Source organism: Nelumbo nucifera, chromosome 1 (assembly GCF_055504915.1).
Source record: "Nelumbo nucifera cultivar China Antique chromosome 1, China Antique-T2T, whole genome shotgun sequence".
Taxonomy (NCBI): Eukaryota; Viridiplantae; Streptophyta; class Magnoliopsida; order Proteales; family Nelumbonaceae; genus Nelumbo; species Nelumbo nucifera.
This window is the reverse complement of record NC_142649.1, coordinates 55,469,623-55,530,570: the sequence shown is the minus strand read 5'-3', so window position 1 is coordinate 55,530,570 and position 60,948 is coordinate 55,469,623. Positions and strand designations below refer to the sequence as shown.

Sequence of the window (60,948 nt, the reverse complement as noted above, 5' to 3'; positions counted from 1 at the left end):
ATTTTGATTTCTTAAAAAGTGTTCTGAATTTTTATTTGCTTTTTTAAGGGTTGGATTCATCCTTATCCACATAGAGTATGGGTCTTTGTTTACTACAAACCATAAGAATGGATCTCCTGTCCAAATAGCATCACATGTGCAAGTGGGGGGCATGGTATTCTTTGAATGAATATGACAATTGATAACTTCCTCACGGCTCTAACTAGGCCTACCCCTTTTAATATTATATTATTATATAAATATACACGTAAATGTGTATATATATAAATATATATCATACATACATACATATACATATATACCGGCATATGCTACAAAAGCACAATACACAATTGGCTATGTAACTCAATCATAAATTAACACATCAACAATTCATACAGTTAATAGATGTATCTGCAACTTATGTGTTTATTCATGATTGGGTTACATAGCTTGTTGTACATGTCTGGCTTGAGTTGAGATCTGCTCCCCACAAAATACACTCCAATATGCTTCTAATATGATCTGACATCACACAACTCACCATGAGAATGGGACCCACCATGTATGAGACATGCAATCTCATCATGTTGGAAAATATTTTGTGGGCATTAAATTTGGACTCATGTTATTTATAGCACATCTTGTGCATATTCTTAGCAAATTCATAGCTATGTTTGGTTTGATAGAAATAAGAGAGAAACCAAAAGTTGAGAGAAAATTGTTAACAAATTTTGTACATCAAAAACATAAATAGAAAGGCCATGTTTCATACTTGTTTGTTGTCATTGATGAGATCATACTTTTGAAACGGCAATCATGTTTGAGTTGTGGGGCTATATAGATCATGGTGTAAGCTGCATAGGTAGCGCCTTGTTTAGTAGCATATCCAAAATAGACTCCTACCTGTATTGGAAAATGGGGTGCTCACTTTAAGGCTATGTTTGGTTTGGAAAAAGGTTTCCCTACCTTTTCCTTCCTTTCCCTGCATTTTCCTTCAAATCAAACATAGCCTAAATGGAATTTGGATCTGCTAAACTGCTCCTCACGGCCACATCCCATTATGTATTGGGAACATCTCCCCATGAATAATAAATACAAGTATGGGGGATGTTCCCCATGTGCGGCTAGGACATGCTACGAGGTCAGTGTGAGGAGCACTCTTGAAATGGCACAATGTTCTGTATGTATGATGCATTTGAAAGGAGTACAGCTATTGCTAAATGTGATTTGTAAATCATACAATTCATTAGCATTGCTCATATAAGATTATGTTTGGTTTGAAGGAAAAGGTAAGGAAAGGAAGGGAAAGACAAGGAAACCAATATAAGGTTTGTAAACGTTTCCCTACCTTTCCCTACATTTTCCTTCAAACCAAACAAAATCTAAAAGAAAAGAAGTAAGAAAAATCCATAAATGAAAGTTCATTGCCATGGTAATCAACTACTTTTGCTGACCTGTAAGTGCATGTGCTATGCATATGTGCAAGTTAGTATTAACCATGTATGGTATATGATATTTGGCTTGAAGTTTTTACAATTTGCATAGAACCCAAGGTAGTATTAATTTGTTGAATGAATGGGATATAAATTCCCCCAAATTTGATCTTACTGCATAGTAATAAAGACTAAGAACCCCTTAGCTATCTTGTTGGAGTAATGGACTAAATAAGTAGATATGGACCTATCCTTCGGCATTTTGTTATATACAAAGTCAAAGTAGCTGCTCTCAAACATGTTTTCATGCTTCTTAGCATAAGGTTTTTACCATTACACTTTAGGAAAAAAATATTTAATTAATGGACAAATATTTACAATGTGATTTTAGACAATTAATATATTTGAAAGGATAAAATATTCGTGGTGGATTTTTCGGTTATACCATGTCAATTATTTTTGTTGATCATTAATAGTGATAATTAATATGTATGGTGATGAATTGACATGGACACTCAAATTAAGTGTCTACTTAAAAAAAAAAAAATATTTATAGATTAGGAGTGAAAAGACTACAAATACAATTATGTATAATACAAATTCATACAAAATAATATAAAATACAAGGCTTTGCACTATACATATTTATATTTGTACTCCTTCTGAACTGAGGCTAAAGAATAGAGCTAGATACAAATAATGTAGCGGATGAGTAGTTTTTTTTTTTCAAAGATGCATTTCAGTCTTGCACTACAAGGACTATGGGTAAGCAAATGGGTAATTTCTATCTAGAACCAATCAAGAACTGGCCTTACCCATTATTAGGTAGGGTCTATTCCAAATTATTGGGACTACCCCCCCCCCCTAGAGAGCTAACATTGGTTGGCCTTGGTAGAATCGGCTTTGGTTGACCTTGATGGAACTGAACTTGACTTGAAATAAAATCCCAAAATACTTTAAGAGTGTGAAGATTTGAATCCAAGCACTCATGCTTACAAAAATTATGGTCTTATTTGACCATTAAGTTACTTTAGTGATTTGTTCATTTTTCTTCAATTTGGTATTGGAATGTGTATAATAAATAATGTAAAAGGCAATACTTACAAAATTTAAATTATAATGATAGGTTTGAACTATATATATTAATATATTATGATAATATTCATATTAAATTACCCAATTTAATCAATGAAGGAAATATAAGTTTGAACAATGTCTATTATTATATATTTTTTGGGTGGGTGTAAAGAAAGAAAAGTTCCACAGGTATACCTTGGAATTGACCATTGAAATGCCAAGGCCAAAATTGGTATTGGAACCAATATTGACAATTGACAAGGTGGGTTATAGGTTTTGCATTGGAACTAAATCGAAACTAACCCATGCTTAGCCCTAATAAGGCCCATAATTATTTAATACATGAGAACAACTACAAGTTATTGGTTATGCTTTTGGATTTATCAATGCATCTTTTGCCTTAATTATTTAATGAATAGTGTATTTCTTAGATTAATTCATACTTATGTCTGTTGGTCATGACACTTCTAGTTTTCATAAAAAAATTGTAACTAAATGAATGTGACATCTTAGGAGTTGATATTGTACTTATTGACTTTACCAATAGGGTTGTAATCATATCAATTTGGGTTGGATATGGCAAAATCTGGCTATCATCTGATTATGGAAAGCTTGCATATGAATCCAATCCAAAATCTGATCGGATTTAAAGACTTTGGATTAGAATTTGCATCCTAATGGGCTTGGATTGGATTTAGATTTAATCTGACTCCACTTTAATTTTTGTTAAATACAAAAAATAAAAAAAATAATTATTTCTCAACTTTTATATATAATAAATTAATATAAAAATATATATTAAATTTATTATATATATTCATATATAATATAATGTATAAAAACATATTTTTATAATTTTAAATATAATTATATAAAATTTATATATTAAAATCAATAAATATTATATTATAACCGGATTCAGATTTTAGTTGGTTTAAATGGAGTCAATTTCGATCTGACTAATTAATCCAATGTAGAATAAAAGATCAAACTTGATCCACTTACATAAATATATCATCTGAATCCAACGTAATTGAATCAAATGTTTTTGAGTATCATTGACAGGCCTATTTATCAATAAGATATTATGAGAATCCACCAGTGAAAATAATGCACAATACCTTATAATAATGTCAAGACTTAGACTACTTGTAGCGCATGTTTTATAGCCTAGAAGAAAATTTCTTCCACCCTTCATGTAACGAAGTAATGTAAAGGGTCATAATTTTTAGTCTCAAATGAACTTAGAAGGGTTTATTTGATGTTGTGTTCTAATGCTCGAAGCATGGTACATAAACTATTAGGGCATTGGACTCACACAAGTCCAATGTTTTCATGTCCCAATTTTAACATTTCTGCAATTTGTTTATAATGTGCCAATTACACTTTGATGTCACTAGAAAACACTTTTTGTAATGTTTGAAAAATTATGGCTTCAAAATGAAACCTATTTTTTATGTAGGTTAAGCATTTTTGAGCTTGGCTTAGGTTCAATACTATAGGCTTTGCCTAGCCTAGATATTATAACATGACACATAATATATATTATAATAATTTATACTATACAAAGTAAAACATAAATTTTTACATACATATGTTATATAATATAAATAGATAAAATAACGTAAAGGCTGAAAATAATCATAAAGCAGTCAAGAATTTTTTTCTTTTTTCTGAATTTTTTATTTTTTATTCAATGTCATTTTTGAAACAACCAATGAGATGCACTTTCCAATAACCTAAATAATCACTTCTCCTAAAATTTTTCCTATACTACCTCCCCCACTTTCTCCAAAATTATCTCTAATTTCTATTTATCTTCTAAATTATCGCTAATTTCTATTTATCTCCAAAATTATCTCTAATTTAGTAGAAAGTTTCTCTCCTAAGTTATCTCTAATTCCTATTTATCCTCTCCCCTACTTTTTATCTATATCTATCTAAAGAAAGTTTGGATTAAAAAATTTAAGAATTATTTAAATATTCTAACAAAATTATATAATAACTTTAAAATATTTATTAAAAACACAAAAAAATAATTTTATATTTTTACAAAATATGTCACGAAATTATGTACTAACAATTTAATCTATGATGTTTTTTCTGGATTATCAATTTAAATGTTTTTTAAATATTTAATAATATTTTACAAAATTAATAATGAAATTATGTAATAATAGTATAAATTATGATTTTATGGATAATTAAATTCAATAAATAATTAATATTTTAAAATTTAAACATTTTACATATTATTTAAGTATTTAAATTACAAAATATTTGACATAACTAGATCTTAAATAGTTAAAATATAGAAATTATGTAATAAATTTAAAAAAATCTGACATGTAGAAAAATAATTATAACATAATATTGTAAACAACTAATTTCACTTATATCAAGTAATAATTCAAGAAAATAACTTTCAAAAAATTAATATTTATTAATAATAATTTTAAACTCTTAATCAGTATTTATTATATAATTATATATTAAAACTAATTTTTATTTATTGTTTTCGTAATAGATGTATTTTGAATGATTATGTATAAATTTATTTTGTTTTATTATTTAATAGAAAATTTCAATAGTTATTGGAGATTAAACTACTATTATTGAAAATTTTAAATTTAATTTATTGTACTTATTGTTTTTATTGTATTTTTGTTATAACTTATTGATTAATTAATATTTATTAGAGATTAAACTATTATTTGAGATTATACCATTTATTGACTAAGTTAATATATTTTTAGTACTTATTGTATTTTTCATTACCAATATATTTTCAATAATTGTGTATTTTTTATATAAATTTTCAATAATTATTGGAGATTAAACTATTGTTATTTATCGGAGATAAGACTATTAATTTAGCTAAAATGGGTCGATTTTCACAAAAGGTCAGTCGGTTCAAAATATTTAAACTTAAAAATTTAATTTAATTTTAAAAATTATAGTGGAATTATTGAACAATAAATTTAAAAATTAGATTTATGAAATAAAATATTTTAGACTAAGAAATATGAGAAATTTCTCACTTTTCATTAAAAATTATATTTTAAATATAAAATATTAATAATGAAATTATGTATATAGTATAAATTATGATTTTATGTATAATTAAATTCAATAAATAATTAACATTTTAAAATTTAAACATTTTACATATTATTTAAGTATTTAAATAACAAAATATTTAACATAACTAGATTTTAAATAGTTAAAATAAAGAAATTATGTAATAAATTTAAAAACAATCTAAAAAGTAGAAAAATAATTATAACATAATATTGAAATAAATAATAATTTAATATTTTTACATAGTATTGTAAATAACTAAGTTCACTTATATCAAGTAATAATTCGAGAAAATAACTTTCAAAAAAATTAATATTTATTAATAATAAATTTAAACTCTTAATCTATATTTATTATATAATTATATATACTAAAATTAATATTTATTGTATTTAAGTAATTATTTATTATTTTTTTGTGATAAATGTATTTTCAATGATTATGTATAAATTTATTTTGTTTTGTTATTTAACAGAAAACTTTCAATAATTATTGGAGATTAAACTACTATTATTGATTTTTTTAATTTAATTTATTGTACTTATTGTACTTTTTTTGTAACTTATTGATTAATTAATATTTATTAGAGATTAAACTATTATTTGAGATTATACTATTGATTGACTAAGTTAATATATTTTTAGTACTTATTGTATTTTTCATTACCAATATGTTTTCAATAATTGTGTATTTTCACTATAAATATTCAATAATTATTGGAGATTAAGCTATTGTTATTTATCGGAGATAAGACTATTAATTTAGCTAAAATTATGAGTGTTCATGAGTTGGTCCGGTCCGGCCATAGGCTATTTGGCCAGCCAAATTGACCTGGTCAGGTTGGGGAATTGGTGAGCTGAAACCGACTGACCTTTTGTGAAAACCGATCCACTCAAGTTGTATCGGTTTGGGTCAGTTTTCACAAAATGTCAGTCGGTTCAAAAGATTTAAACTGAAAATTTTAATTTAATTTTAAAAATTACAATGCAATTATTAAAAAATAAATTTATAAATTATATTTATGAAATAAAACATTTTAGACTAGAAATATGAGAAATTTATCACTTTTCATATTAAAAATTATATTTAAAATATAAAATATTAATATATATCCATGGTTAAGCTGTTCGATTTTGCTCAGTTTACAAATAGCCAAAGTGAAATTGATCCAACTTGGTTGAATTGGGAAATTTTTGAACCAAAACTGACCTAAAATACTAAAAAATATACCAAGTCGGGTCAAGTTGATTAGGTTAGTCGATTTCATAAGTTTGATGAATAAACCTAACTGAAATTAATTATTGTTTTTTTGTATTATAAAAAAATTATTAAAAGTAGTATATAAAATATGAATAATTATTAATTATTTAAAAAGTGGAAAATATAAAACATTTGTATACTCTTATGTATTTCTATTAGGGTCGTTTACTAAAAAACACACCTTATAGTTTTATATATTTACTTAAACCTACCTTATAGTTTTCATTTTACTAAAACATCCCATATATTTTACAATTTATTTACTTAGTCAACCTTTCATTAAGGATTGTTTGTTTTGCCATTAGGCCCATGATTTTTTATTTCAAAAATACCCTTAACACTTTTTCATATAGAAAACAAAATTGGCCAAATATAACCAATAGAGTGGTTGCCCGTGTCTTATTAAGGGTAGGAATGACATTTTTATTTCTATTTTATTTTGCTTAAATTTATTTAAATGAACATTAGTGTCAACACTGTTATTTTCCACTATCATCTAATGGAATATTGATTAAATCCGTTGCAAATTATAAGTGGTGTTTTAGTAAAATGCTAATTATATGGTAGATTTTAGTAAATCCATGAAACTATAAGAGTATTTTAGTAAATGACCCTTTCTATTATTTATCTTTCGTTTAATAAATCCCGTGCACCGCACAGGTCCCCGCTAGTACACCTACTTAAAACATGAAGCTTCAATCACACACATACATACACACTCAATTTAGAGTCTGGATCACCTGTCAATAAAAATACTTCCAACACCCTACCAAAATCATCCGACACCACACATCTCATCTCATGCATGATAGGTTACACTTTTATGGTGGGCCCCGATTTCATAGTGAGATGTGTGGTGTCGGATCAAGTTGATAGGGTGTTGGAAGGTGTTTTGTTGGGGGAGGTCCCAACTCCTCAATTTATTATTAGAGGTATCTTCAAAATAAACAACCATGGGCCCATGCCCTTAAGGCTTAGTTTGGAATGAGTATAAATGTGAATGTGTGCAGCACAAAATACAAATACATACAAAAAATTATAAAATACAAGGTTTTCTACATATTTATATTTGTTCTCCTTCCAAACTAAGCCTAAACATTTTCCACTTGGTTTAGGTGGTACCATTTTCCAATGCAAGACAGGTAGTCCTCAACAAAAAGGAAAGGTCATGATTCATGAAGCAAAAAAACAACAAAAAGGAAAGGTCCATTAAATACATTGGCTGCAAATTATACCAGGTATTTAATAAAATTCAAACCATAAGATGAAGATAGTTTTTGCTGGGTCATTTACTAAACACCGATATAGTTTTATGGATTTACTAAAACCTGCCCTATAATTTGTATTTTATTAAAATATTCTTATAGTTTACAATCAATTTACTTAATTGACCTTTCATTAGATGGCGATGTAATGATAGACACTTTTGACCCTAATATCCATTTGAATAAGTTTAATCAAAAGAAAACAAAAATAAAAAACACCAATTTTGCCCCTAATAAGATATAAGCAACCACTTTGTTTGATCAACTCTGTTTTCAATAAGAAGAAGTGGTAGGGGTGATTTTGGAATAAAAATCATGGGCCTATGTTAATTAATAATCTTAATAATATCATTAATGTTTATTCAAAGTGGGTCCCATAATAATTATTGAATACAGTGGTTAAACCTTAAATAAGAATCAATATTTATTAATAGTAATTAAAAATGTTAAGCTAAATCATTAATGATTATTTGTAAATGCAAAATATGAATTAACAAATCTATTATGTAATAATTATACTTAGTTGGAAAAATATTCTAAGTAAATATTTAAATAATTATAAATTTAGTTTATATTATTAATATATAAAAAAATTAAATTAAATATAATAATAATAATAATAATAATAATAATAATAATAATAATAGTTAAATTAAACTAATAAATTTTCGTTAGAATAATAAACCCCCGATGATTGAGGTAATAGCTCACTACGTTGTTTAAGTTGAATTTAATGACCCGTATAATTTGATGGGTTTGACATATAAAGGCCAATTTATTTGGATCCGTAGATTGTATGAATGTCTTAATTTTTCCGTATTTAATACGGGGTCATTGCCATGTTTCTCTCTCGTTTCCGTGGTTTTTCCAGGCAGCGTCGCTTCTAAGTTGCCGACAAAAACCTCTGTTCTGTAAAAATTCGTCCATCTATCAGCTTTGAGAGATTGCTAGTGATTCAAATATGTCTCGAATAGCTCGATCTCGTCTTCTTTTCTATCTCTCGAAGAACAACAGATCTTTTTCTTCAGTTGTCACTGCAAATCCTCCAAAAGAGTCAATCGCTTCTTCTGCTTCTTTTCTCAACGATCAACCACCACCACCTTCTTCTCCTCCGAATACCAGTGAGAAGAAATCATGGAGTTTTCTCAAGTTTGGGGCTTTCACTGCTCTTACTGGAGCAGCTATAGCCACCGGTTACGCTACTTACGGTTCGTTTCTCACTTTTTTTTTTCTTTCATTTCTTCTTCTCTTCATGAGGTTATGGGTTTTGTTTTCCTTTTCTTTTGCTTCATTCGAACGCTAGAATTAGAAAATCTTTTGAAATGGTTCTAATCGTTCCTGCATATATTTCTTGAAAATTGATAGGACTAGAGAGATGCTTGTTTAAGCTGAATAACAAAAACTTCAAAAAGAAAAAAAAAAAAGAGATGACAACCCCTCTATTTGTAGGGAAGTCATATTTTTTTGTTATACATTTATATCTTGCTTTGGTCTCAGTTGTTATTGGGTTTAAACTGTGAAATGCTGGAAATTGATAGCAGCTTATGAACGTCTTACATTTCAAATAAGCAGTAACAAAAAAAAAAAAACAAAAACAGAAGAGAGGACATGGTGAAGATGAGCTTGTCATTGACAGTAGTGTTGGTTGTTATTAGAATACGAAGTGCCTTTTACAATTCTACTACTCTAAGTTGTTTCTTGTATATTCAGCATACACCTTAGAAGAAATGGATGAAAAGACAAAGGCGTTCCGGGAGTCCGTGAACCACCACGCTGTAGGGGCTGATGCATCTATTGTTGATGTAAGTATGGTATTAATAGTCAATCTCAAAATCCATGCTTCTAGAACTGTTAAATGATAGAAGTTGTTTGGTTCAACAAAAATCTTAGGGTCTTTATTATTTATCAAAAAAAAAAAAATGTAAGGGTCTTTATTGGCATTCAGTCGATAAAACCATAAAAAACAAATAATTCAACTTTTAGCATATAACTTTAACATTCTCTTCTATGTTCATGGAATAAGTTTTTATAGTTTCAAATCCTTAGAACATGCATCTCTGGTTGAGGAATTCTTTTCTTTCTGGTAAGAAATATTTCAATTAAGAGGAACTGCTACTTAAGAGGATGAAGGAGATCTCAGCATGTCCTGTTTGGCTTTCACCACCACAAAAAGGATGGCTGCAGTAATTTTATGATCCTTAAACCCTTTCCCTAAACCAAAATCCCAAGAGAAGCCAACCCGAGAGGCAGAAATAACATGGGGGAGAGGTTTATCTTTTAGCACAAAGATAGAAAAGAGGTTGGGGAAACCTTTAAGGTTTATTTATTGCTTGAAACCTGAAAGATGGTCTGAAACCCTGCAAATCTCTATCATGTGGAAAGGACAATGGGGTCCATGTCTCTGCTTATTGTTGTTATTTTTTTAATCACGGTGATATGTAACTTGTTATCAATGTGCTAACCTTCTGTGGTTGTTGCCTTAAACAGAAATTTCAGGCTTTGCTTTATTCAGCTGCTATGACAGGTTATTCTCTAAACTGAGGCTTATTTTCTTTTGAATAGATTTAATTTGCAGTTTATTTAATCATTTTATTTTTAAAGTAGCCCCTACAAAAGAAAAAAAAAACAAAGACAAGAAAAACTTATAAGAGAAATTTTTATCGATCTTTATGTTCCTATTCCTTCTATTCATTATTCCTTATTTTTCTACTTTCAGTTACATGCCATTGTGCTTGTTAAATTTAATGCATGGCACCACAAACTTAATCATTATGGGTTTCTATTTCCTGTCTCCACGGGATCTTGACTGTTATACCATGGGTTCCTTTACCTCCTCAAGGCAATGGATTCCCCTGGGTTTTGACCATAAGTTTCTTTCTTGAAGAATTGGTTTTTTCACTTTTGTGAATCACTTATTTTATGCATCTTTGCACCAAAATAAAATAATGGTCACTTGAAAAGTTCTATAAATTTCTCCTTCTTGGAAATTATTTTATCCCTGCTTTGGTTTTATATTATTCTAATAATTTTATTGTCTCATATTCCAGTGCCTTCTAAAGCAATTGAACTGTACTTGGACCTTAGGAGATCAATTGAACAACAAGTTCGAGTGTGTATTATTCAAGCAACTAGCATTGACATTCAAGAATGTTACTTGTTTAGTTCCTTATATATTTTATCTGTGGCTACAGGGATTTACTGAGCCATTGTCTGAAAAGCTTCTTCCCGATTTGCATCCTCTGGAGCAACATGTCTTTACTCTTGTTCTGGATCTAAACGAGACTTTAATACACTCTGATTGGAAGGTGGACTTCCATTGTTTGGGCCCATTTTCATCTTTTATTTATTATCTGTTGTTTGTTGTTTTCCCTTGTTCATTATCACTAAGATTAGTTGGTAACTTGATGTAATCTATCTTTCATATCTAATTGCTGGTATAACATCTATTTTCAGTTCTTTACATTCATTTATCAATAAACAATTCTTTCCATTTATTTATTTGTTCCTTCTCTGGGTGCTTGCTTCATACTGATACTCTCTCTCTATAAGGACATTACTTAATGTTGATCCCAGCTATCTGGGGTCTTGGGAGGGGTGGACTGCTGATGTAGGACCTGCTCAGTTCTAGTCCTTGAGAATGTTGAATGGTATTCTTTGATCAGAATTTTATGGCTGTTGATGGCTTTTAAGGGCTTCTTGAAGGAATAAGAGGGAAAATAGGGAGAGAAAGAAGAGAGAAAATACCTGGAATCACTCACAAGGTGCCTTTGTGTAAAATGTCCATACATATTTATAGACTCTAAACTCATAATAATCCTAGGAATCAAACTGTTAGATTCATAATAGTCCTAGGAGTCAAAACTGTTAAGATTCAATAATCCTAATAGGACTCAAACTAAGCTGTCATATGCTATTTCAGTTCAAAGAAGACTCAATAACTCTTGTCCTACTTATGTAATGACTCTGAAATTTTAAACATAAAAAATTATAACTAGACAAATTAAACCCTATCATTGGACCCCATAGAAAATTACAAAATGACAAAAATACCCCTATCTTGTCCTCAAAAGGCTTGCATCCTGGAAAAGGAATTACTTATTGATGGGTGGAAGGATAACTTTGACCAAATCAACATTAGCAAATCTGCCAGTTTATTTCCTTTTGGCCTTTAGGATGCCTGTGGGGATTTGTAGAAGGATAGAGAGGGTAATGAGGGATTTTTTATGGGAACCAGGAGAGGAGAGGAGGGATCATAGGGTGAGGTGGGAATTGGTGATTATAAGTAAGAAGGAAGGGGCTCTAGGAATTGGGAACATTCAGAAGAGGAATATAGCCTTGCTGGGTAAGTGGTTATGGAGATTTCAAGTGGATCAAGACAAGCTATGGACAGAAGTGATCAAGAGCATTCACGGGCTGACGACAGATGGTTGGGATGCTGGAATTTCGGCTACAGCCTCAACAACTGCACCTTGGAAATCCATCCATGCCATTCTTCCTTGTTTTCTGCCCTTTGTCAGGTATAATTTGTGTTCTGGAAATATGGAAAGGTTCTGGGAGCATGTGTGGGTGGGGGAGGCATCCCTTAAGGATCAATTTCCTTCCCTCTTTACCCTTTCTAGGTACAAAAACTTTACTACCTCATCTTTAGTTTCTTCCATTGGCCCAGGACATCAAATTAATTGGGATTTGGGGCTCAGACAAGGGCTCAGAGACTCTGAGTTGGATTTGGTGGGGTCCCTAATTCAGGTACTTCAAAAGGTTTTCTTAGATCCGTCAAGGGGGGATTCCCGAATTTGGACCCTTTTTTCTTCTGGTTCCTTCTGTTGTGTGGTTGTGCCTCCTTTTTCAATGCCCTGGCCCCTTCTTCTGTTTCTCCCGCCTTTCCTTTCCCTTCTAAAGAGGTGTGGGGAAATCCAGTCCCACCTAGGGTCGGTGCTCTGTGTTGGGAAATAGCTTTGGAAAGAATTAATACCTGCGATCTTCTTCAAAAAAAGAAGCCTTTTTGGTGCTTGTTCCCGCACTGGTGTTCCCTTTGTAAAGCTGACGGTGAGTCTTGCTTTCATTTACTTATATCATGCCCTTTTATTTCTTCTATTTGGGAGTGGTTTCTCTCTTTATTTGGGTGCAGGTGGACTCCTCCATCTAGCATTTGCAGCCTCTTCACCTATGCAGTTGGTAGCCGGATCAAAAAGAGGGGAAAAATCTTGTGGAGATGCACTAAGGCAACAACTTGTTGGACAATTTGGGAGGAAAGGAATCAAAGGATATTTGCGGAAAAGGAAAGAAGCAGGGACACAATTATAGAAGTAATATCCATGAGGGTAGCACAATGGGTAAAAACAATGAATCTTTTTGGGGATGCTTAAATAGAGACCATCATGAATAATTGGCAGGAAATAGCAGTCTCAGCTCCTAGCAGAATCAATGTCCATTCGATGTGGCTCCCTCCAATGGAAGGCTTTATCAAATTCAACTTTGATGGGAGCAGTGAAGGAAACCTAGGGCCATCAGGGGTTGGGGGTGTGTTCAGAACAGAGGTAGGTTCAGTTATGGCTCTTTTCTCGGAACCAATTGGAGTTGGAGATTCTTTGAGAGCAGAAATTTTGGCCCTACTGGAGGGGGTCAAAAGGGCTAAGGAGTTAAATATAAATAAGTTGATTATAGAAGGAGATTCAAGGTGGTAATTGGCTGGATAGAGAAGTCAAATGATGAGTTATGGGCTTTCATTAATGAAAAAAGGCATTTTAAGTGGCTGGCCCAAGGAATGGATGTGCGTGTCTGGTGGGTCAAAAGATGTGCTAACTCATTTGCAGATGCTTTGGTCAAACAGGGGGTGGGAAGAAGCCAATTGTTTTGGGCTACTATGTAATTTTATTGTGGGGGGGTGGGTGGGTGGTAAGAGGGTTTACCTCCCCCCACCCTTGTATTTCAATCGTCTTTATATAATTTAGTGAAAGCTTTCGTTATTGATAAAAAAAATGCCCCCTCGTTCGAAAGTCCATCGGGCTTGAAGCATGAACAAAACTACAGTCCCATCCATACCTTGTGTGAGCTTGAGAGCTGTACTCGAAGTAGAGGAGAGGAGAAGAACACCACTGGTATGCTGTGAATGTCGAACTGAATTGCCCAGTCGACCATGCTATTATTTATATTTGAATGTAGTACAATGATACAGGTAATTACCGGAATGCCCCTGATTAGTGATGGGACACCCAATTAACTTAAAACATTAAACAGGCTTAGGCCCATTAACACAGGCCCAGTTACAGGATAACCTAAACTTAAGTATGGGCTAATAAGAACTCTTATCAGCTGAACACTCATACAAAGAGACTTCATTCTAACATTCTAACACCTTGCACTGAAATTTAATTAACTATAATGGGGGCAACAAGGATTGAACACCAGACCACTTGCTAGGTGTTTAGAAACCTTGGGCATTTATTTTTATAAATGCTCCACATCAGTGCCAAGTAGGCTTGGTGGTTTCACCACCTACTTTATCTATTTGGTTGGGGCGTTCGTAAAAATAAATATATACTTTAAACACCTCGGTTTGTGTGGAAGCTAGCTTTGCAAGAAACGTTATTTTGGTGTTTCTTGCAATGGTACCACCATTTTTTTACCTTTTTGTCTATGTGGCGCCTAATGGTACCTAATTGGCTTGAATAAATAATAAAAAATGTGCACATAACCCAATATCACTTTAACAATTTTCAAGACAAGCGTTTTAAAAAACACCCACAATACCAAACACTCTCTTGGTCAAATTGGCTTTGATACCATCTCAAAAACTTCGGTACCCCTTCTGCAATATGGAGATTGGGTCTTTGAATCATCTTTTCCTCTTTCGCAAATTTTTTGCTAAAATTTGGAATCACTTTTGCAAAGCTGTTCCTGTTTATGGTTGTTTTCCTGCTTCAATGAGGGCTTTTCTAGCTTGTTGGCAAGTTCAGGGACTCTCTAAGTGAGGCAAAACATGTTGGGAAGCTGTGGCTTTAGCAGTAGTCTGGGCCATTTGGCTTCAAAGAAATAGCAGAATATTTGAACAAAAGTCTAATTTTGATGAGGTGGTTATTAGCTTGAGTAGTCGATCTAGACTACATTCAGTCTTGAATTAAAAGGAAAAAAGGATGAAAAATTGAAGAGAAGAAGAGGAGAAGAGAGGAAGAAAGAAGTACACGAAGAGAGTTTTAGAAAAGAGAGAGAGTAGGTCATAATTTCTGCCGACCCTCTCTTAGTATTTATAACTATTGGCTAACTGTAAAAGGGCTGAATTGCCCTTATTGCTTACATGGCAAATAGAATAAGAAATAACTAATAATAAAGCTAAAATAACTAACTGAAATAACTACCAACTAACACTGTCATATCTAACAGAAATATTACTGCCATACGAACACTGTGGGGACCACATCAGTGGGGTCCACATCAGTGTTCCTTACACTCCCCCTCAAGTTGGGAATAGATATTTGTCATTCCCAACTTGCATAGATCTGCCTCTAACTTCTTCCTTGGAACAACCTTGGTGAGAAGATCTGCAAGCTGCATGCTGGAGGTGATATACAGAAGACACACTTCTTGAGATGAAACCCTTTCTCTGACAAAATGTCGGTCTACTTCAATATGCTTAGTTTTGTCATGCTGTACTGGATTATGAGCTATATTAATAGTAGCCTGATTATCACAATACAACATTAAGGGCTTCTCAAAAGCAATACCCAACTCCTCAAATAGTGATTTCAATCATAGGATTTCAACCACACCATTAGCCATGGACCTGTATTCAGCTTCTGCACTAGAGCGAGAAACAACACTTTGCTTCTTACTCCTCCAGGAGACCAGGTTACCTCCTACAAAAGCACAATATCCAGAGGTAGACCTTCTATCATCAATACTCCCAGCCCAATCAACATCTGTATAAACCTCTATCTTCATGTGATTATTATTCTTGAATAGTATACCTCTACCTGGGCACCTCTTCAAATATGCTAATATCCTCTAAACTGCAAGTAAGTGAGTAGTCCTAGGAGAGTGCCTATACTGACTGACAACGCTGACCGCATAACTGATGTCCGGTCGTGTGAGACAAAGATAGAGGAGTTTTCCAACTAACCGCTGGAACATAGCTTTATCTTCAAGTGGCTCTCCATCCTCTGCACTGATCTTGTGATTCTATTCAATAGGTGTATCTGTAGGCTTAACACCTAACTTTCCAGTTTCTTCCAACAAATCTAGAACATACTTTCTTTGGAAAACAAAAATCCCATGTTTAGATCTAGCTACCTCAATACCCAAGAAGTATCGTAGCTTTCCCAGATCTTTCACCTCAAATTCTTGATGGAGTTGTTTGAGAGACTCAATCTCACCATTATCATTCCCTGTCACTACAATATCATCCACGGATACAGCAAGCAAGGTCAAGGAAGAGTCCACTCTCTTAATGAACAATGTATGGTCTGACTAGGCCTGTACATAGCTTTAGTCCATACAAGCTTTATTCAACTGGCAAACCTTCTTTCTTGTGTATGCATCATAAAATCCAGGAGGCAACTGCATGTAGACTTCTTCTTGCAAGTCTCTATTGAGGAAGGCATTTTGGACATCCATCTGGAACAAGGGCCAAGAGTAATTGGCTGCAAGGGACAATAAAACTCTAATAGTGGTCATCTTTGCTACTAGAGCAAAAGTCTCCAAGTAGTCTATACCATAAGTTTGAGTAAATCCCTTTGCAACTAACTGAGCCTTATACCTTTCAATTGAACCATCAGCATTATGTTTCACAGTAAATACCCATCTACATCCAATCAGTTTCTTCCTTTTAGGCTGGTCAACTAGCTCCCAAGTATTATTCCTCAGAAGAGCATCCATTTTAACCTTCATTGCATCTTTCCACTCAGGAACTGACAAGGCCTCCTGCACTGTTCTGGGGATAGGAATATCATCAATAGATGTGAGGAAGGACCTGTAAGAGGGGGACAAGTGATACATAGGACAAGAATTGGGAAATGCAGTGAGCTGTGGATGTGGTGCAATGCCGTTTGCCTTTACGGACTGCAATGGGGAGGTCAAGGTCATCCAAAGGAGGTAAGGGCTCAGCAATGGAAGGTATCTCAGTGGAACCTGGATCCGATAAAGGAACTGTAGTACCTGGATCTAGATCCGCGGAAGGAACTGGGGCTGGCCTGGACTGCTGATGACCGAAATCAACCTGCCTCCACCGCCTGTGATAGACTCTCAAATCCCGGCACCTCTGACACCCCTCCCCATTACATCCCTCATCACTCAATGGAACAGGTAAAGGAACTTCTGATGAGTTAACCCCACACTCACTACTCTCCCCTTGAGGAGAAACCCTAGGATAATAGGGTACATCCTCGAAGAAAGTAACATCCATAAAGACAAATCTTTTCCCAGAAGTGGGTTCATAGCAGCAATATCCTTTTTGAGTTTGTGCATAACCGAGAAAAATACATTTGGAGGCCTTAGGATCAAATTTGGAATGCTGAGGTCCAAGAATCTGAACAAAGCAAGTACAACCAAAGGTTTTAAGGGGAACAGTAAACAAGTTTTTATCAGGGTATAGGAAGATAAATGGAGGCTTCATGTCAAGAACCCGTGAAGGAACTCGTTAATGAGATACACTGCTGTAAAAATAACATCTCCCCAGATACGAATAGGCACATTGGAGTTAAACATGATGCTTCTGGCCACCTCCAATATGTGCCTATTCTTCTTCTCAGCAACCCCATTCTGCTGTGGTGTATGAGGACAAGTAATTTGGTGGATAATCCCATGGTCAAGCAAATAGGAGGCTAATTGGTTGGGAAAGTATTCTTTCGCATTATCGGATCTGAAGATTTTGATTTTGACCCCAAATTGGGTTAAAATCATCTGATGAAAGATCCGGGTCAAAGTAGAAACCTCATCTCGAGAACGCATAAGGTAAACCCAAGAAAACCGGGTATAGTCATCAACAAACAACAAGAAATATCTGTACCCCCCATAGCAGTGATGTGATAAGGACCCCAAACATCGGTATGCACAATATCAAAAGGATTATTACTTCTTTTATTACTCAATGAATAATATGTTCTACAATGCTTTGCAAGCTCACAACTCTCACATCTCAAATTGGACATCTGAACAAACTCAAATAAATTAGGAAACAAACTTTTCAAAGACTGAAAAGATAAATGACCCAATCGATTATGCCTAAGCATAACCTGGCTAACAGACTGAGAAACAAAAGACTTCCTATCTTCACTATCTTCCCAATGTGAACTCTCTCCAAGCAGATAGATCCCATTCGTCTCACGGCTAGTCCCAATCACCTTCCTTGTTTCCAAGTCGTGAAAAACACATCGGTCAGGGAAAAAGGTTACTAAACAATTCTGATGTTTTGTAATGCTACTGACTGAAAGCAAATTAGTATTAAGCTTAGGAACATGCAGAACTGAAGATAAGGATATGGCATTAGACAACTTGATGTCTCCCTTGCCAGAAATGGGAACAAGGGAACCATCAACAATGGACACCTTATCTCTGCCAGAAGATAAGTGATAGGTAGTGAACAGTGATGGCAAGCCAGTCATATGGTTAGATGCACCTGAGTCTATTACCCAACAATGTCCAGTGTTACCTGGAGCTGAAGCATGATAAGCTGAGGCCTGAGTACCTGAATGAGCAAAAGCTGATGTGGGAGCTGATGGTGGCTGAGATGATTGAGCTGAATTGCCAACTTCATTACCCTTTTTGTTCCTGAGTTTTGTTGGGACTAAATGAGGGTGCAGCTTTCAATAGGTGTCTTTAGTATGCTTGGGTTTCTTGCAATGTTCACATACTAGATCCTGCTTGTCTTCCTTTTTATATCCCTCTCCGTATCACCCCCAGACTTAGGTTTGACTACTGCTAAGGCTGGTGGGAAGGGCTGATGCTGCATCATAACCTTTCTCCTAGTCTCTTCACTGTGCACTAAGGAGTAGGCTTGTGATAGGGTCACACTGTCTCTTGTCAGTAGTTGCTGTCTCACACTATCATACTCAGGATTTAGACCAACTAGGAACTCAAAAACCCTATTAGTCTCAACCTGCTTTCTATGAGTCTGTGCATCCTTCTGGCTTTCCCACTCAAGTGTTTCTAGGTGGTCAATTTCATGCCACAAAGATTTCAGTGTAGAGAAGTAAACCGAGACTAGTTTCTCTCCTTGCTTAAGGTTGTTAATCTCACATTTCAGTTCATAAGCCCTAGCAACATTAAGGGGTTGGGAGTAGGTCTCTTTCATGACATCCCAGATTTCCTTAGCTGTTTTTGCCCACAAATAGTTCCGGCTGATATGTGGCTGCATAGAGTTGCATAGCCGTGTCATAACCAAATAGTTCTCCTGAACCCATTGGTATAGGTTTGGTCCTCCTTAGTTGGTTCTTTCACATCTCCCAACAAGTAGCTCAGTTTTCCCCTACCCCCAATGGCCATCATGGCCAATTGAGCCCATTTTAAGTAGTTTGATCCATCAAACTTAACTGTTGTAATCTGAAAGGTATTCTCAGACATGTTACCAGAATTGCTAGTCCCAAAAATAACCTTTCCCTTGACTCTTGAACTCCATTCTTGATCAAGAATTAATAAAAAAACTTTTTTAATTACTGTAATAGGAGAAACAACACCCAAACAACTTATAACAGCCAGCCTAGTTCTTCCAAAGAACACAGAAAACAGAATTCTGAATGAAACCAGTTCAAATTCTGATCTGAAACAAGTAACAGTTTTGAATTTTAGGGTTTTCTCTCAAAACCCTAAAGAAAACACAAAAATTCTGAAGCCGCACCTCTCAGACTAAACCAAGATTATCTTTTCTGAACAGAATCACAAGAAAAAGCTTACTTTATGAAAAACTTTGGTCGCCACCTTCTGGTTGATGCAAAGCCCTAATCTTGAGGATCCAAAGCTTCTTCTGATTCTTCTTGATTACTGAAACTCTCCCAGACTTCTACTATCTCTTTAGTAGCAGCCGCACACTACCAGTAACATCCAAGAATCAGCCGATCCTCCTTCCTTGTTGAAAAACTTCCAAACCTAGGTGGTTCTCATGCAGTCGGCCTAATCAGACTAGCATAAGAGCTCCTAGGTCGGCTCTGATACCAAGTAGTCGATCTAGACTACAATCAGTCTTGAATTAAAAGGAAAAAAGGACGAAAAATTGAAGAGAAGAAGAAGAGAAGAGAGGAAGAAAAGAAGTACACGAAGAGAGTTTCAGAAAAGAGAAAGAGTAGGTCATAATTTCTGCCGACCCTCTCTTAGTATTTATAACTATTGGCTAACTGTAAAAGGGCTGAATTGCCCTTATTGCTTACATGGCAAATAGAATAAGAAATAACTAATAATAAAGCTGAAATAACTACCAACTAACACGGTCATATCTAACAGAAACATTGCTGCCATACGAACACTGTGGGGACCACATCAGTGTTCCTTACAGCTTGACATTTGACATGATAACTTGATAAGAAGCTAGTTGTCTAGCCTTAGCCATTTTAGCGGAGATGATTTTTCCTTCCCTTTTTTGAAAATAGACTTTTTGGGGGGTCCTTAATGGTTGTGTACATGTATGAAGGAACATGCGTGTATACTTTTGATTCCATTTTTTAATACAATATACTTTACTTTTTTTTTTTTATAAAAAAGCAAAGAGACAGATCACTTGTAAGAAATAGGTGAGAGGAGAAAAAAGAGAAAAAAAAAAAATCCTGGAAACAACTAGAATTCACTAAACCAAACTTTATTTTGTCAAATCAACTCTTCGTCAACTCCAATTACAATGACTCTATAAATAGACCCAAATAAACTTGAACACCCTTTATAGACTCCAATTTAGACTATGACCCAAATCAACTTCTAATTGCTTTAGAACTAAGACAATCCTTAAGTAATCTGCACACCTAAACAAGGACTCTAATTCTGATCACAACTTAATAACACTTTCTTAATCCCTTCAAAACTAACTTAGTTTTAAGACACCAGAAATTTCTAAAAATCGTAATTACAAAAATTACTGCAAACAAGAAGTCCGCAAGTTACCATAAATAATAATTTCGAAATAGCAATAATAAAGTTCTAAAAAACAGAATAATTATCTTAGACACCTACTTTAGAAAATAAATAAAAAATTTAATGTAATACTGGTATCCTATCAGCCAAAAATTCTGAAATTGGTGTAGGAAATGGTAGACTAATTTAATTCTCCATGGATTCTTTCCTTGTTTCTATATCTACATCGACATAAAATCAGAAAATCCTCATATTTTGTTAGTTTTATGATGGAAGATGGATGCATACTTTGTATGGAATATAACCATTAAGACTTCTCTTATCATGTAAAGCGTGACCGGGGCTGGAGAACATTTAAAAGACCAGGAGTTGATTCCTTCTTGGAGCACCTAGCCCAGTTCTATGAAATTGTTGTCTACTCTGACCAGCTGAGTATGGTAATTAAGTTGTTGCTCTCTTTAGAATTGAGTCAGTTGTTTTTTATTGTAATTTCTATTGAATTAGGTTTATTTTCTTGGCATATCTGCAGTATGTTGATCCTATTCTTGAAAGGTTGGATAAGAAGGGATGTATACACTATAGACTATCAAGATCTGCAACCAGATATCAAGATGGAAAACATTACAGGGTAAGTATTAATTGATAGTATTTTTATTCCTGATTTCTCTGTCATGTGCCATGATTTTGATCTTTGAAACATTTTTCTGGTGTTATAACTTTGCTTGGCATTTCAGAAGAATTTTAGTATTTATGTCTTATTTCCACTTTCATCTTTTCCTGTAGTGGTATTACTGCCAAATTTTTGAGCTAGGCTGCTCTTGAATTGTTTATTAATTAAATGCAAATGTCCTTTATCTTGTTGCCCTCTCAGGGCATGGAAGTTCTATTTTCTTTCGTCCTTCTTAATTGCAAACTAACAGAAGATTTTTGCTGCCATGTAGCTGAGATTATAGTACCATTTCTAAAGCTACTGCAATATGAAAACAAATTATTCACTTTATTCTCTTACATATTCATTTCAAAACCTGTTCTTTTGTGGCTAGAGTTTGGGAGCGCTTTTTCTCTCTCTTTGGTTGCATATGGAATTCAACTCAAATGCTAGTCTATTCAGTTCAGGGGTAATGCCACAATCAAAAAGAAGAGGAAAGGCAACATAAAAAGCCACTAGAGCAGCAATCATATGGACGGTTTGGGAGGAAAGGAACAATAGGCTGTTTAAGGAGCAATGTAGAACTGGATGCTATTCTTGAAAATATTACTTCGAAGGTAATTCATTGGAGATTTTCAAGAGCTTTTTTTGGGCGGATGACATGGTGAGAAGTTGGGAGGGATGGCTCCCTCTTCCACCCTGAAGATTTGGGTCCAACATGATTGGGTCCCTCCAATAAACAACAGGATATAGTTGAATTTTCATGGAAGCTCATTTGGTAACCCAGGTCTCTCTGGTTTGGGGGAGTCTTTAGGGATGGTTATGAGACAATTGAGGCTATTTTCTTGGGCTCAATAGGTTTGGTGACTCTCTTAGAGCAGAAGTCTTAGCTCGATTTCAAGGATTAAAACTCGCTAAGCAGTCAAACCTCAAGCAGGTGGAAGTGATTAAATATTGGTAGCAGGGTGGATGAACAATAATAGTCAAGGGGTTTGGAATTACAGGCAGGTCTTAATAGAAGGCAGATATATAGTAAGAGAGGAGGTAAGGCATCTTTGTCCCAGATCTCCTTGGCTGTTTTTGCCCATAAATAATTTCGGCTAACGTGAGGCTGCATTGAATTGCACAGCCAAGTCATCACCAAATAGTTCTCTTGAACCCATTTGGCATGTGATGTGTCTTCCTTTGCTGGCTTCTTTATATCCTCAGTCACATAGCCTAATTTGCCTCTACCTCCAATGGCCATCATAGCTGATTGTGTTGTGGATGCGTTCGTGGGGAGGACGTACAGCCGCCGACAGCAGCAGTGAGGAGGGGCCCACAAGGCGGCAGCTTATCTTATCAGCTCTCAGCTTATCTTATTCTTAGTAGTTTTCCTTATCTTCTAGAGTTTGATTTACCTATTAGAAGTAGGAGTCTGATTAATCTTAAAAGTGTGATTTATCCTTATCTGTAAGTAGTCGAATTCTACTGGGAGTCTTCCCACACCTCTTGGTCGAATTCTACTGGGAGTCTTCCCACACCTCTTGTAATCTCCTATTTAAGGAGCTGCAAATTGAGAATAAAGCATTCAGTTTTCAGTCAAGAAAGAGTTTAGGAGAGTTAGGGTGATCTCTTGAACAAATCACCCTTAGATCGCCACGATAGGGTCTGCATGCAAAGGGAGGGGCAAGGGGAAGCTAGAGGTTCTCCCCGTGGACCGACCCGTGACAAGATCCTACGCCCGGGCCCATTCCAAGTAATTGGTTCTATCAAACCTAATAGTAGTAATTTGAAAAGAGCTCTTAGTCATGTTTCCAGCCCCTAAAAAACTTTCCCCTCGAATCTTTAACTCAGTTCCAGCCTTCTCCATTTTATATAAAATATTAACAGGTCACTGTTTCAAGAAGGAAACCCCTGAACTGCCTTTTTCTATGCAGAAAACCTTAAATGATTGAAATCAGCCACCCAGAAATCACTCACAGTGAAGAATTATCATCCAGAAATCATTCACATTCAAGGATCACCACCAAGAAATCACTCACAGCCAAGATTCATCACCCAAAAATCATTCACAGTTAACTATAGTCACCCAGAAATCATACACAGTCAAAATAACAGGCCTGGGAGCAAAGAACTGATCATAGGGTTTGAAAACCCTAGAGAAAAGAACAGGGAAAACAGATAACTGTCAACCGCTGCTTACAGAGGGGTTTAAACTGCTCTTATTCAAGGTCGGTCTCAATAAAAAGAAGTTTTTTTCTCAAATGAAAACTGATCGCCACCTTCAATCTCCAGTTTAAACCCTAATCTTGGACTTACCTATTTTCTCTGATCCTTCCTGGTCACCGGGCATTCTTCAAAGGTCATGCGAACCCTTGGGCAGCAACTAAAGACTCCAGCAACCTCCAAGAATCAGGCGATGATGCAGAGCTTCAAGTCCTAGAAAGTTCTCATGCAGCTGACTAGATCAGGCTCACATGAGAACCCTAACCTGTCCTAGGCTCTGATACCAACTTGGATAAAAGAAACTGTTTGTTTTCTGATATAAAACAAATATATCTGGCCCAACTACCATAACTCCATATAATAACATGAAATAACATAAAGATATAAAGTGGGACCACACACTAACAACTATCTCTACAGGTGGCCTTAATTGAAACTATTACTCTAAGAGTTGCATATTGGGTTAGGACCTTGGATTTGTTTTCTGATTTCACAATGGATGATTTACTTAGAAGGTGGGGGCAGTTATAGCTTCCTCTTTTAGAAAGATAAAAGAATAACAAAGGAGTGGTCACCTCCAAGCAGAGGGTGGTGGAAGCCGAACTTTGATGGGAGTAGTATAGGTAACCGGGGGCCATTTGGTGTTGGAAGTGCCATAAGGGATGGGAGCAGAAGTATTCTTGCAATGTACTTGGGGTCCTATAGGAGGAGGAGATTCAGTTAGCGCTGGGTTAATGGCAACAACCTTTGGTGTACAGAAAGCCAAGGAAATGGGAGTTGGGTGCTGAATTCAAATGGGTTAGAAGGAGTTCAAATGGGTTAGATGATTCCTTTCCTAAACAAGGGGTAGCAAGGAAGCAATTGTTTTGGGCATCTTTATAACAAAGTGTTGCTTGTGGGGATGATATCATGATCATCAAATCAAACTTGTACCATCTTTTCTCATTCAATTAATATAATCAAAGTTTTACTGATGAAAAAAAAGGATTTTAGCATTCCTTTTACACCAATGCTTCGAAAAACTGTGGCTTTAGTACATTGAGTCATAATTTTCCTCTTTTTGTGATGATATGAGTCAGCTAGGAATGGAAAATGTCCAACATATCCAATAGTTGTGTCTAATTAGAGCCAAAAAGAGGGATGAAGTGATTCAATACTTTATTGTGAAAGGGCAAGAGAGGAATAGGTGATTGTCATTGTCACCACTCTTTAGGTAAATGATCTACACATGAGAGGAGAGGCAGAAAGTTTTCTTTGTTGGAACATCTCCCTGTAGTAAATTGCTTTGATTATTGGTGTATGGAGCTGTCCCAAAGGGCTTTCACTTTGTGACAGAGTTGGGTGAGGATAGGGAATCATCAAGGGCCTTAAAGGAGGCACTATTGAAAAGTAACAAAACATATGGACAATCTAGATTCTTTGATCGAGGCCCTCTTTAGGAAGGAAGATACCATTAAGAGACTTGGTAGGACTTACACCTCCTTACTCTCATGGTCTCAAAAACTTGGTTGGTATTAGAGTTTATTGAAGTCATCATGGGGATTACTACGTCATTGTTCATATCATAGATTGAAAACCTTGAATCACTTAATGGGGACCTACAATCTTTTTGACTGGTAGTTGATAAGAACTTATTTGAACTTACAATTACCCTAGGGTTTATAAGAATCACTCACCGTATACATAATATGCAGAAAACCATTCAAATATTACCTTAAAGATCCTTTTTCGGTCATGTACATACTCTATGAGTCTAAGCTTATTGAAGTCATCACATGGATTTTCTTGCTTGTGGTTGGTTTTATCACTGGAATTGATTAAGTTTTCATCTTTATGTTCTTTAAAAATTGAGGACAAGCTTTTTTGGGTATATTACAATTTACAAAGATGCCCTCTATATTATGGGGTTAGTGACAAAGTACCCCTTTGTACTTTCATTTGTGACAAAGGCCATCCGACTGTTAAGTCAGCTGATGAAAGGCCCTAAATTACCAAAACACCCTCTTCATAATTCAAGGGGCGTGAATGAAGTTTTCAAAATGGCAAAAATGGGCAACCATTCTCCCTTTTGTCTATTTCTTGTCCATTTTCTGCTTTTCCCCTAAACCCTAGAACCATTTGGCAAGAACTCTACATTGCTCTTTGTCAAAAGTTGTTGCCACTATCTCACTGGTGAAGAGCTGTCTGATACGCCATCACTAGATACAGAAGAATCTCCGGAAATACCAAAAAAATCATTTGCATATTTTATGCCTTTGCTGGAGAAGGTGTTTTTATCATCGCTGCTGGAGAAGAACCTATGTACATGTATGCCACACTAGCTATTTTAACCATATGAGAACCAATATTTTTAGGAATTGTTGGGTTACAAAGGTGTAAGTGAAAGGGTAAATTGTCCAAGAAAATAATAAAAGGGCAGTTTTGGGATTTAAAAAGCGTTAAACGACCAAATGAGAGTCTTTTCTGAATTAACTGATGGAATACTAACAGAGGGAGGTCATTGTTGCAACATAAAAGTTTATGGGGCCTTTGTAGCAAATGAAAGTGTAGGGGGTATTTGTCACTGATCCCTCAGTACAGGGAGGTCTTTGTAATTTATCCTTTTTTGAATCAGGGGAGAATAATGTGAGGCCTAAAGAGTCATAATTGGAAATTTCTGGATTTTTATGTATTTGTGTTTTTTTAGATGTGTTTCTGGTCATTTTATATGTTGTCTGTGGGTGTTTATCCTGTCAATTTGGCTTGTCCAATTGTAGTTAAGTTGTGTTTAAAATTTAAGTCATTGGTTAAGTTGTTTAAGAGTTGTGTTTATTATGATAGTGACAGTTTTGTAATTTTTGTTTTTCTTGGTTCTAGTAAAACATGTGATAACTGATATTGGAATGATATTCTGCCTATTGCTCTTATAACAAGTGATTCCCATAAACCCTAGAGTGATTCTAGGTGCCTTGTAAGTGATTCTGGGTTTTCTCTCTCTTCTTTCTCTCTCCATCTTCTCTCTAATTCTATAAATGACCTTCACATCCACCAAAAGCTTACATATTCTTCATCAAAGAAGTTTATTCAACATCTCTAAAGGATTGAATTTGGCCCAGGTATATTTTCTTAAAAGATTACATTAAAATCTGAAATCTTTCTGTTTTGGCAGCTTTCACCATTTGTGCCAAAGCATCTCCAATTGCTTCTATATTTGGATGCCTACCATAGATCTTTCTAACCTTTTTATTCTTATCTCAAAATTCCACCTAGAACCCTAGGTTCCATATTTTTCAATTTTCTTCACAAAAAATAGAATTTTTGTTCTTTTATGCAAGATGTACTCCATACCCTACCAAACTTGGTTACTGTCTACAACAATTCATTAAAACTGTGCCTACAAAATTTCATTGAAAAATTCCAATATTGACATATTTTCTTTATTTAAAAGTTTTTCAACATGTTGGGAAACAATTCTTGCAGTCAAGCCCTGAGATCACCCCTAACCTTACCTATCTCTTCCTTTAGTTTTAAAATCATTTTTAACCCATCATTAGGGCATTTCAGTCCTACATAAAATTTGGTGTCAGAGTTATCTGTCCTACATCAATTTGGTATAAAGACAATCAGTTCTATATCAATTGTTACTATACTTGTTGACCTAAAATCATTAGGTGATTCAACACTTGATTTCTTTTAATTAGGGAAATGAAAGTCACATCCATTCCCTTGTCCTACATCAATTTGCTTGGCTGATAGTTTAGCCAAGCAAGGGGCAAACAGGGCCCAATTGTATTGGGCAACTTTGTAGTCTGTTTTTGGATATGATTGTTTGGAGAGGTTGCAGCTTGTGCCTCTCCATGGGATATTTGTATCTGTTTTCTCTATATTCCAATAAAAATCCTTATCTCCCAACAATCATGAGAAAAATGCCATGGTGAAACCATCTGATTCGGGTACCTTGTCCTTTAGTCATACAAAAAATTGCCCTCTAAAATCGCCATATCATCCTCCAGAATTTCTTTCACAATTTATCACACTTAATTTTTTGGATGAATGATTTATTACCCCAATTTCTTCAAGACTTGTCTTTACTTCAAAGCTGGTATTTTTAATATATAAAGGTCTTTTTTGGGAGGGCATAACTTTATGCATAGCTGCTTTGGTTCTGCTGCTTCAAAGAAGCTACTGAAAGAGGTTTGTTTGGAATGCCACCTAAGTTGCTGTATGATGACTAAATTTGGCTTTCTTGAATTTTCTACCGAACATTGGTTATAGAATTTCTGGATGGGCCCCACCTCTCAAGCATCAAGTCACAGCATGAAACCCCTCTCAAATAGTCCCATAATATAGGGATATTTTCTTTTTAACCTATTAGACCCCAAATTCGGTAACCACCAATATCTAATCTCAAAATCCTATATTCTTTGCATAAAGTTTAAGTGCTAGGTGTCATTCTGGGGCTGAACTTTTCAGTATTGTTAATGGTTTAATTTTAGGGTCCAAATGCTGGAAAAGAAGAAATTCTAGTTATTTACAGTAGAGTTCATGCATGGTCCTTTACATTATCTACACAACGAATGGTGGGTTCTTCATGAGGGATATTTAATCCCTTTAGATTGCATGGATGCATGGGATCATTTTAATTTCATATGATAGTGCTATCATATGTAAAGCTTGATATTTACCTTGCACGAATGCCCATGAAATTGGAGAGATTTAGTTTTTTAATTGTAAATCTTTCTTGCAGGACCTCTCAAAGCTAAACAGAGATCCTTCTAGGATTCTCTATGTGAGTGGACATGCGCTAGAATCAAGCCTTCAGCCAGAAAATTGTGTTCCCATTAAGCCTTGGAAGCTTGAAGCAGATGATACAGCACTTCTGGATCTTATTCCATTTCTTGAATGTAAGCCTTGGGTTTTGCCAGTTGTCTTTTTTTTTTTTATCAGTAATGGAAAATTTTATTAAAATTATGAAACTTTAATTACAAGAGAGGGGGGGGGGGTAAGCTTTCTTAACTCCCCCACCAGCACAAAACAAAGGATACAAAATTATAAATGAGCCCAAAAGGAACCCCTATACACCCCTTTCTTGGCTAACCCATCAGCGAGTGAGTTAGCAGTTCTCTTTACCCAGCTGTATTTCACCTCAATGTCCCTAGTCAGCCACTTCAACTTTTTTCCTTTCATTGCTGTAGTTCCAGATACCATAGTTGTCTTCCTTTAGCCATCTCACCACCACCTTCGAGTCACCTTCAATAACCAATTTTCTTAGGTTCAACTCCCTTGCTCTTTGGGCACCTTCTAGAGCCGCAAGGATCTCGGCCCTAAGAGTCCTTCTCCAATAGGGCCTGAGAACATGGCTATAATAAGTCCTTCCTCATTGCTAAACACTCCCCCTATACTAGAGAGCCCTGGGTTCCTTAAGCTACTGCCATCAAAATTCAGCTTTATGAACCCAGAGGGAGGAGATATCCAAGAGGGATTAGATGTTTTGCCAGTTTTCAGTCTGTTATGTAAAGATTCACTGACCTTGATTTGTTTATCTGCAGATGTAGCACACCATAGACCTGCTGACATAAGACTGGTCCTAGCTTCTTATCAGGGTCGTGATATTGCAACTGAATTCATTGAGCGTTCTAAAGAGCATCAAAGGTAATTTATCTTTTCATCATTGAGAAGAACTGAATATTTATTTAGAAGATTGATTATGTAGAAGAGATAATATTGTCACCAGCAGCTGTAGCCTACTTTGTCTATGAGCCATTAATTGCCAAGTTTCTCATGGTTCCTTCTGGTGATTCACCTGAACTCTTGGTTGCTTGCAAGTACGAGTACACAACTCAAGCGTAACTATTGTATCCCTGAAATGGTTATAAAATCATTTCTAGTCACTAGTAGTAAACCACTCATGCATGCCTATGAGTGTCCTCTGGTCCGTGCTGGGAAAACCTGTTCAACATATTGCGGCCCAATAGCAACATTTAAAAGATTGAATTGAACAAAGAAATAACAAAAACAGTTGTTTGTATTTTGATATTTGCAAAACTGTATGGGTAGTTTTTTTTTTTCTGATTAATTAGTGAAGTTTTTTTTTTTTCTGATTAATTAATGAAGTTTATACTTTTATCTGTTCTAAAAAACCAGTACCCCAACTACCCATACAGTTGGGTATAAGAAGTGAAATAAATGATGATAAATAACTGATGTTTATATTAAAATAAACAAAATCCAAAGAAAGAAATGATGATAAATAGTGGTATCCAACTACCCATTTGTATGGTCAGTCAATGATTGTTTTATAATGTTTAAGTAGTTATGGATATAAGAAGTGAAATAAATGATGATAAGTAACTGATATTTATATTAAAATAAACAAAGGCCAACGAAAGAAATGATCCTCGTATAAAGCTTTACTTGGTCTTACAATTCTAGTGGTATCCAATTTTTTTGTACAGACAAAATAAATAAATAAATAAAGTGCAAAACATGAGTGAGAATTCATACTTGAACAACCCTCTCATCATCTCATGTTTGGTCAAACCCATCCAAAGCCATTCCAATCTTTGTTGGGTTTAACTTAGGTGGGATTTAAGTTGGCAAACTTGGGCTTTGACATTTGGTCTAGGTTTGGGCTTGAGGTTCATCATGTCCAAGGTTGGCCCTTGACCAGCCCATACAATTTATACTTACTTTAGAGAGTGTAGAGGGTAAGTGGGTTATAAACATTGATTATTGAGAGAGAGAGAGGATTTTATTAGAGAAAATTAACTTAAGGGGGTTTAATTAGAAGATTCCTCGCCTCCATCCTTGTCTAGCAGAGAAAATTAACTTAAGGGGATTTAATTAGACAAAGGAGTGGAGGTATGTGTGAGCATTGAAGTTAGAAGATTCCTCACCTCCATCCTTGTCTACCTTCAAAATACAGTTGGTGAAAAAAAAATTCATAAAAAATAAGGATGCAAAGGAAATATATGTGGATGGGTGTTTGGTTCTATGCATGCATTACTGCAATCTTGCCTTGCTGAGAGCAGCCATTTTGTGCTAAAAATGATTAAGATTAATGGCGTTTTGTGTTATTACTGCTATCTTTCTTTAGATGGTTATTTTGACCTTTTTGGGAATTTTCCTCTAGGGCTTTATTAGTTGCACTTGCATATTTAAGAATATTTGGTCCATCCAATTTTAGGTTCTGTCCTATCAATTGAAAATATGGGTCTTTATGTAGCAAGAAGTTGATTCCTAGTTATTGATAAGAAAAGCTTGATTACTAGTTATTGATAAAAAAGTTGATTACTAATTTTCTATAGGAGGTTATAGTTAAATTACCATACTTGTAGAGGAGTTGGATCTAAGAGCATCTATGTTTTACATTCTAGATTATTTTATTATTATTATTATTATTATTATTATTATTATTATTATTATTTTTAATTATGGTGCAGGCGAATGCAAGAACAGAAACAACATGGGCATTTATGGTGGCGTTGAGATAGAAATAATCAGAAATGAATTGAGGAATGGAATATCTACTTTTTGACACAGAATAGAAGGGAAAGGTGAAACAGGATTTATGTTTCATGTGTGCCCATCCAATTCCTCCATCCTCCCTTAACCGAGAAAGGGGAAAAAAAGGTTGGGATAATTTTCTTGTTCCTTGTGCATCACAAAATTTTGGCGGTTTCAAATAGATTTGATGTATCATTAGCTGCGCTTACCTTTCATAGAAATGCTATGAGATGATTAGTAGTAGAGTGTAGTCCTTTTTGTTGTAGCTTGTTTACTAGCAGCAGAGGAAGTCTAATGTAGAAGTCCATCTTGCAAATGACAGTTTGGTTATGTGTTTTCTTTAACTTTACCCATGGATTGAAGGAGAGATTTTGATTAAGGCTCGTTTCACAAAATTTTCATAATCCATTGGATGAGGGGCTTTATAGGCAAATTATTGTAGGTGTCCTCCTATGGAGATCCTCTTTCGTTCTTAACTCTCTCTTATGAGTTATGAGCAATGTTTTAAAAACTGAATTGGAGATCGACTTTCTTTTTGGGGGGATTGGTTGGACACCCAGGGATTTGGATCAAAATATTAGAGAATCCACTTCACATAATGTAAGTATGATCAATTAATCCAACTTTCTTGGACACAAATTACATTTAAGTATATGACTATGAAAGTAATAACTTTTCTTTTTTTAAAATTGACATAAAATTTTAATAGATCCATGGATATGATAGATTATCTATAGATTCACATTATAATTATTTTTTATCTTCACATAATGTAAACCATATAGGTTTTTTTTCTTGTAATTTTATTGTTATTGCAATTTCTTGAAAAAAATCTATATACCTATTTATAAGAGGTTAAGAGCAAAATTAACAAATTTAATTATCAAACTACCCAAATATAGATCAATAAACATTTTTTTGAACATTCAAATATACAAAATAATAGAAAAATGAAGATTAGATAAAAAATTTGCAAAAATCTTATTGTTTTTTCGTTTGATACGTAAAAAGTGCATTTAGATTCAAGACTTAAAGTTCTTTATGTTTTTTTTTTTCTTCTTATTTATAGATTTGTTGATTTTGAGTTTCTAAAACACATTTGTAGAATTTGAGTGTAAAAGGTTTCTAGAAAGGATTAGAAGCCTTCTTTTAATCATATACTAAATTCGTACTTCATTGTAATGTATCCACTGATATGCTATTAATACACATGGATGTATCACTCATACACATGATACACTTTTAATTTAATACATAGGGATGTACATGAAAAGAGACAACATAATGGAAATTTATGCATTTGAAGTGTCAACAAGTTGTTGGAAACTTGGAGTCATATGTATCGTTAATGTGTATAAAAAGTGATATACTTAATAATGCATGTAAGATTGAAATGTTTCAACCCATCTAAATAAGTTGCAAGCTTAAACACTACTATTATTGCTCACTCAAAATACAAATACACAAAATCATATCATATATACTTATTAACAATAAAATAACATATAAGAAGAGCCTCAAGCGTTTGCACAATGGAATCTTTGGGCTTGTAGATATGTGTATCATGCCTTTGCCTTTTTGTTATTTTATCCAATGTCTAATGCCCAATGGCTTTTTATTTATATGTTGTTTATTTGCTTTACCCAACATCTAAAGCATCATCCATCTCTATTTACCCAACATTTAATGCCCAGTAGATATATTAATGTCTTTTACTTTATTCCATGACTATTTAATTTACCCATCATCCATCATCTATTATCCCAACCTCTCTTTACCCTATATGTAACCTTCACATGTTTATCTATACTTGTACATAAGACGACAAAATAATTAAATGAGCTCTTTTCTTAGGAACCATTTCGTCGTCTCCTCAATAAAAAGTTGAAGATAAATAAGCATTTTCCTACAGTAAAAATTCATCGAAGATAAAAGAAGCATTTTCATAACAACAGTCTGTCTAAAAAGACAAATTGAAGATAAGATGGCAGGTCGTAAATAAGTTCAAATTTGAAAAGCAGATGCGTGTGTCAAGCCTTCCTTTCTATAAATAAGGCTCAAGTCTCATTTATAAAGTGTGCTAAGGAGTGTTTGCTTAAGAAAGCTTGAGTTTTGTAATCCATCTTTGAGTATCTTTGAGTGAGGTTTGTAATTCTTTCTGAATGTTGTGTAAGTTTTATAATTCTCTCATTGAGTTTTAGACAAGTAGCATTGAATAAGCTATATCGGTTTTACCAGAATCCCAATGATAATGCTGGATTTTGGTGGATCATGTATAAATAAGGATTTCTTTATAATACAAGTGGTAGGATCAACAAGTTGGTCTTCAATCTTGATGAATTTCAATTCAATTTCTCATTTCAGTTGACACTCTAACGAACCTCAATATGCTTTGTTCTTCCATGAAAAAGTAGGTTTTTTGCCTTTGCAATAGTTGTGGTATTGTCATAATAGATAGTTGGGTCATTTTGCACAAACTGAAGGTCTTCCAAAAGTCTTTTAAGCCAAATTGACTCACAAGATGCATTAGTGATTGAAACGTATTTTATTTCAGTTGAAGAAAGTGTCAGTGGTTGTCTCTTGGATGATCATGAAATCATTTTACATCCAAGGAAAATATATATCCAATTGTGCTTTTTTTATCATCTATAAAACCAGCCCAATCACCATCTTAAAAATCAACCAACTTGTAGTCATTTTCACTTTCATATTTTAGTCCAAAGTTCCTATTTCTTAGTTCTTTTCACATATCCAAGTATTCTTTTTACTGCTCCAAAGTGAATGTTACTTGGCTTGTTCATGTATCTTGAAACAATGTTTACAGCAAGCATAATATCCGGCCTTGTGTTGGTGAGATAAATCAAAGAACCAATAAGGTTTCTATAGATTGATGTATCTACCAATTGAGCTTCATTTTCCTTTGACAATATTTTATTAACAACCATAGGAATAGCTAGGGGTTTACAAGTTGACATATGAAATCTTTTTAGCAAATCTTCAACATACTTTTTTAGGAATAACATGTATTTTATCAACCTTCCTGAATAGAGATTTAGAAGAGGAAGTACACGTTGAGCAACTACAGGTATATGTTATAGAAGGAAAAGAGGACAAGGTCAGACCGTATGTATTAAGGATAAGCATTATGATAATCCTACAATTAGAAACACAACCATACCGAACACCATCTTTTATTGCTAGGTTGGAAAATTATTACAGCTCAACTAAGACATAATACTTCTATGTACACAACTATTTAAAGTCATTAATGTGTGTGTTTTTCTTTTTAAGATACCTAACCAAAAAATTGGTTTAGGGGATGCAAAGTTATAATTAGTGATAATATCACCTAAACACCTTGGTTGATAAGTTGTTACTTTTTTATTACTATTTTGCCATTATATATGTAATATCCTTATCTACTTTCTAGGATTTAATCCCATTGTATTTTTTACCATCCATCTCACCAGCAATATTTTTACCAAAATAAATGGTCTCTAATGCAATAAAAAATAATGTTTATAAATTAGAAAATATAATAAATAGTATAAGAATAATAGCTCCACATGAAATTTAAAATATAAGGACCATTGTAATCAATAGGTATTCATTACACATCTAACGAAGATTTTATATTAATGTTGCATATTGATTGAAAGTTTTTAATTAAGGGTAAATTTTTTAAATTAATTGATAAAGTGTACTCTTACTATTTGAAAATTGATTAATACTACCCCAATACTTTCCTAAACGTGATAAAAAGATGATTTTACCTTTATTCTTTTTCAAATTTGGTTTTTGCGGCTAAACACCAGAAGTGTTATGACCTTATGAACACCGTTGTTGCCGCTGCAACAGGTTTCTGACGGCGAGAGGAAAGGGTCTGCCGGTGAGAGGAAAGGGTCTGCCGGTGGCGGTCTAACCCATATTTACACAAATACATAAATCTGCTAAATATACGACGGAGGGAGAAGAATTAGACATTCAGATCAGAACCAGATAGATATAGATAGGATAGGATGACGATGGAGAACTCAGCCACCGCTATGGCTCGTTTCTTCTTCGGAATTTGGTAACCTCTATATTCATCTTTGCTGACAAATTCCTTTTCAATATCAGAAAGATATAAACTTCTCCAATTCATTCGCTACCTTCTTTCCAACTTTTCTTATTTTTCTTCGTTTCCTACCTATTATCTTCCCTTCCTTAATTGCCAAATCAGCGGCCGACTTTCCTCTCAAACCCCACCACGTTAAGCGGGAATTCCCAACCCAGGGAGACTCTGGTATCGCTCGACCACTCTCTCAGATTCTGTCCAACATCAACGATATCCCAGTCAGCTCCCGCAAATAAATGGTTCAAAACTTAGCTGAAAATCTCATTGACGAGAATCTCTGGGAAGGATGCGAGTCACTGAGATAGGTCAACCAATCGGTTTTATCGGCGGTGTTCGCTAGTATTCTTTGCCTGCTCGAAGGGGCGATGTAGAGCAAGAGCGAGAGCAGATCGCTAAAAATGGATTTAACCAAATCTATGACTTCCGAATCTTCAAATCTGAACAAAAAATCTCCAGAAATGAGAGGCTTTATGGGGTTCGATTGGAAGCTAATGAAAATCTCCCTCTGCAAAACCCTTGTTTGCACTTGGAAAAAATTGGATGACTTTGATTGGATTCTTCAAACTTTACCGGTCGCGGCCTTTTCCTCTTTGGTGCTGCAGATGCTCATCAAACCAAGAGTGCCATCGTCAACCCCAGAAGGAGAGGAGTTGGGTTTTGGACGAGATGGTCGTCGTGGAAGACGATTGGCTTTGGAAGCTTGACACGGCTTACTTTCTGCGGCTGAACACTAGAAGTGTTCTGAGCTGAGCTTAGGAATACCACTGCCTTGCCTTGCAACAGGGCTGCCACACGATATGCTACGACTGTAAGAAGATTCAGCAAGGTCCGATACGATACGCTATGGTTGCCGCACAAGGTGGTGGTGGCACAGGAGGCTGATGGGTTTGTGAAATTCGGGCACGATGATGGATGGGTCTGCCTATTTGTTCGATCCCGATATCAACACGGACGGTCAGATTTCAGCGCAGGGCATTGACGGTGTGTTGTTCCCGTCAGAAGAGCAGTAGTTGAAACTTGAAATGAAAACAACCAAAACAAAAACGGTCAAGCCCTTCAAGACTTCTATAAAAGCAAGGATAGGTTCGTGTTTTCATATCCTTCTAATTAGTATTGTTTTTCATCCGTCATTGCATCTACAATAATTTAGGAAGCAATGAACCAAAATGTGAGACATCGTGACCGAAATTCGATAGTTGCAGCGACCCTGCAACAGGGCTTCTGACAGCGAGAGGAAAGGGGCTGTCGTGGCGGTCTAATCGGAGCAGCAGACAGTAGAGAAAGAGGGAGGGAGAAGACTGAACAGGAAAAAGAAGGGGAGAGAGAGATAGATAGGGGAAGGAGGTGGAGGGTAAAATTGGGTTTTAAAAAAATATATATCACGTGCGAATGATTTTTGGCAGAATATTAATGGGTTTTAACGGTAAGGGTAGAGTTAGTCACTTGTCAAAAATAGTAGGGGTAGTGTTAGTCAATTTCCAAATAGTAAGGGGTACACCTAGTCAATTAACTATAAAGCATAAGGGTAGTTTAAGAAATTTACCTTAATTAATGAAAATATAATTTATAAATAATAAATTAATGACACGGTAAAGAATATACAATAACTCTATTTATATCTTATATTGACATTTCATTTAGATTGATTGAAAAATTTCATTGAATAATAATATATGAAAGTAATATATTCTCATTGACATAATGATAGAATGGATTCTTTCATGCTATATATATTAAAATATTTTATCATGCTTTTTAATTATTGTTTTTGGAAATAAATACTTAAATAATTATTGTTTAAAAATATTGATATTATATAGTGTCATTAGAACATTATAGTTTTAAGAAAAGATACACAAAATATATGTATAGAAACAAAATAAAAAGATAAAATATTTTTTATTTTATTATCAAATCTTTTAATATAAAGATTGCACAACACTATATAATAATATTTTAAAGAATAAAATATATAAATATTTTTATTAATGTATTATAAAAACTTTTTAATACAAATGTGTAGTTGTTTATATCATCTTTCATTTTTTTTTATCACTAATATAAACATAGCTATTTACATCCACTATACTGTTCAACCAAGAAGGTGGATCACCTTCCCACAAAATATCATCTTCACAACATTTAGCCATGTTCGCCATAGAACATCCTCATTAAACTTACCACAGACAGAAGACACAAAATATCATCTTCACGCATGAAGGAATTAACTAGAACAAAGTTAGGGATCACTCTCCATAAAAACAATTTATATCTAGGAGCAATTTTTAGTTTCCAAACTTTCCTAATTAATCCCTCGTGCATCAAAGGTAACCAAAATTTTCTTCTTCTCCATATAGCAAGATAAGCATTCTTCAAAGTTAAAAGACCCATTCCTTGCTAAAGACCAACAAAATCTTTTAGTTTGAGGATTCTTGAAAATATGTACATTCCTAACATGAGCCACCCAACCTTCTCCAAGATAATGAGAAATTGCCTGGGAATTCCAATTTCCTTCCGAATCAAAAAGATTATTAGAAGTGATATTTGCATCTTGTCTAATAGCAAGACCAATCGGGGCAGTAAAACTCCCATCAATTTGGATCCAAGGAACATTCCATATATTCTCCTGAGAATTCAAAGATACCTTATAGACTAGATTAGACTTGAGAAGGAGAAGAGATCTATAGATACTTTTCCAAATTCTAGAACAATTAGATTTCAATTTATTAGAAAAAATGCAATGAGAATACACATATTTACTTCTCAACAATTTCACCCATAGTCTGTGATCATGGTTTAAAAAACCCAGGCCAACTTTAATTGAAACACTGCATTCATTTCATTAGCTTTCTGAACTTCCAACCCCCCATATGAAATAGGAGAATGAATCCGATTTCATTTTGTTCAAGAAAAATCTTTACAACTCTTTCCAAACGATCACCAAAATTTCCTATGGATTTATCAATTTTTTCATTCAAACCCAACGGAAGCGAAACAACAGACATGACATGATTAGAAATGGATTGAAGGGTCGATTTTAAAAGAACTAGCTTCCTAGCTTGAGACAAATTCGCATCTTTCCATGCATTTAATTTGAGCTAAACTTATCTAACAAATAATCAAAACAAGAATTCAAATTCTTATTCCAGAAAAGAGAAAGCCCTAAATATTTTGAATGAAAATCCAAATTACCCATTTTCAATTGTCTTGCTAGAAGCCTCCTACATTTATGATGAAGATTATTGCTAAAATATACGCCAGATATTTGATAATTAATAATCTCTCCGGACAACTCCTGAAAATTCTTCAAAACATCCAACAAGTTACGAACTTCTTCTCTAGATGCCTTAATGAACAAAAACACATCATCCCCAAACAGTAGATGAGAGCCTCCCTAGCTATCTTAATACCATGAATCCTATTTGACACCTCTACCTTAAGAAGCATTTGAGACAAAACCACCATGCCAAGGATAAAAAGATAAGGAGATAAATGATCCCCTTGCCTCAATCCCCTATCTGGAATAATGTGACCTTCTACTGCACCATTAACTAGAACTGAATAGGATACCATGGAAATACAAAAAATAAATCATTTAGCAAAAATGATTAGAAAACCCAAAAGCCTTTAGAACACAAATAATAAAATCCTAGTTCATTTTATCATAAGACTTCATTATATCAATCTTTATTGCTACATACCCAGAACCTCTTTTTCTTTTCTTCATGAAATGTAAAATCTCCGGAGCAATAATTATATTATCCATTATATTTTACCCAAAACAAAAGCATCTTGGAAAGGGGAAATACACTTATCAAGAAGAACTCTCAATCTCCTCGCTAAAAGTTTAGCTACAATCTTATAAACAACATTACAAAGACTAATTGGCCTTAAGTCTTTTACTGTGGAAGTATTTTCCTTCTTAGGAACTAAAGTAATAAAAGTGTGATTGAATCTTCTAACAAATTTATTATTAACAAAAAAACTCTTACATAATGTACAATATGCTCCTTCATATCTTGCCAAAAAGATTTATAAGCAACAACTAGGATACCATTTGGACCAAGAGCTTTAAGGCCATGTTTGGGAGTACTTAAAAACAAGTGCTTATTTAAAATAAGTACTTATTTGGGCCATCGTTAGCATCCAGTTTTGCTCGGTCCTTTCTTTGACTTATCTCCTACATTCAAGATGCTCGATTAGACCACACCAATCACTTTAAAACATTCCTAAACCCTAAGAAACCAAATTTTAGCCCAAATGCCCATAAATCCACCATTAAATCTACATGATACCCTCTCAATGGTCTTGATTATGCCACATCACCATACTTGATCCCTGATCAAATTCCATCACATGAAACAAAACCCTCAAACAAACAATCACACAATATTTTAACCCTAAATTCCTGGATTTAACCAACATTTATAAGAGATTCCATTTCAACGCATTTAAACACTACAACACTCCTCAAATCTAAAACCCATAACCTATACATACCTAACACGATCAAACCTTGCCAACAACCTCATAATCCCAATCCATACCTACCCACCAAATTTTATCTAAAAATTCCCTCATTTGACCCAACATCAAGCCTTGGTGCTGTTTTGGCGAATCTTATTGATTAAAAGCTCACCTATCATAAATCTCCATCATCCAAACCTTATTTGACCAATCAGACCCCACCATCATGTTCTGAGACCCAAAGAACCCCAGCACATCAAATTTCACGACCAAACACTTCCATTTGACCATTGAAAAAGTAAGATTCCATTTTGGACCCTTTCATTGATTAAAAAAACCACAAGACTGTGATCTGAATTAAACTAATAAATCTACACCTCTGATCAAATATCCATCATTTCCATCAGATTCAAGATGTTCAAAAATGCTTACCCACCAAATTTCATCCCAAAATCTCCTCGTTTGACCCTTCATCAAACAAAGATTATATTTCAACAAATCTTATTGATCTGAAATTGTCAGCCACAGATCTCAATCTTCCCGACCTCGTTTGTCCGATCAGACCTCACCACTGTGTTCAGAGACCAAAAAAACCCCAACACACCAAATTTCATGATCAGATTCATCCATTTGACCGTTAAACTAGAGAGATACTATTTTGATGCACCAGATTGAATCACCACATTAGCTGTCCAACCTGGCATCTTAAGTGGGAGGGGACTGACGTCATCTCCTTACTTAACCCCTTTAAAATACCTAGACCAATGAATTTGAGCCTAATAGGCTTAAAAAGCTCAAAATGCCAAGCCCATACTTAAAATCAAGAAAAGACAAAATAGCATTTAAAAGTTCTTATTTATGTTTTTTGCCATTGTCAGTCCCAAATACAGGGCTGCAACATCTGGCATACCCCAATCCTTCATTGGACGCATGAAACCCATAAGAAACTACCCAAAATCGAGAAGATTTGTTGCACAAAGAAGGAGGGTTCAATTGTAAGCCCCTCTCCCTCAAAATCCTTGCCTATTTCGGTGAAAAAACTCTACTGAGCTATAGACACTGTAGCTGGACGAGTTTCAGATCCATCTCCCTTTATTTTCTCTATAAATAGAGGCCCAACTCGAGCTTGAAGGAGGAGGAGAGTTTCCCAACTCCTATAACACACCTAATTTACTTGAAACCCCAAAATCCTTGAAGCTAAGCTCAAGCCTCATCCCCTAGTTCCTGCCTTGCTCAAGTTTCATTTGAAGTTCTTTCAGTTGCTGAAAAGCTTGTTTCAAGGTCGTACATGAGAGGTAAGCCTTTCATTCCATCATCTCTTTGTTTTGAATTTTGCTTTAGGTTGCTTAAAGCCCTGAAATCTTGGTAAACTTACATTCCCAACTTCCTCCAGATTGAGAAAAAGAGGTAGAGAGGCGAGGGTCTTAGGGAAACCAGTACCTAAGACCCGATAACATCACCTCAAATCAATTCTGGGCGAAGTTGAGAACATTTTCGCCAGACTTCAAGAGCTTTGAGCAATCTTGTTAGTCCGTGTTTTTCATAATTTGAGCTTGATTTACTCCTGTTTTGGGCTGCTACAGCAGTTTGGAGAGAGGGTGCCTAACACCTTCCCTCTCCCAATCCTTTAAACCCAAAATTTTCTAGTTAAGTGCCTTCCTTGGTTAAGGACGAAGCCATTATCAAAGACTTAACTCAAGATTTTCAAATCTGAAAATGATGGCCCATTTCCTCTAAAAAAATGGGTGGCGACTCCATCACTTTGAGCCGGCCATGAGCTTCCCGAAGTTCACAACTGCCGACTCCACTGGGGAGTTTTAAGGACCTTTGTAGGGGGATGTTTTGGCTCAAATTCACATTCAGTTGTTGTGCGCTTTAAAGCTTAGATTGTTTTTTTCTTTGGTTGGCGATTGAAAATCACATCTCAAGAAGGCTAGGCGTGATAGACCTTCCCAGCGCAGTTCAAACCCCGTTTTAACACTCTCCGGCGTGGGTAATCTCCTCCTTGTACGCTCAAAACTGTCATTGGGCCAAATCGCGCCTGAAACTTTGCCTAGAACCATACCTTCATCGCAATCTAGTTAAGTCCCATTGCAGCCCAGAAATCCAAATCCCACATTTCTTTCAACCTTCTTACAACCCAGAACCTCATTGCAACCCATAACTTTATCGCAACCCGTAATCTCATTGCAACCTGTAACCTTATCACAACTCGTAACCTCATCGCAACCCAAAACCTCATTGCAACCCGTAACTTCACCGCAGCCCATAACTTCATCGCAACCTATAACCTCATCGCAATCCGTAACCTTATCGCAACCCAGAACCTCATCGCAACCTGTAACCTCATCGCAACCCATAACCTCATCGCAACTCAAATCCACTTCATTGCAACTCAGTCTAACCTCATCGCAAACTAGAACTTGCTTGATGCACCTCCTTCCCGCTCATCGCACCCATCTACCCTTTCCTTACCCTGTTATCGCACCACACCCCTATCGTAGCACACTAAATGTCTACCGCAACCAACCTTTGGTATAGCAAAAAAATTGTACAGTTCCCGTCTGCCAAGCCTTCATTTTTTTGTTTTTTTTTGGTTTTTTTTCTCTCTTCTTTTCCTTTGGAAATCTCTCAAAATTTGTAGTTTTTGCTTTCTCTATAACTGAATGTGGTTAGCTTAATTTTGGGTAGCAATAAATTGCATTTATTCCTTATTTATTTCATTCTCTTTGTTTTAAAGAATCAAGAGAACTTAGTTTCTATTAGACCCCCAAATGTGGCCACTTGGAAACTTGTAGGATTGCTTGAAAACTTAAACATGTGGTTGCATTCTCCCCTTGTTTTTTCTTGTTTTGTTGCTTTTCTATTTAATTCTCTTTCATGCTTGAATACTCACAGTCACACACACTCTCATGTAAATAAAATTAGAATCCCATTTCACCTATTAGACGAAGGGTAGTAGGTGTGTGTCCCTAGATTTTGGTCCTTAATGGCTCACCAAAACTTTCAAACTAGCCACCAACCAAAGAAGCCCATTTGTCCATGGGTGGAGGTTTGAAGGCTAGCAACCTTGTTGGAACCTTATAGTCTAGAACTCCCCCAATAACTTCATGCATTGCACATAGAGTGCCCATACATAGGAGACTTAGATGGAAGTAGGATAGAAGGACTTTAGCATAGTTAGGACTAGGACACCAAGAGTGTTGCACTATGTGGTTGCCATCCTTGCAAGTAAGATAAAAAATAAATCCTAAATCCCTTAAAAGACAAAGCTTAATCTAGAAATCATCAAAGTACCCTTTAAGCTATCAATGTTACACCCAAGATCAGAATTTAGAAAAATCAATTAAATATGAAATTAAGATCAAAATCCATTAAGTTTTCCAAATCTAAAATACTTAAAAAAAAGCCTATCTTACCACTCAAGGTTGTTGTTCTCAAGGCTAAGTAGATGCATGCCCTTATGAGTTTAGCTTTTGGGAAGAAGCATCAAAAGGCCAATTTTGATCTCTTATGTGCTTTATCATGCGCCCATCTCAAGGTTAAGTAGATGCATGACTCTGTGAGTTCAACTCTTGAGAAGTAGCATCAAAAGGACATTTTGACTTCTACTATTGTTCATCCTATACCTATTTCAAGGCTAAGTAAATGCATAACTCTAAGAATTCAATTTTTGAGAGGTAGCATCAAAATACCATCTTGACCTTTCTTATTTCCTAGAGTATTTAGTAGGTATGCATATGACAAGAGTCTAACCCTCTCTTGACCAATATCAAAAGATACTACATATCTCAGTTGGTGTACTTTGGCTTTGCCCTATGGCTTTTGAATTCAAGAATGTCTAGAAGGTATGTGTATGGTAAATGGCCTAACATCCCTTTGACCAATACCAAAAGATATTTTGCATAACCTTTGTCTAGAGGTATCTAGTAAGTACAAATATGACTAAAGGACTAATCATCCTTTAATCAGTATTAAACAATACTTCATTGGTGTTCATGTTGTTTTAGTTAAAAACTAAGGGTATTACAATAATGGCCTACTAACCCTCTTCTTGTTTTTAACAGAAAATGGATTAAGCCTTTTTCGAATATCCAGGATGTTGTGCACCCCTTAAAGACCGGATTCTCGCAAAAGTAGATGACATTAGAGCCATTGGAGGGGCACCCTTTGGGAAAATGTTACGAACCTATCACTGGTGCAATTGGAATTGCTAATGCTTAAGGCGGCTTTTGAATATTGGGATCTAGAAAAAATGGTCTTCTCTTTTGGGGAAATTGGGATGTGTCTGACATTAGAAGAGGTAGCTTATCTCCTGCGAATGCCCATCAAAGATGAGATTGCCTTCCCAGTTGCCAAGCAGGGGTAGAAAGGCGACCTGCGCCAATTCTTAGCATGCAAAAATAGGGAAGGACAATGCCAATTCTCAACTACAAATGGTAGATGAAGAATCCATTACAGTCCAGTTTCTTCTAAACCGCAACACCCAAGCCTTCAAATCAAATAAGCCAGAGAAAAATAGGGAAGGACAGAAAAATGCCTTGTTCGTGGCCATCGTAAGACATCTCCTCTTCCCACTTGATCACAAAAGGATTCATGCAAGATTAGTCACAGCGTTGCATCAAATCAAAGAAGCATCATCAGTCACCTTGGTTCCCATGATCTTAGCAGAAATTCTAAGGGGTCTAACCATGTTGCAGACACATAGAGCATGTCCGTTTTGTGAATCTCTCTAGATCTTGCAGTTGTGGTTGATACAACATTTGCCGCATTTGGTTATCCACACCAGAAAGTTTTTATCTCAACCCACATACAAGGTAAAAGAAATATTGAGCACTAATCCACAAGCAACAGCCTTGACAGAGAAACAAAACTTGGCGTTATTGCAAAGGGCCATGGAAGGAAAGGTTAATTGGAACATTGGGTTGTCTATCCAAGAAGGGTGCAATCAACCTCACTTAGTTGCAGAAGGAAGATAGAGCATGGTTCTATCGGGCTTATATGGATCGGCACCATACATCTCAATACGAGTCCAAAGGCAACTAGGCTTCTTACAGTTCATTCCAACTGTTGATGACATCAAGGGGGACATGGGTAATTTTATCAAGTATTGTGGGAACATGGAAATACGGTTCAAAGAGCACTGGGCTTCCAGTAAAAGGAAATTCTCTACTTTGTTGCCAACCTTCAAGCCGATGTGTATACATATAGGGATTGGGTGGGCAGTCAAGGTTTCCTGTCACCTCTAGCGCCACCGCCCGAGCTCCCCACCCCAGTAAGGCCTCCATCCAAAGGTACCATACCAAAGGAATCTCTCAAGCGCCCTTTAGATGATCCATACTTGAAAGCAGCACTAGAACTTCATGAGCAAAATAGGATAAATGAGGAGCAGGAAGTAAGGATATGGAGGCACAATGATTCTATAAGGAAGCAGATAGGAGAGCACATCAAGCAAAAGCGGAAAATGGAAATAGAAGAGTCGGATTTAAAGAAGGAAATTATGGAATTAAAAGAGAGATTGGAAAGTCAAAGGAAAAAGTTGAGTGAAGCTCAAACAAGTCATTTTGAAACAATGGAGAAATTATCAGAGGCACTTTAAGAGGGGCAAAGGTTGGAAGTCGAAACCAAGGAAACTCGCCGCCACCTCCATCAAGCTTGGAATGAGGCTACTAGTGCCAACACCAGATATGAAGAATTAGTCAACCCCATGGAAGCATACACGATGCAAGTGGCAAATCGAATGGCGATACTCAAAGGCACTTTAACTTACTATAGCATTAACATTCCTCCCAGCTGATTGTTGTATTTTTTTTCTTTTTGAAAAAAGTGGATGTAATGAACATTAGTGAAGGAGTTATCTCTTGTTTTGGGCCATTATTGTCTCACTCAAATACTAACAAAATTGTCAAATTCATCGAATCAACTCCTCAAATATCAAATTTGGTAAATTAACTCATCAAATAATAAAGATCAAAATCAAATAATCAAATCAACTTGTTAGAGCTAGCCAAATAAGGGTAGATTAGTCATTTTATTTCTATTAAGTTTTGTGCTTATGTGGCAGTCTTAATAGAGACTTTCTATCCCATACTTAAGTGGAGGCAGTTTAGTCTTTGTACTACTAATTAGAGGCTAATCCATATTAAGGGTCGAATGATAGGGTTTAATCTATCATGTTCGACTGTTCACTTCATCTTCTTCTTCTCTTCTCCTAGTTTGAACTACTATAGCTACAAAACAAACATGGTATCAGAGCAGGACGTTGCTCTCTAAATCTCCTCACAGATTCGTGACCTGCTCCTTTCTGTTTGTGACCTCATTTTTCTTCTACTTTCTGGGTTGAAAAATGGAGAACACAGATTTGACCTAGGTTTGAGAACACCTCTGTTCTTCTTTCTCTGCGCAGAACCTGCTGTTTTTTTAAGCGAACAACTTCGGAAGTGGATGGTCGACTGAAGCTCTCCATCGAAGGTTGGTTACCTCCTTTTTTTTGTGCTGTTGGTATTTCTGGTTTGAAAGCCTTCAAAATCTACAGGGACTGATCAGAACCTAGAGAACTAGGTTGTTTGTTGCCTTGGTTCTTGGAAACAGGTCCAAGAGCAGGCTGTGTTTACAGTGACCGAATGGTGTAAGGGTATGTTTGACCCATTTTTTGTTGATCTGTAGTTGTTTTGAAGCCCTTGTTGGTCACAAGTGACCTGATTTGAATGACAGGTTACTACAGTGGCAGTAGTTGATGTTTTCTTTGGACTTGTAGTGCCCTCTGAAAAGGTCAGACAAGATCTGTACCATGTGTAACAGCTGTGGTTGTGTGGAGGTTCTTGTGATGCTCAATCTCTATTGAGCAGCTTCAAGAGGGCTTGTATGCAGCCAGTGAGTTGCTGAATTAATGTCAATGCGATTCATGATTTTGTGAAATCAGTAGTGGTGTGAACAAGAACAAAAGTTTGTGTACCTATCAACTGTGTTTGGGGACTGCTGTAGTGTCTGGAACATCAAACTCCTGACAGCAGTACTTTGTTGGCTTCCGGGAATTCAGATTAGAAGTAGCATTGGAAGAGCATCATGGCAGCAGTTGGAGATGGTCGTAGTGATCAGAAACCTAGTGTGGTGATTCCCTCTGACTATCTGGGTGTGCAGATGACTTCAATTAAACTTAATAGTGAGAACTATGTACCATGGGCCAAGTCAGTGAAAGTTTTTCTCAAGGCAAAGAGGAAAGTGAAGCATGTGAAGGAAGATAAACCCCCAGTTGACTCTTCAGGGTTTGATGACTGGGAACAGGAAGATGCCCAAATCATGACATGGTTATGGAATAGTATGGAACCCAAAATAAGTGCCAATTTATGTTCTTAGATACAACTAAGGACATATGGGAACATGCCAAGAAGCTTTATTCTGGGCAGGATAATACTACAAGGGTATATCAGCTCTATCAGGAGTATTTCGATATGTAGCAAGGGAATAAAACCCTAGAAGAGTACTATGCCAATATGAAGAACCTCAGAAATGAACTCTGTGTCTATCATCCCCTCACTCTAGATGTTAAGGTTCAGCAACAACAGAGGGAACAACTAGATGTTACTAGGTTCTTACTGGGGTTGAAATCAAAATATGAAGCAGTTAGGGCCCAAATATTAGGGGGCTCTACTCTTCCTACACTTGAGGAAGTGTTGCACGACTTCGTAGGATTTCTTTGGGGCCTACAGAGAATCCCACATAGTCTGACAGATCAGCATTTGTGATAGCAAGAGGAGGTGGACGTGGTACTAAAGGGGGAGGACATGCCTCCCGAGGAGGTCGTGGTGGTTCCGTATTTGGCCGTGGTGGTGGTCATGATCAGGGGGAGGCCGTGGTAAAGGAAAAAGTAACTCTACAAGGAAGTGTACCCATTGTGGCAGGGACAGACATTCGTTGAATTTCTGTTATGATCTCCATGGCCCTCCTTCTACATGGGCCAATCATGTAGTAGCTGGTGGGGTTGATGTTAGTGATAACCAACAGGCAGATCTAATTCCTTCCACATCTACATCTGTTTTCGGGAAGGAGATGGTGAGTGTACCGCGTGATGAGTATGAGCGGTTCCTCCAGACTACTTTATAGCATATTATTGCCACCCATGCCCACTCAGGTATAGCTTGTCTGTCATCCAAACCCTCTCCCTGGATTATTGACTCTGGTGCCTCTGATCACATGACCGGGACTCCAAGTGTGTTCTCTTCCCTCTCAGAAACTTTCACATCTCAAATTGTTGCCCTTGCCAACGATTCATTTTCTCCCATCTATGGTGTTGGTAATGTTGACACGACTTCTCATTCATCATCATCTGTTCTATATGTTCCTAAGTTTCCATTCAATCTTATGTCTGTTAGTAAATTAACCAAGACTCTTAATTGTTCTATTACATTTTTCCCTTCCTGTTGTGTTTTTCAGGATCTCAAGATGGGGAAGAAGATTGGTGGGGGGCATGAGGGTGGTGGATTGTATTACCTTAATGGTGGTGGATCGTCAGTTGCACTTCAGACTTCACTCACTCCTCTACAGTGGCATTTGTTGTCTTTATAGGACATCGTCGTGTTCCCTTCAGTCATAGAGTTAAAAGTCGTATGTTGAGTCTTTTGCTTTGGTTCATTCAGATGTTTGAGGCCCGATTAAAATAGTTTTATAATAGTTACAAGTATTTTGTCACTTTTATTGATGATTGTTCAAGGACGACATGGATTTATTTAATGAATGAAAGAAGTGAATTATTTTCCATTTTTCAAAAATTCCATGCTGAAATACATACACAATTTGGTGTTCCAATCAAAGTTTTTCGTTCAGATAACGGTCGTGAATACTTTCTTACTTCCTTTTAACAGTATTTAGAATAGCATGACATCATTCATCAAATTTCTTGTGCATCCACTCCTCAACAAAATGGGGTGGCTGAATGAAAGAACCGTCATCTCCTTGAAACTGCTCGATCTATTCTTCATCATATGAGCGTTCCTAAACGATTTTGGAGTGATGATGTACTTACTGCATGTTTCCTTATTAATCGGATGCCCTCCTTCATTCTTCATGGTCGGTCTCTCTTCTCTATCTTGTTCCCCACCTTGTCTCCCTTTCCATTAATGCCTCGTATCTTTGGCTATGTGTGCTTTGTTCACAATCTGAGTCCTAGAATAGACAAGCTGGATGCACGCTCTATTTAGTGTGTCTTTCTTAGCTATTCTTAGACTCAAAAAAGGTACAAGTGTTACAATCCCATTACTCGGAAGTGCTACGTCTGTCCTGATGTCACATTTTTTGAGTCTGTCCCCTTCTTCTCGGGACCTGATGTATCCGTGTCTCCACCTTTGCTTCCTCTTCCTCTTCCAGTTAGTGATCCCATTCCATGTGTTCCAGTTGGGGTTGACCCTTCACCTCCTCCAGTGTAGCTCCATACTGAACGACCACCGATCCGGCACGTGCATACTCATCGACAGACACTGCTCCTCCTCCAGCTTCTACCTTGTCTACGGATCCTATTGTTGCTTCTGTCCCTGAACCTTCAGAACTTGATCTCCCCATTGCTTTACGAAAAGGCAAACGTAGTTGTACCCTCCATCCCATTTCCAATTTTGTTTCAGTATCTCACCTTTTCGCTTCACATCGCCAGTTTGTTTCACTTTTGTCATCTATTTGTATACCTAAGAATGTCCGAGAGGCTCTTAGCTCGCCTGGGTGGCGGCAGGCAATGGAGGAGGAATTCTCTGCCCTTCACTATACTCACACGTGGGAGGTCACTACTCTTCCACCTGGTAAGCATGTTGTGGGTTGTAAATGGGTGTATGCTGTTAAATACTTGCCAGATGGTAGTGTGGAGCGTCTGAAGGCCAGGCTTGTTGCTAAAGGTTATTCACAGTTGTATGGAGTGGACTATATGGAGACCTTCTCTCCAGTGGCTAAGATTGGCTCTGTCTGTGTCTTAATTTTCTTGGCAGTTATGTATGATTGGCCCTTGTTTCAACTTGACATTAAAAATGCCTTCCTTCATGGTGACCTTATGGAGGAGGTATATATGGAGCAACCACCTGGGTTTGTTGCTCAGGGGGAGGATGGTAAGGTGTGCAGACTGAAAAAGACAATTTATGGGTTGAAACAATCGCCTCGTGCTTGGTTTGGGAAGTTTAGTAAAGTGGTGAAGAATTTTGGAAATTTATGGTAAGGTGTGCAGAAGCCGGAAATATTTTATTAGTGGTCTATGTGGATGATATTGTCATAACTGGTAATGACAAATTGAGGATCAATAAACTAAAGGTCTTTCTGCAAAATCATTTTCAAACAAAAGACCTTGGGACATCGAAGTATTTTTGGGTATAGAAGTTGCTAGATCAAGACAATGTGTAAACCCGTGCCAAAGAAAATATGTTCTTGATCAACTGGATGAAACAGGAATGTTAGGTGCAAAACCGATTGAAACTCCCATGGAACCAAATGCTAAGTTGAGCAGTGATACAGGGGAAATATTTGATGATCTTGGAAGGTATAGACAGCTAGTGGGGAAGCTGAACTATTTGACTATCACGAGACCGGACATCTCCTTTGCAGTCAGTGTGGTGAGCCAATTTATGCAGAACCCTCGGATACCTCACTGGGATGCAGTTCTTAGAATTGTAAGGTACCTGAAGGGAGCTCCAAGCCGTGGGTTATTGTACAAACCAGGAGGAAAACTTGAAGTAATTGGGTACACACATGCTGATTGGGCAGGCTCTGTGTTTGATAGAAGATCTACTACAGGTTACTGCACATTTCTTGGAGGAAATCTTGTGACATGGAAGAGTAAGAAGCAGACGATTGTGGCAAGGAGCAGTGCTGAAGCCGAATACAGAGCCATGGCACACACTACATGTGAATTAGTATGCCTGAGAAATCTCCTACAAGAAATCGGGTTCTCCATGGATAGACCTATGAAATTGTACTGTGACAATCAAACTACACTCCGCATCTCATCCAACCCTGTTTTTCATGAGAGAACAAAGCACATAGAGATTGATTGCCACTTTGTGAGGGAAAAGGTCCTTACTGGAGAGATAAGCACAAAACATGTGGGCTCAGGTGATCAGTGGGCAGATTTGTTTACAAAAGGTTTAAGCTTGTGGAGAGTGAACTATATATGTAACAAGTTGGGATTATATGACATATATTCTCTAGCTTGAGGGGGAGTGTTAGAGCTAGCCAAATAAGGGTAGATTAGTCATTTTATTTTTGTTAAGTTATGTGCTTATGTGGGAGCCTTAATAGAGACTTCCTGTCCCATACTTAAGTGGGGGCAGTTTAGTCTTTGTACAACTAATTAGAGGCTAATCCATATTAAGGGTCGACTGATAGGGTTTAATCTATCATGTTCAACTATTCACTTCTCCTTCTTCTTCTCTTCTCCTGGTTCGAACTACTGTAGCTACAGAACAAACACAACTCATCAAATAGAAAAAATTAAAATCAAAGTTAAGCTATAAAATCAACTCATCCAATAATAAAACATCGAAATCAAGTTTCTTCAAGACAATTCGTCGAATATCAAAAATCAAAATCAAAGCATAAAAGTCAAAATTAAGTTTACAAAGTTAATCAAGTCAACTCATCAAATAGAATCAAAGTCAAAATAAAAAAATCATCAAAATCAAAAATAAAAAAGAAAGAAAATAAAAATAAAGAATTAAAAAAAATCAATCTCATCAAATGTTGAAAATCAATTTCTTTGTCTTCTCTTCTCTCTGGCAATCAGTGAATAACTTTCGACCTACTCCAGGCCAACATGAGGACCAATAGAATTGTGACCTGTTCATTCGCCCGCACCATGGCAATTGAAGGTACGACCTTGGAGGGCTTAGGGTGGCAGGACACGACTAATGTGGAGATCGCTACACCCGCTACTGTTTCATACAACGAATTTCTCCATCTTTAAGAGAAGCTTTCAGAAATGTCTGCTCATGTGAATTCACTCTTAGAAAGAAATGCTACCAACCCCCAAACCACTGTCCAAGCTCAAACCTTTGCCATTTCCACCACTACAGGGATTCCCACTTCGTTCGTGTTCACCACAAGTACCACATCGCCGACTCCATGGCCACAACCTACCATCTTCACCAAGCAACCCACAGCTCCAGTAGTCAACCAAGTTGATGACTTTGAAGAAGAAAGCCCTCGTGTCTCCTTGTCTATCCTCCCAACCAAGCCATCTTTGCTGACGAGCGATCCTATGAGGGAAGAAATGGAGAAAATGAAGGAGGAAATCCAGAAATTGAAAGGGGCTCATAACCTGGGAAGTACAAACTTTAAAGAATTGTGCTTATACCTTGATGCAGTACTCCCAGAGAAGTTTAAATTGCCTGAACTAGAAAAGTATGATGGAAAAGGATGCCCACAAACCCACCTTAAGATCTTCTATGGAGATATGTTCCAATACAGACCAAACAAGAGGCTCCTTATTTAGGCGTTCCAAAAGAGTTTGATAGGAGATGTACGAACCTAGTTCACCATGTTGGACCTTGCAAAGAAGAAGTCCTGAAAGCAAGTTTCTGAAGCCTTTTTGGATCATTACTCCTTTAACATGGAACTAGTTCCCGATCGAGTCGACTTAGAAGCCTTGTCACAGAAGGAAGGAGAAAGTTTTCTTAAGTATGCATACCGGTGGAGGAAAATGACATCAAAACTGAGGTATCCAATGCCTAAGGAGGAAATGATAACGATGTTCATAAAAACATTAGGTGAGCCATATTATTCAATGTTGATTGCCCAACCTCTTAAGGATTTTAATGAGCTTGTTAGGGGGGCCACTAGGATCGAGGAAGCCGTAAGGCAAGGAAGAATTAATCCCTCAATTGGGGGAGTTGGCTCATCCCAAACCTTTTTTAGAAAACTCCCCATCAAGAAGAAGTTAGAAAATGAAGTGCTTGCTATTTCCCCACCCCCTCACCAACAAGTTCGGCCTAATTTTGTTGCTGCCACTTATTCTAGTAGTGCTCGACCACCGTTTTACTTACCTACACCATTATCGCCAGCACTTGTCACACCCCAACCATTTCATCCAGTGCCAACTCCATGACCATACCAGCCACCCACTCCCCAGCAGCCACCAATAGTAGCTGACCAAAACCCTCATATCCAAAAAGAGAAGAGGATAGAGTTTACCTCCCTGCCGCCATACCTTCACTTTTAGTTATTGCCTACATTGGTCAAAGAAGGGTACTTGAGTTTGTTGACATGGAATCTACCACTGGAACCCAAGACAAGAGGGTACGGTGAGAATGCCCATTGTGCCTACCACCAAGGCTCAGGGCATGTGACCGATAGGTGTTGGCAACTTAAGTATGCAATTTAGAGGTTGATAGACGATGGGCACATCACCTTTCAAGCGGAGCAACCGAAGCAGCAACCAATGGAGATCACTAGAAATCCCATGCCACCACATAGAGCAGGACTAAGCAATAACATTCATTGCATCAAAGAAGAGAGGTAGTTCATGGACCCCATAGTGTTGATTGTTCCGTAGGGACCCTACCTACAGTACCAGTGCCATGCATTAACCCACCTTTTGACACCATTTGCACTATTAGACCTCCCTTCTGCATCCTAGTCCCTTTTACACAGTCTGCCAATATGCCTTTCATCCCTTCCACTATATCAAATAATGACCTCCCTCGAAAACCCTTTGTCATTCCCTACCCAGAACTCTACAGAGAAAATTCATCCAAGGTTCCATGGAACTATTACACTGAGCCAGTGGTGGCACAAGTAGATCGAACTGACCCAGAACGTGGAGCCTTATTAAGATCTGGAAGATTTTTGCCCCCAAGATAGGTGACTGGGGCAGTGGATAAAGGGAAGGCTAAGATAGGGGAGGAGCCAAATGAAGAAAGCAAGAACAAGGAGAATGATGATTTCCTAAAGGCCATCGAAAAGTCCCGATACAACGTAGTGGATCAACTAGCGAAAATACCAGCATAGATTTCAATACTTGGGTTGTTATTGTCTTTAGAACATCACATGAATAAAGTTATGGAAGTTTTCAAGAGGTCTCTTGTCCTCCCAAGTGTAGAACCAGAAAGGCTAGCACAGATGGTCGATATGATTTTGGCTCCCCGAGTCATAACCTTTTTAGATGATGGGATCCCAATAGATGGTGTTACTCACAATCTTCCATTGTATATCATAGTGACTTGTAGAGGAATGAGGGTCCCTACTATCTTGGTGGATAATGGGTCTAGTCTCAATGTTTGCACTCTCAGAACACTACAAGCGCTTGGAATGGGTATAGATGATGTGAAGAAGAGGCCCATTGCGTAAGGGCCTTTGACAATTCAGTTAGGCCAAATTTGGGAGATGTAACACTTAATGTGACTATTGGAAAGGTTACTTACTAGATTCAGTTCCAAGTTCTAGACATTCAAGCATCTTTTACCTTGTTACTAGGGAGACCTTGGTTTCATTTAGCCGGAGCCGTGCCATCGTCCTCCACCAAAGATTAAAGTTGGTGCATGATAATGAATTCATCACAATCCTTGGCGATAGTCAGATTGCACTAGCTATAGAATCATCAGTTCAACAAATAGAGGAAGGTCTAGGTTTCTTCTCTTACTAGTTTAAAGAAGTAAATTCCATTGAGAAGGTTCAAGACGCAAGGAAAGTTCAAGGGAGAATAGCATTACCCCTTCGATTGATGGATCATATGAAGTTTGACCCTAGCAAAGGGTTACATATTAAACAATAAGGGAGATTGAACCCTGTTAAGGCTAAGGGATCTCTCCCTCATTTTGGAGTGGGTTATAAACCTGACGAACATGATCTATTTAGCCCACAAGGCGGGAAGGAGAAAGGTGTACCTCTTTCAACACCACTCAAGGGAGCCCTAAAACCCCCCTTGACATCCCAAACATTTCATTGCTTTTTCTTGAAGACCAAGAAGATCAGAAGAACATCGGCTCATCATCAAAGGCCCAAGAGGAAAATGATACTGAGGTAAACTACATGCTCTGTTGTCCCATCGATTGGGGCAAGGTGGAAATCCCTATTGGACCAGAGGTAATTGACGAGCTCCAGGATCATGCCATTTGCGAATCCTTGGATGGAGATGTATATGCGATAGGAGACGAATTCATGGAAGACCCTGCCCAGTCAATTCTCCCTTTGCAAGAGCCTATTCATAACTGGATGTCTTCTCCAATTACCTTGGGCCTAGAGGCCCCTTATCTTGAGGTTTTTTAAGCTATTTTTGTCCAGTTCTAGTTCAAGAAGAGGTTAAGAAGCAGTTTGAAGCAGGATTTCTAGAAGTGGAAACCTATCCTGAGTGGTTAACCAACATTGTACCAGTTCCTAAAAAGAATGGGAAGGTTAGGATGTGCGTGGATTTTCGAGATTTAAACAGAGCTAGTCCCAAGGATTTTTTTCCCTTACCAAACATTGACATTCTGATTGATGACATGATAGGACTTGAAATGTTCTCTTTCATGGATGGATTTTTGGAATATAACTAGATCAAAATAGCAAAGGGGGACAAGGAAAAGACGACTTTCATAACACTATGGGGAACCTTTTTCTACAAGGTCATGCCGTTTGGGCTTAAGAATGCTAGGCCAACTTATCAGAGAACAATGGCAACGCTTTTTCATGACATGATACATAGAGAGTTGAAAGTATACGTGGATGACATGATTGCCAAGTCTAAAAAGGTAGAGAATCATTAAAAGGACCTTCAAATGCTCTTTAAAAGGTCTCAGGTTAAATCCCCAGAAATGCATATTTAGGGCATCATCCGGAAAGCTATTGGGCTTTATTGTTAGTCAAAAAGGGATTGAGATTGACCCTATCAAGGTCAAGGCCATTGTTGATATGCCTCTTCCCTAAATAAAAAAGGAAGTATTTGACAAAATTAAAGAGTACTTGACTAATCCACCAGTATTAGCTCCCCCTAGGCTTGGGGAACCCTTGCTTATGTATTTGTCTGTACAAGAAGATTCCATTGGATGTATAGTGGGGCAACATGACGAGACAGGTAAAAAGGAAGGAGCCATTTACTACCTAAGTTGGAAATTTTGTGACTATGAGACAAGGTACACTATGCTAGAAAAACATGTCTGTCTCTCGTTTGGGCTTGTCAGAAGCTACGCCATTACCTGTTAGCTCATCCGATGTTGCTCATTTCTAGAATGGACCTCATCAAGTATTTGTTCGAGAGATCAGTAGTTACCAGTCGAGTCTTCTATTGGATCATGCTTACTTCTGAATATGACATCAAGTATGTGACCCAAAAGGCAGAATCAAATGACAAACCATTGCAGACCATTTAGCTGATAACCCCACCTTGGAGTATGAGGCAATCCCAACAAGTTTCCTAGATGAAACCATTTTGAAAATACAAGAAGGGAAAAAGTGGAAGGCATACTTTGATGGAGCATCAAACCAAAGTGGATGGGGAGCGGGAATGGTCCTTGTGGAACCCAAGGCACTCACTTTCCTTTATCTATCTGTCTAGACTTTCCCAACACCAACAACACATGTGAATGTGAAGCATGCTTAAGAGCAGACAGAAAGGCACTAGATTGGGGCATCGATGAATTGGAAATTTATGGGGACTCTTTTTTGGTCATTAGTCAAGCCAAGGGTGACTAGGAAGTACGGGATGAGCGACTAGCATTGTATCATAACTTTCTCAAGGGGTTGATAAAAAAGTTTAAGTACATTTCCTTCAATTACCTGCCTAGAGAAGACAACTGCTTTGTGGATGCTTTAGCCTCTCTTGGATTAGCCATGCGTTTACCTCCCAACATGGCGGTAGAACCAATTGATTTAAGTTGGGAATAGTGAGCCTGCCTACATGAGTAGCATACTAGCAATGACAATAGAAGATGAAGAATCATATGGTAAACCATGGTTTTATGACATCAAAAATTTCTTGGAGCACCAAGCATTTCCAGAAGGGGAAGATTCTAAGGTGAGAAGAACTATAACCAGGCTAACAGAGCATTTCATCATAGCAAGAGGGGTATTATATCGAAAATCCCCAAGATTACCTTGGTTGAGATTTTAAATGAAGAAGAAGCGTAATGAAAGATGGAAGAGGTACATGGTGGCATATGTGGCCCTCACATGAATGGGCATATGCTGGCCAAAAAGTTGCTCCGAAAGGGATTTTATTGGATGACAATGGATGAGGATTGTTGTCGACATGTGCAGAGATGTCATGCTTGTCAAGTCTTTGATTGAAAAATAAATGCACATTCTTCAGAGCTATATTGTTTCACTATACCTTGGCCTTTCTCAGTATGAGAAATTGACATGGTCGGTCCACTTCAACCTGCAACAAATGGGCATAAGTTCATCTTGGTCACCATTGATTATTTCTCTAAGTGGGTAGAAACAATGTCCATAGCCTGCCCAATAATGGCCAAGACAGTTCAATTCATCAAAAGCAACATCATTGCCTGATATGGAGCACCTTGTGAGATCACCTCAAATAATGGAAAGAATTTTGTTGGAAAGGAAGTCACTACCTTTTGCAATCATTCCAAGATTAAGTAGTTGCATTCATTCCTTTATCGACCGCAAATGAATGGAGCAGTAGAGGCTGCAAACAATAACATCGAAAAAAAATTTGAAGAAGATGTCTCTTACATACAAATCTTGGCAGGACATGTTACCATATGCTCTTTTGGCTTACTGCACGTCAGTCGGGACATCAACTGGGGCATCGCCATATTCTTTGGTGTATGGCATGGAGGTTGTCCTATCAGTAGAGGTTGAAGTGCCATCTTTCCGTGTGATATTAGAGTCAGAGATCCTAGAGACAGATTGGGTCCAAGCACGTTATGAGCAGTTGGCATTCTTAGATGAAGCATGGCTGAGAGCTATGGCCCATACTCAAGCTTATCAAAGGCGAATGGCTCGTGCATTCAAAAAGAGGGTACAACCCCGAGATGTGCAGTTGAGCAAATTAGTGCTAAAAAGTACTATTCCGGAAACAAGGGGCAAGTTCACTCCCACCTATGAAGGCCATTACATTGTTAAAAAGAGGTTATCTGGAGGAGCACTAATACTCAGCATAATGGATGATGAAGACCTCCCAGAGCCAATCAACTTAGATCAAGTGAAAAAATACTCTGCTTAAATTGCAATCCATTCCATGTATCAATTTTTATCAATGAAATGAAGGGAGGCCATGTTTGGCTGTTTTCTATTACCTTTCCTTTTGTCCAGTGCAGTTGTAATAATTCACTAGTTAGACAGTTGAGCTTTGTGACATTTTCCTTAAATGTCTCAATATGCGGATACTAGCACTCCTTGAAGATAAAACAAAATAAGTGAAAAGGGAAGGAGGAAGTAAAGGAAGAAGCAAAGAAAAAAAAAGGAAGAAAAAAGGAAAAATTAAGAAGGTTTTAAGAATTTCAGCTTCCTGATAACCCACGACCCAAGTTGTGCTAGTATCCCGCATACCCTTGAGCCTTAGCCGCATTTCGTCCTACTATTAAGACCTCCCTAATCACAGATAAAAATAGGAACATGGAATCGGATGACAAAGAAAGCGTCTCCCCCATCCCCTTGTAGCAATGATGGGAGAAGAAGTGAGTGGAGAGAAATAAAAAGTAATCGTGCGGCCTGAAAAGGTAGGGTGAAAACCTGAAAGGGCGCTCTGAGTAAAAGCATCTGGTCTTGGCAAAACCAAATTTCACTGGCCTGGATGAAAATCAATAATGGATCTGATGCGCAACAATTAGGTGACACCCAGGCTCGGTGAAAACCCTGATTAGGGCACTAAGGGCAAAAAAGGGTAAAAAAAAGAAAAAAGAAAAGAAGAAGAAAAAAGAAAATACAAAAAAGGGGTCCAACTTATTAGTAGGCCGGGGAATCCTATCGTTAGTAGATTATCTCCTCTATTCATATGAGTGCAAAGTCTTCCCTTAGTTCTCTAAAAGACCTTATCTCAGCGCTTGATACACCTCATAATTTCGAGAATTACAGCAAGACTAAAGTTAGATCAGGGTTATGTAAGGACTCAAGACTAGACAAAGTTAACCTTGACCTTGCCCTTCCTATGAGGTTATGCACCCGCAACATTCTTCAAAAAAAAAGTGATAATAATAAATCAAATCCAAAAATTAGGAAAAAAAATCAAATACCATCATCAAAAATAAAAAATATCAAATCATCAAATATCAAAACTATCAAATAATCAAATAATCAAATATCGAAATCAATTCATTAAATATCAAAGTCATCTAATATCAAATCAAAATCAAATCATCTATCAAAATCTAATAATCAAATATCAAACATCAAAATCAAATCATCAAATTCATCAAATATCAAATTTATCGAATATCAAATATCAAAATCATCATATTCATCAAATATCAAATCAAAATCAAGTATCAAACATCAAATATCAAGTATCAAAATCAAATTATCAAATTCATTAAATATCAAATTTATCAAGTCATTATATATCAAATATCAAATATCAAATTCGTCAAATTCATCAAATACCAAATCAAAATCAAATTATCAAATTCATCAAATATCAAATTTATCAAATCATCAAATATCAAAATCAAGTTATAAAATTTATCAAGTCATCAAATATCAAATCAAAATCAAATCATCAACTACCGAATATCAAATATCAAATGTCAAAATCAAAATCAAATCATCAAATCATCAAATATCAAAATCAAATTATCAAATTCATCAAATATCAAAATTATCAAATAATCAAATATCAAAATCAAATTATCAAATTATCAAATTCATCAAATATCAAAATTATCAAATAATCAAATATCAAATCGAAATCAAACCATCAAATACCAAATATCAAAATATCAAAATCAAATTATCAAATCATCAAATAATCAAATATAAAATTCTTCAAATATCAAAATCAATTCATCAATTAAAACCAAATCATCAAATATCAAATATCAAATATCAAATATCAAAATCAATTCATCAAATATCAAAGTCATCAAATTCAAAATTGAATAATCAAATATCAAAGTTATCAAATATCAAATTCATTAAATATCAAATCAAAATCAAATCCTCAAATATCAAAATTATCAAACATCAGATCGTCAAATATCAAATATCAAATCAAAAATCAAATCACCAAATTATCAAAGTCATCAAAATAAAATCATCAAATATCAAATCATTAAATATCCAATAACAAATTCAAAAAACATCAAATCAAAATCAAAAATCAAAATTATAAAATATCAAATAATCAAATATCAAAGTCATCAAAAATAAAAAATATCAAAACTATCCAATTCATTAAATCATCAAAAACCAAAATACCAGATATCAAAAATCAAAATCAAATCATCAAATTCATCTAGGTTATTGAATAACAAATTCATCAAATATCCAAGCTATCAAGTTTGAAATTATCAAATCAAATTCATTAAATAACAAACCTCGAATTATCAAATTAAAATGATTAGTAGAAGTTACCAAATATAAAAAAATTGAGTTGAATCAAATCATCCAAGTTACCAAAAAATCGAGAATAAGACTAATCAAATACTAAAATTCATTAGATGATCAAATTCAAAATCACGTTTCCTAATGTCACAAATATTCAAATCGTCAAATTCAAAAATGATCAAATCCAGTCAATAGAGATGAAAATTATCAATGACTTCTTCTGGGATGAGACCACTTTATTGTTTGTGTGATGGTTGCATTTGCCCCCTAAGGCCTTGGATGGTACTATGCCTTCCAGACAAGGGTATTGCACTATATCAACTTCGATCTTGACTGAAATTCCAACAACAAAATCTCCTCCCCTAACCTCTTGTTCCTCATAAAAACCTCTAGGCGCTTCTTTTTTCTTTGTTGTTCAGCAGCTCGCTA

At 36.2% G+C, this 60,948-nt stretch overlaps 1 protein-coding gene across 2 annotated transcripts; it reads left to right on the top strand.

Moving 5' to 3' along the window:
• Positions 1-8,928: 8,928 nt before the first annotated feature.
• On the top strand, positions 8,929-33,817 carry LOC104586017 (mitochondrial import inner membrane translocase subunit TIM50-like). 2 transcript variants are annotated; one of them, XR_016081463.1, is made up of 11 exons: positions 8,929-9,306; positions 9,809-9,900; positions 10,586-10,622; positions 11,146-11,207; positions 11,290-11,403; positions 21,478-21,582; positions 21,675-21,773; positions 28,729-28,885; positions 29,531-29,633; positions 31,424-31,613; positions 33,342-33,817. XR_016081463.1 is itself a non-coding variant. In XM_010243108.3 (10 exons), the coding sequence occupies exons 1-10, from the start codon at positions 9,060-9,062 to the stop codon at positions 31,467-31,469; spliced, it is 1,062 nt and encodes a 353-aa protein (XP_010241410.1). In that variant the 5' UTR covers positions 8,929-9,059; the 3' UTR covers positions 31,470-31,882. The 2 variants fall into 2 exon arrangements, 1 of the variants encoding a protein (XP_010241410.1); XM_010243108.3 differs by lacking the exon at positions 33,342-33,817 and having other exon boundaries at positions 31,424-31,882.
• The last annotated feature ends 27,131 nt before the right edge of the window (positions 33,818-60,948 follow it).

Coding starts and splice junctions, on each gene's coding strand:
- LOC104586017 (XM_010243108.3), top strand. CDS start 9,060: ATGTCTCGAATAGCTCGATCTCGTCTTCTTTTCTATCTCTCGAAGAAC. Junction 21,774..28,728: donor AAGATGGAAAACATTACAGG/GTAAGTATTAAT, acceptor TCTTTCTTGCAG/GACCTCTCAAAGCTAAACAG. Junction 28,886..29,530: donor TCTTATTCCATTTCTTGAAT/GTAAGCCTTGGG, acceptor GTTTATCTGCAG/ATGTAGCACACCATAGACCT.